Source organism: Macrotis lagotis, chromosome 1 (genome assembly GCF_037893015.1).
Source record: "Macrotis lagotis isolate mMagLag1 chromosome 1, bilby.v1.9.chrom.fasta, whole genome shotgun sequence".
NCBI lineage: Eukaryota > Metazoa > Chordata > Mammalia > Peramelemorphia > Peramelidae > Macrotis > Macrotis lagotis.
Window position 1 is genome coordinate 37,351,326 of NC_133658.1, and position 71,797 is coordinate 37,423,122.

The 71,797-nt window shown below is 39.2% G+C and overlaps 2 protein-coding genes and 2 long non-coding RNA genes across 8 annotated transcripts; 2 read left to right on the forward strand and 2 right to left on the reverse strand.

The window, feature by feature from the left end:
• Positions 1–10,878: 10,878 nt before the first annotated feature.
• LOC141495858 (uncharacterized) lies at positions 10,879–22,172 on the reverse strand. 2 transcript variants are annotated; one of them, XM_074197675.1, is made up of 5 exons: positions 22,080–22,172; positions 21,047–21,142; positions 17,202–17,328; positions 16,593–16,691; positions 10,879–14,677 (listed from the first exon to the last, which is right to left on the reverse strand). In XM_074197675.1, exons 2-5 carry the CDS (start codon positions 21,077–21,079, stop codon positions 12,729–12,731), a joined length of 2,208 nt encoding a protein of 735 aa, XP_074053776.1. In that variant the 5' UTR covers positions 21,080–21,142; positions 22,080–22,172; the 3' UTR covers positions 10,879–12,728. The 2 variants fall into 2 exon arrangements, with proteins under 2 accessions (XP_074053776.1, XP_074053787.1); XM_074197686.1 differs by lacking the exon at positions 22,080–22,172 and having other exon boundaries at positions 21,047–22,046.
• Positions 22,173–22,249: 77 nt separating this feature from the next.
• LOC141495896 (uncharacterized) lies at positions 22,250–23,506 on the forward strand. The gene is made up of 2 exons (XR_012470889.1): positions 22,250–22,366; positions 22,595–23,506. It is a non-coding gene; the product is annotated as an uncharacterized LOC141495896 (long non-coding RNA).
• A 13,615-nt stretch (positions 23,507–37,121) lies between these two features.
• Positions 37,122–38,702, reverse strand: LOC141495903 (uncharacterized). Its single transcript, XR_012470890.1, has 2 exons — positions 38,369–38,702; positions 37,122–38,034 (listed from the first exon to the last, which is right to left on the reverse strand). It is a non-coding gene; the product is annotated as an uncharacterized LOC141495903 (long non-coding RNA).
• LOC141495879 (uncharacterized) lies at positions 38,277–60,641 on the forward strand. Of its 4 annotated transcripts, none has more exons than XM_074197730.1 (8): positions 38,279–38,410; positions 38,747–38,784; positions 40,982–41,253; positions 41,833–41,946; positions 44,938–45,029; positions 50,818–50,944; positions 51,632–51,727; positions 57,783–60,638. In XM_074197730.1, the coding sequence occupies exons 4-8, from the start codon at positions 41,838–41,840 to the stop codon at positions 59,390–59,392; spliced, it is 2,034 nt and encodes a 677-aa protein (XP_074053831.1). In that variant the 5' UTR covers positions 38,279–38,410; positions 38,747–38,784; positions 40,982–41,253; positions 41,833–41,837; the 3' UTR covers positions 59,393–60,638. The 4 variants fall into 4 exon arrangements, with proteins under 4 accessions (XP_074053856.1, XP_074053831.1, XP_074053838.1 ...); XM_074197737.1 differs by having other exon boundaries at positions 40,985–41,253; XM_074197755.1 differs by lacking the exon at positions 41,833–41,946 and having other exon boundaries at positions 38,277–38,410; positions 57,783–60,641.
• The last annotated feature ends 11,156 nt before the right edge of the window (positions 60,642–71,797 follow it).

Sequence of the window (71,797 nt, forward strand, 5' to 3'; positions counted from 1 at the left end):
GGGAGGTAGAGGGAGCATGTTTTTCCTTATATCTTTCTAATTGAATAAATTATTCTGGCTCTGTTCACTGATTTCTGAAACCATGACTTTTATTATTACTTTTACCTCAATATTTCATTATTTTCATATTCAACTGTTTACCACTTAATGGATATGTCCTTAATTTCTAGTTTTTTTTATTTTTTGAAGAACAGACCTAATAGTAACATTACTGAGTCAAAAGACTAACACAAGTTAGTGACATATTGAAAATCAGTCCTGATTACTTTTCAGAATGACTAACTCAAATAGTAATACTTATTTTCCCAAAGTCTCTTGAACAATTTTTCATTTTCCTTCTTTTTTAATCAACTTTGTTCATCTGATGGCTATGAGACAGAACCACAATGTTGTTTCAATGAATGATTTAGAACATTTTTCATATAGGTTTTGTCACTTAGATTTCTGCTTTTATTCATATTCTTTTACCATTCATCTATTGGGGAATGGCATTTGTTAAAATATATTTGAATCAATTCCTTATAGATCTTGAACATGAGACCTTTATCAGAGAAATTTTTTCAAAGATTTCCCTCTCCTAAACTGTGATCTCCATTGTGATTTTAACTATATTGGGGGTGAGGTGGGTAGAGGGAACTAAAAACTAAAGTTTTTTTTATGTACCCATAATTGTGCATTTTGCCTTCTTTGATTTCTATTCTTTGGTCATTGTCTTCCTTTGATATGACTTTTTATATCTAAGTCATTTGGGGGGGGAACTTAGCTTTGAATATGGTATGAGATATTTTTCTATACCTAACTTCTGCCAGCTTGCTTCCCAGTTTTTCTCAAATAGTGAATCTTTTCCCCCAGGATTTTGCATATTTTGAATCAAACACTCTGCTATTGTGTTCATTTCCTTGTTCCATTGACTGACTTCTCTGTTGTTTAATTGTTTATCAAATAGTTTTTGATAATTGCTGCTTTGTAGTATAGTTTTGAAATCTTCTACTGCTAGGCTTCATTCCTTTCCATTCTTTTTAACTGTTTATTTTGAGATTCTTGACCACAATAAAATAAAACTTACATTTCATAAATGGACTTTAGAAAATGAATTAAAACCAATGAGAAACTAGAGAACAACTACTAGAAAAAAAGTGAAAAATTTCAAGTAATAAATCGACAGACAACATGCCCATAACTTTGTAGATGTAAATAAATGGGTCCCTATGGGAAAATTCACATCACTAAATACCTTCCAATGAGAGAGAAAGAGTAGAAAAGTGAACTGGCATGCAACTAAAAAAAGAAACAAGCAAAGAGAAAAGCAATTTAAACACACACATACACACACACACACACACACACACACACACACACACACACACACAAAACTGTAAACCACCAACTAAACAATAAATTAGAAATCCTGAATGCCAAAGGAGAAATAGAACACTTTGAAAAACAATAAAGCAAGCAAAGCTTTGAATTAATAAGGGTATGGGTTTTTTCTTTAACTGATAGCTAGTGTGATTTTTTTTAAGAAAGTAAATTGTGTCAAACATTGTATCAAACAATTATACAATAATTGAAAAATAAATAAAGGAAATTGTCAGAGCCTTTTTCCAATTATTTGTCAGATAACAAATAAAATTAATGAGTATTCTCCCCCCGAAAAAACTATATAGCTTTGACCTTTGGAATTACGGTTGGTAATTGTATTTATCAAGATTATTAACAGATACAATATTTTTGTCATTGTAAAAAATCTTCTGCTTCTGCTTATTTTACTTTGAAACAGTTTTTATAAGCCTTCTCATGTTTTTCTGAAACCATCTCATTCATCATTTCTTATAGCATCATATTGCCATGGAATCCCCTATAGCCAAAATGATGAACATGTTATACTTAGCAACCTCTCTCAGCATTAAAATCACAGGAAAGGATAAGGAGTTGAACCAATGGGGCAGATCCAGGAATGGGTTTCTACAGTGATCTGATTTCCCAGAAAAACCGATGTGACGTCCAAGTTGATGATGAACATTCTGCAATTAACTAAGTGCAGAGGTTCTTGATGTGGCGTTCACTGACCCCCTAAAAGGTCCATGGACTCAATTCCCCAGTGGGTCTCTGGCCTTAGATGGGATATATTTTATTTTATGCAGGTAAAAGCATTCTGAGAAGAGCTCTATAGATTTTACCAGATTCTGTGGCACAAAAAAAATGGGGTTAGGACTTGTGGTTTAATTAGAGGAACAAGTAGAACTCAAAAAACTGACTTCTATTGACTCTTGGAAGCGCACATGGCAGCTGCTAGTAGCTAGGACAACTGAGTCTCATGGCTCTGTTTGAGCTTGGGGAGGTTTATATTCTAGGCAGTGTCACTAGCGTTGGGAGTCATGGATTTGCTAATATATTAATAAGCACCATCCCCACTGTAGCGATTCAGAGTAAAATCTAGTCTCCATCCACAGACCCTCCCAGACTCCAACTGAGATAAGAGGTCATAAATGAGAAGGATCAGAAACTGTCCAGGTTGCTGATCCTGCTTAGAAAAAGAAAGGTCACTGATAAGGTCTCTGAAGCTGAGGAAACATGCCTGGAGAAAACATCCAGAGTAATTGGGTTGTAAGAGAGAGAGAAGTCAGAGGCTTTCCTTTTATAAGTTTTTTTTTCCTCTGGGGTTCAAATCATATTCAATAATTTGTCTTCTAACCCAACAAAGCTGTACATTCAGTTTCCAAGTGGCTGGGGGGAAAATCTACTTTTCCAATTTCATCAGCATTTCTAGAAGGTAATCACTCTGGGCTATCAGGGAGGCCCGTTCTGCTTAATCAGCTGTAGAATTAAGTAGGGAAGAGGTAATGACAATCTTGACAGCACCTTTTGGTTAATTATGAGCCAGAGTTAAAAACAATTGAGTGTAAGATGAGAACGCTAAGGCATCAGACAAACGACTGCACAGGCAGAGGCCTGGATATAGAGGAGGAAACAAACCTTTGCATGGACATCTGCTGGGCTGCATAGGCAATATCTTGGAAAGTGATAAGCCAGGGATCAGATTCTGGCCCCAGCACAAAAGCTTGGGACTATAGTCCCTATACTCCAGGAGTAGAATTATCAAAATGAGCAAAAAAAAAAAAAATCAAAAAAAAAGAGAGAGAGCACTAACTATAGAAAGCTGCGATGCAAATAGAGATGATAAAAATACCATCTCAGAAGAAAGCAGTAACAAATTACTACATAGGAAGTCTCAAAGAAGTTTATGAATTGGACTCAAATCCAAAGCTTCATGAAACAGCTTAAAAAAGATTTCAAAAACCCAAGGGAGGAAGGAGAAAGATGGAAAAAAGATAAGAGAGAGTCATGCAGGAGAATTATGAAAAATTGACTGAAGAAATCAATTCCTTTAAAAGTAAAATAACCAATTGGAAAAAGAATATAACAAAAAAAATTAAAATTGTTCAACTGGAAAGGGAATGAAAAAAACAAAATTGAAAAAATGGGAAATGTCCCACATGTTCAAAAATAATTCTAGCAACTCTTTTTGAAGTGTCAAAGAATTGGAAATTGAGGAGATGCTTACCAATTGAGAATGGCTGAACAAGTTATGGTATATGAATGTTATGGCATACTTTTGTTTTATAAGAAACCATGATTGGGCAGACTTTAGAGAAGCATGGAAATTATATGAACTGATGCTGAGTGAATGGAGCAGGACCAAGAGAATATTGTATGAATTAACAACATTGTGAGTTGATCAACTATGATGAATGAAGCTCCTCAGCAGCTTAGAGATCTAGGACCCCCCTGGGAGACCTGTTATGGACAATGCCATCCACATCCAGAGGAAGACAAAACAAAAAACAGAATCTAAACGGATATTAGGTTCAGTTTTTAAAACTTTTTCTTATGTTTTTCCTTCCTATCCTATGATTTTCTTTTTTTCCCTTAATCCTAATTCCTCATACACAAAATGACTAATATGTAAACATGTTAAGCACAATGTATATGTATAACATTTACTCTCTCTCACACAAACACACATACACACAATCTGTCATGAAGTGGCATTTTAAAAAATTGTCAAGAATTTATTTTTTCTCCTCTTCCTGCCCTCCCATTTGAAAAGCAAAACCTTTGTATCAAATAGCAAAATAAAATCTGATGTTCAAAAATGTATGTTTTGTTCTGTTCTTTAAGTCTATCACCTCTCTATTTGTAACTGGAAAGAAAGCATGCATTATCCTTGGATCTTCAGGATTGTGAATAGATACTGCACTGAACATATTAAGTCTTTCAAAATTCTTTGTCTTCAAAATGTTTTAATATAAATAGTTCTGATTCTGCTTGCTTCATTGTGTATCAGTTCATATAAGTCTTTTTTTTAGTTTCTTGAAATCTCTTTCATCCTTTCTTATGGTTTAATAGTATTCAGTTACATTCTTATACAATAATTCATTCAATCCCCATTGGTTTCCCATTCTTTGTTACTACAAAAAATAATGTCTAAAAATATTTTGGATATAAATTTAAATATAACTATTTGAATATAAATATTTTTCCTCTTTCTTTGATTTCTGTGAGATCTAGACCTACAACTGATGTTGCTGGGCCAAAGGATACACACAATTTAGTATCTTTTGGGGAATACTTTTCAATTGCTTTCCAGAATGGCCACACTGATTCATTGATTCACCAAGAGTACATTAATGAATCCTTCTATCCTATAGTTTTTTTCCTAGACTTTAACTCATTTATGTCTTGTTCATTTTCTTCTGAAATCTTGTTTTGTAACTTCTCTGTATCTTATTCTGCTAATTTTAGTAGTTTATATTTTTATAAATATTCATCTATTTCTTTTTAAATTGTAAGTTTTGTTAGTATAGAATTGGGTAAAAAGTTTCTAATATATTTTATTTCTCCATTTATTGTGAATTATCCTTTTTTTAATTTTTGATACTACTTTTCCTTTCTTTAATCAAATTGCTAATCAATTATCAATTTTATTGTCCTTTCTCCAAAAATCTTAATTTTTAAATCTTAATTTTAATTTTAATCTTAATTTTTTTCATTTTATAAATTTATTTAATTTTGGAGGATTTCCACCTTGGTGTTAAATTTTTAAAAATGTGTTGGTTTGGATGGCTAGGTGGCACAGTGGATAAAGTACCAGCCCTGGAGTCAGGAGTACCTGGGTTCAAATCCCGTCTCAGACACTTAATAATGACCTAGCTGTGTGGCCTTGGGCAAACCACTTAACCCTGTTTGTCTTACAAAAAAAAAAAACCAAACCCTAAAAAAAAAGTGTTGGTTTTCTAGTATGTTTAGTTGTATTCTTAATTCATTGATCTAAGCTTTCTCTTTTTATTAATAAAAAAAAGTTTAGAGAGATGTTTTCCCTTAAGGACTGCTTTGACTGTATCCCCCAAATTTTCTTCGGCGTCCCATTGTTGTCAATATCCTAGTAAAATTTTTGCTTATTTCTATGATTTTCTTTGACCTAACAATTCTTTAGGCTAGTTATTTTGTCTTCAATTCAATTAATTTTAATGCCTTTTTCAGTGGCCACAAATTTAGTATAATTTTATGTCATTGCATTCAGTAAAGTGTGTACATATAAGTATGTGATATTTTTTCTCTATTTCTTGTGATATTTTTATATACTAAAGCATAATCAATTTTTGAAAGATAACATGCATAGTTGATAAGAATGTATACAATTTTAAAATTTCTATTCAATAAGTGCTAGAGGAGTATCCAAGTTCTTAATTTCTTTTTTTGTTTGTTTATTTGACTTTAGTTAGATTTATTTGAAGCTGATAGCAGCAAATTAAGATCCTCATTATTAAAAGTTTATTATCTTTTTCTCTTTATAATTAATTCAGTTTTTTCTTTTAAGTATTTAGAAGCTATGACACTTGGTACAGATTAAGTATTGAAGTCAATTTATTATATGTGTTATCTTTCCGCAGTATGTAATTTCCCTCTTTTTCTCTAACTAATCATATCTGAAATCATTATTGCTCGTCCTATCTTTTTCCGCTCAGCTGAGACAATTTTTCCAATTTTGCTCTAATTCCTCCTTTTAACTCTGGGTGAATCCTTATGTTTCAAGTGTGTTTCATGTAAACAATGTATTGATGCATTTTATTTTCTAATCAGTTCTGCTCAACTCATCCATTTTATGTATGGGGTCATCTTAGTCACACTCAGAGTTGGTTAATTGTTTATTTCACTCCATTCTATTTTTTCACACTTTCCTTCTTTCTGTTCTCTCTTGCCATTTATTTCAAGTTACTATATTTTCCATTTTGACTTTCTATCCACTATTCCTTCTCCAAATTTAAGATTTTGCTTATGACTAATCTCTCTCTAAATCTACCATCCTTCTTGGGTTGCCTTTTCCCTTTTCCTATTCTTTTTTTTTTTTTTTTTTTTTTTAGGTTTTTGCAAGGCAATGGGGTTAAGTGGCTTGCCTAACCACACAGCTAGGTAATTACTAAATGTCTGAGGACGGATTTGAACTCAGGTACTCCTGACTCCAGGGTTGATGCTCTATCCACTGTGCCACCTAGCTGCCCCCTTTTTCCTATTCTTATCTATATTGTTAAGTTAAATGTATTTTTACAACCAAATTCTGTGTGTATATGTGTTCTATTCTTTTTTTTTGATCCATTTAGATGAAAATGAAACTTAAGTGAAGCTCATTGCCCCTACTCCTTCTGTGATTCTATCTACTAGTATCCCTCTGTTGCCCAGCTCTCACCTGTGGCTCCAAAAAACTGTAGCATGAGCAGTGGTCATACCCCAGTAAAAACCATCTTGGCAAACAGACAGACTAAACCACTTGAGGGGTGACAAACTTTAGATTTATTGGTAAGTTAGGGAGGTGATGCATGTGAAATGATAAAAGAGAGCAATTTATTTCAACAGTCATGAAGACAAGAGAAGTCAGTTTAGTGGAGCATTTATAGCTTGGGCAGATGTAGTAGATGTCAAAGTCATCCATTACACCCCAAATCATTACCATTCTTTTTGCCTTAAGTTGCCATTGAACTTCCACGACTCTGGAAAAGAGAGTGAGGTTGACGACTTTGTTTAATTCTGCCTTACTTAAATACAATTCACACGCAAGTTAAGTCATCACCTGTGGTGTCATGGATCCTCTTCAAAAATTAGAGGATGAAGAACGTGCACCCCCTAGTTGTAGGTCTTTCTTCATAGTATTTAGTGTAGTTTTGGTCAGCCTCAGTGGGTTGGGAGTTAGCACTTTGGTTAAACTTTGCACTTGTGTTCCTGAACAGTGTGAGCAGGTCCTGTCTGATACTGAGTTCAGAGGCTAAAAATAAGAATAAATAATAATAACAGTTACCACTTCTATAGCAGCTACTATGTTCCCGTTGCTGTATTAAGGTTCTTCACAATTACATCATTTAATGCTCACAATGAGCTAGGAGATGGAGGCAATGATTATCCCCATTTTACAGATTAAAAAAAATTGCAGTGTACAGAAGTTAAGTGATTTGTCCAGGGTCACACAGCTAAAAAGTATCTGAGGTCAGATTTGAACCCTGGTTTTTCTGACCTCAGATCTACTACTCAGAACTTATAATATCCATAGCATTACCTAGTTGCCTGGAATAGATACTACATTGTGCAAGAACTGTTTGGACTTAAATTCTGGTCTGAGCTAGACCTGATAGTCCATCTCCTGATAGTTCATCTTCAACACTAGAACAAAATGTGACACTGACAGGTCATTTCATGGGTTAAAAAAGGAGAATTATTTAGATGTAGGAAGAAAGGAACATTCAACTAGGATATGTATCAAGGACTCTCCGAGAAGATTCAGCGGGCCAAAGCTGTGTAGCCCATCGTAGTCCAAGAATCAGTTACTGAAATACCTGTTTTTGTTACTCAGGTGACTAGGAAGTGATGCCAGTAGTCTGAGCCTTTTGTCATCTGAGCCATCTGAGGTGTGTGAATTATTGATATAGGGGTTAGCATTTGGTCCTACAAAATGAACCACATTTCAAATGGAAAGAGCAAAAGACAAAATTTATTTACAAAAGAGGGAGGAGGCAAACCTCCCTTGTCACTATAGCAACAGGATAAAATCATTAGTAATAAGTCAGCAAACTAGCTACATAAATGAAAATATGAATCATCATAAAATGACAAGAGTAAGGACATCCTTGGTGCTGGGTGGGGGACATGGGGGAACTTTCTTGATTAATCCTTCAGGAGGGAAAAATGAAAGAGATTTTCCAAGACCAAAGCTGAAGTATCTTCCCCAAACAGTTTCTTCTCAGGGGGTTAAGCTAGAATGCCATACTCACTCTAATTTATCAAATTCAACCTTTCTCAATTCATCAATAACTTAAAGACAATTCCCAAAACTTTGCTAAAAATTTCCAGCTTGTCAAATTAGTAATTAGCAGGATATTAACTACTGAAGCAGGTTAATAGCAAGCAAGGTGAAGACTAGACAATCTTAATTTGATCAATGCCTTCACGGAACTTTGAACAACCAGATGGCTCGTTTAGTCTTCCTTTTATAGAGCATGACTGAAAAGAAAATGAACAGGTATAACTTTTCCTCTCTCCTCTCTTCCCACATATGGCACTTTATTTACTGCAGGCTTGCCCCCAAATCCCCTGCAGTGAGATATTCAAAGGTCCCCCCAAACAAGGGGTCCAATGTGATACCAAAGAAAGAGGCCAGGGAGTTCCAGATTAATTATATAAAAAGTTTAAGAAAGTAGGGTACTTACATTGAGGCAGTCTGGGTTGGCTGTCAGATTTTTTGATCCCCTCAAAGACCCTCCAAAAGTTGCATGGTAATTACAGAGGAGGAGTTACAGAATATGTTGGCGTGGACTGGCTAATATTTCCTCTGCTCAATGCTGGCCTTGGATCCCAGGCATTTGAGTGCCATTATTAGTGGAGTTTGGGCTAGAGTTCCAAACTTGCAAGGTTATAGAATGGACAAATGCAGTCATACCCCAGATGTATTCTGATCCCTATAATGATGAGAATGATGATGATGATGATGATGATGATCTTTATCCTTTGTCCTAGAAGATTATGACATCAGGAAGGTGAAGCCATGATAAGAACATGAATTGGATTTGAATGAGGGGGGTCTGTGCTAAGCTAGTCTCACTTTCTCCTTCAGAGCCATCTGGATCTAGGCATTAAATATGAATCAGGACAACTGGAGATAACCCTGAATGTGAGGCAATCAGGGTAAAATGACTTGCCCAGGACACAGCAAGTTAAATGTCAAATGTCTGAGGCCAGATTTGAATTTAGGTCCTCCTGACTCTAAGGCTGGTGTTTTATCTATTGCACCTCCTAGCTACCAAAGAGACTTTTGCTATGAAATTCACATTATTTTTGACTTTTACTACTTAAGGAATCCACATAATGGCTTTTACTGACTGGGACACAACTACCATCTGCTCTTTCCTGGATCATTTAAAACTAATTTTATGAGCTGCTAAGAACTACAATATATTTTGCTTTGGGAATAGAATGAAAGAAGGATATATCTTTGCTCCCATGCTTTTCATCATGATATTTATAGCCATGCTATTACATGCCTTCATTGAGGATGAACATGACCTTCAGGTCAGCTACCACAATGATGGCAAATTCTTCGGCTTGAAAAGGCTTCACACTAAGACTAAAATGGAGGGAGTGTTGGTGCATGATCTTGTTTGCAGATGATTGTGCCCTCAATGCAGCCTCTGAAACTGAGATGTAACAAAGTATGGATTTATTCTCTGCTATTTATGCTAATTTTGGTTTAACAACACCAAAAAAAACCACAGGTGCTCCATCAGCCAAGATCACAAGATCCATATGTGGAACCATCAACTACAGCAAATGGAGAAGTTTTGAGTACTGTGGAGAAGTTCACTTACCTTGGCAGTGTCCTTTCCAGGGAGGTTCACATTAACAATAGAGGTTGACACATGCATTGCCAGAGCTAGCTCAGTATTTGGGAAGCTCCAAAACAAAGTGTGGGAGAGAAGAGGTGTCAAACTGATTACCAAACTGAAGGTCTACAGAATCATTGTGCTGACCTTATTGCTCTATGCCTGTGAAAACTGGAGAGTCAACCAGTGTCATGTTTCCATTTAAATTGTGATAGGAAGATTCTGAAGATCACCTGGCAGGGGAAGATACCAGACATTGAGGTCCTTTCTTGAACTAAACTGCCTAGCATTCCAACATTACTACAGAGGATGCAAGTACGATGGGCTGGGCACGTTGTTAGAATGCCAGATGTACGCTTGCCAAAAATACTATTTTATGGAGAATTCACTCAGGGCAAGTGCTCATAAGGGGATCAGAAGAAACAATACTGAGAAACCCTGAAGTTCTCATTAAAAAAAACTTTGGAATTGATTGTACAGCATGGGAGACACTGGCACAGGACTGCCCAGCATAGCATGCCATCATCAGTGAGGGTGCTGCACTCTATGAAGGCAGAATTGAAGCACTCAAAGGAAATGTGACAGCTTTAAATCTAGATTACCCACCCCAGGTGTTCGCATGGACTATTTGTGTCCAACCTGGTAGAGCATTCCGAGCTCGTACTGGTTCGATCAGCCACAGTAAGACACACTGTAATTTGTCTCAAACACATAGTGATACCATTTTGGTCTTCTTCAATAAAGGACAAGAACCATATTTTGCTTTACTATTGTTCTCCAATAGAGACCATTTTCCCACAAGGTGTCTATAATACATATTGGTTTGAAGACAAGAGCCAAAACCAGAAAAACAGGTACTAAAAGTACCTTCTCCTTTACCTCAGAGCAGGAAGGTCAAAGGATAATCCCTTCCCCAGCACCAGAGAAAAACATAATTGGTAAATGTTTAACAAAATAAGTAGTAATAAAACAGCTGATGTGAATTTTTTTTCTCTCTCCATTTTACTTTGACACTTTTGCCTTGTAATGACTATCCTGAATGCCTCCTCAGGGACCTTCCATTACTATACTAATTCAAGTACTTGAAAGGTTTTTTTCCCCACATGAGTTCCTATTTCTATTTTCTGACTCATAAAGGGCTGGCAATAGGAATATTAGATAGCCCCTCATGACCATCTGGTTCAATTTTTTTCACAAGACTTTTGTTTTTCAGCTTAGGTTTTTATATGAAACTTTGATGTCATGGGAAAACCTATCACCTTCATCCAGTTATTGGTATTAAAGTAGCAACTTCAGTTATTATGTATTAATCAATGATCAAACCAAGTCTGTATCTGCATTGTATCAGACATTGTGTTGCTGGGTTTTTTTATTTAAACAAATATTATCTCAGTCCAAGTTACAAATATTTCAAGATCTAAGTATCTCATTTTACACAAGTTAGGAAGGCCTTGAGATCATCTGGTTCAACACATTCTTGACTAGGAATAGCTTCTGTCACATCTGACAGGTGTACAACTGCCACATAAAACTATCAGTCGTGAGGAACCCACTAAACTCCTGGAGCAGTCTAATCAACTTCTGAACAACTCCATTGTTGGGGGATGATTTCCTCTAATATATTCCCTATTTGCTCTAATATGTGCCCCCCAAAAAAACTTCTCCTAGGTTTGCGGGAACCTGTAGATCAGTATTCACTCAAAAATATAGCTCATATATCCCCGAACTGTTTATGATTACCAGTTAATCCAAAGGAACATTAAAAAAAGATTTAATCAAATAGCTTGATATAAATAATGTAATAAGATACCCCTATGTACACATAGGGTACATTTTCCCACAGGTTCCACAATAGTAGTTGGGAAGAACACATATACAGGGAACATACAATAATAATAATAATAATAATAATAATAATAATAATAAATAAAACTCACATTTATATAATACGTGTTTAGCACACGGGTGCTAAACACTTGATAATTATTATCTCATTTGATCCTCACAACAGTCCTGGGAGGTAGGTGCAATTATTTTTCTCATTTTTACAGATGAAGTGAAATGATGTCACATCACTAATAAGTGATTGAGGCCAGATTTGAACTCAGATTTTCCTGAGCACAGACCTACCTCTCTATCTACACATATGACCAAGAAATACATAAAAGATACAGGTAATGACTATTTGCCTAAGAACACATGAAAATAAACAGTACTGATGTAGATATGATACCCATGAGGCTGGGGCAACTCACATCTCTAATATTCTAGGGTGGCTGTTTTCTCTTGATGTCTCTTTAGGTCTGCCCTCCATCACGTACCACACCACATACACTGGTTATCATATCAAGTCTGGGTGTGTTAGTTTTGACATCTATGACACTTACTAAGGTAGCTAGATCTTCAGACCCTATGAGCTACCTACTATTTCCTTCCCATCTCCTGGAATATAGAGTTCAGAAGAACTTTTCCTAGAAAGGTCGAGTTGATACTCTCATATCACACAAGATATTTTAATACACTACAACCATCTGATGAACTAACAAGCCTCTCGAATTCCTCCAGATTGAAGCTTTTTCTTTTGATTGTTGGGAGTTTGATGATTTCAATCCATGGTGGTATTTATGATTTAGGATTAGAAAACTCCTTATAGCTCTCATTATAATTCTGCCCATTTAAGCATTTCTTCCACAATGATTCCCAAGTTCCAACTGGAGTTAAGTGGCAGAAACAGATTTCAAGGCTTATCTTCCTCTGAAGATTCACTAAAATGTTAATTAGGTTCAGAATGTTTTACTATAGTTACTTTATGTGTGTGTTAAGGTTTCCCTTTTGGTTAAAGGCTCTTTCACATTTATAACAGATATTCAGTTTTGTTTCTATATCTGCTATTGCATCTTTATTGAGTTTTCCCTTCCGAATGAAGGCTTTCCCACATTTACTACACTGAAAGGGTCTCTCCCGATTATGATGGTAAGTTAGGCTTTCTTGATTGGTGAAAGCTTTCCCACAATCATTACATTTATAGGGTTTCTCTCCAGTATGAATTCTTTTATGTCTCTTAAGACTTCCCTTCTGGCGGAAGGCTTTCCCACATTCATTACATTCAAAGGGTTTCTCTCCAGTATGAGTTATTTTATGCAGAGTTAGGGATCTCTTCACACTGAATGATTTCCCACATTCATTACATACATAAGGTTTCTCTCCTGTATGGACTCTCTTATGTATAATGAGGTTTGCTCTTGTGGTAAAGGCTTTATCACATTCATTGCACTGAAAAGTTTTTTTTCCAGTATGAAATACTTGATGATTATTTAGGCTCTGATGACTGGTAAAAGCTTTCCCACATTCACTACATTTATATGGTTTTTCTCCAGTATGAATTCTCATATGTCTTTTAAGATTTTCCATTGCAATAAAAGCTTTCCCACACTGATTGCATATGAAGGGTTTTTCTCCAGAATGAGATCTCTTATGTCGTTTAAGATTTGCCTTGTGGGTAAAGACTTTTCCACATTCATCACATTGAAAGGTTTTATCTCCAGCATGAAAGAGCTGATGACGAATTAAGCTTTGATGATCAGTATATGCTTTCCCACATTCATCACATTTATAAGGTTTCTCTCCAGTATGAGTCCTCTTGTGTGTTTTAAGGTTTGTACACCACCTGAAGGCTTTTCCACATTCATTACATATATAGGGTTTCTCTGCACTATGAACTCTCTTATGTCTATTGAGAGCTCTCCTCAGGATAAATGCCCTTCCGCATTCATTACATTCAAAAGACATCTCACCTGTATGGATTCTCTCATGACTTTTAAGGTTTCCTTTGAGGCTAAAGGCCTTCCCACATTCATTACATATGTAAGGTTTTTCTCCACTATGTAGTTTCTTGTGTACCCTAAGGGATGCACGGTATCTGAAGCCTTTCCCACATAGATTACATTCCAAATGGTTTTCTCTAGTATGACTTATTTGGTGTGTCTTAAGGATTCCTCTTTGCCTAAAGCATTTCCCACATTCATTACATTTATAGGGTTTTTCATTAGCATGCATTCTCTGATGTCTCATAAGACATGAATAGTATCTAAAAGTTCTCCCACACATATTGCATTTCAATTGTCTCTCTTTAATATGAACTATCTTATGTTTATTAAGGATTCCTTTCTTGCTGAAAGCTTTCCCACAGTCATCACACCTATAGGGTTTTACCCCACTGTGATTTTTTTGATGAACAGTAAGGCATGAAATGCTGCTGAAACTTATGTTACATTCATGACACTTATGGAGTTTCCCTTGAGTATGCTTTCTATGGTAATGAATAACATTTGATTGGTAATTGAAGGTCTTTTTGCATTTACTATCCTTACAAAGTTTCTTCCCAATAGAAATTCTCTTATGTTTAAATGGATCTAAAACCTGTTTTAGGTTCTTTCCAAGTGTATCACATTTATAGGGACTTTCTCCTTTAAGAACTCTCTGTTGAGTAATAACAACTGACCCTAGGATGAGCTTTTGCCCAAATATATCACAATCAATAGATGACTCATTAGTGAGATCCTCCTCCCTAGACTGTGTCTCTTGTTTTTCCTCTGGCCTATTTAACTCAACATCACGAGCCCAGGTTTCTTCCAAAGTAGACTGCCAGGGGCCATCTTTTGTAAGTATTCCTTTAAATGGTTCCCTCAAAAAAATATCCTGCTTTAGAGTTGGCTTCTTCATTTCATATCTTGTCTTCTTACTAATGGAACCTAAAAGCAACACAAACATGAAAATAGTCATTATTCTCTTTGGGACAAGCAAGCAAAGGGAATTATTCCAAGTCTGGGTTGTTTATTCCTTCAAAGACAATGATAATTAACCTGGAAAAAACTGAACAGTCATTGTTATTAGAAAACTGAAGCCAAATATGATTAAGGAAATAGTCTATCAAAGTAACTAACTTCCCAAGAGTTAATGAATTACATTTCCAACATACTGAGGGCATTTATAAATATCATCAGAGTATCCTAACTTGTAATATTTAGGGACAATGTTTCCATCTTTAGAAAGAAGCAACAGATTAATTTAGTAAACTAAAATTTGATAAACTTCAAAGAAAAAACAGATCAATTTTGTAAACTAAACTTTGATAAAATCCAAGGTAATCTCCAGAGCAATTCAAGGGTAGTCTATCAAACCAATGATCACTTAGTATCAAACTATCAAAAGATTACTTTAAAAAGCTAGAACAAAAAATAATAATATAATTCATCTGCAGGAACAAAAGATGAAAAATCTAAGGGGAAACTTTTTTAAAATGGCAAGGAAGGGAGTCTAGCAATAACAGTTCTCAAGCTACACTACAAAATCAAAACCATCAAAACTTTTTGATAATGATTAAAAAAGAAAAATTAATCAATGAAACATTAAATGTGCAACATACAGAAGCAAATGAACCTAGTAAATCTAAATTCCTCAGTATTTGAAGAGGAAAAAAATTAGAAAGCAGTCTAAGCAGAAACTAGGTTTAGAATACTCTACACTGAGATAAGTTCCAAACATAACTTAAATATAAAATGTCATGTTTTAAACAAATTTGACAAGATACAAGTAAATTACTTTTACAATCTAGGAATGGGGAAAGAGTTCATGACCAAACAAGGGATTAAAAAGAGGATAAAACAAATATAGAAATGTGTGTAATACATTTTACATATATAATATATCAGATTATTTGCTATCCTGGGGTGGGGGAAGGGAGAAAACTTTATAAAAATCAATGTTGAAAATTATCTGTACATATAATTGGAAAAATAAGAATATCATAGAAGGAAAAATGGACAACTTTAAACACATAAGTTTTTGCATAAACAAAACCAATGAAGTTACAAGTAGAAGGGAAACAGATAATTAGCCAAAAATATTTGCAGTTAAGTATTTCCCTTTTTAAATAAGACTTTCACAATATGTTCTCCAGTATCACATCCCCATACATGAACTTCTGAGAAGGTTCCAAGAGCCCATTTCTCCAGATGAAGTTAACCTTCTCATAGCATTAATTTCATCATACCTATTCTCAGTTTAAAACCAAACCAAATCAAAAAAACCCCAAAAATCTGTTGTATTACCCCAATACTCTTAAGGATAAGAATAATTCAATTCCTCAAGGAAATCACAAAAGGATCCACAAAGCATCTTCTGCTCCAGTCAACCAAATCTCATTCTTGTCTAGCTTGCCTTTTACATGATGCTTCCCCAATCAAGAATGCCTTCTTCCTTCACCCTTTACCTAATCAAATTCCAACTGGCTCCTCTGCAGTTACCTAGTTCTTAACAGAGCTTTAACAAATCCCTCATCCTTAATTGCCTGTTCTTTTGAACTCTCAAAGTATTTCTAATGGTAATGCTATGTTAACTATACCTAGGCTACTTTCTGAGAAAACCTATTGCTTTTGAAAGCCTTGCAATTTTGCCCCAAAATGTCACATAACCAACAATGTCCTCAGCATCTCACTTTAATAGAAAACAGATTACTTTGTGAAGACTCATATGTTCCATTCCCTTTTCACTCTTCTGACATATATTATGGCACAGCTCTTCTTGAATGACCTAAGGAGAGCTCCCTGTCTAACACACTGGGATGCTGTTGACTGTTTCATATCTGTTTATTTTTCATGCACTCACCTAGGAAAGTGCTAATCAGGACTCCTCCCTCTGCCATCCGTGGTGCTTCTATCCTTTCCATCTGGGATATAACATCTGGTATGGAAATGGGAAGGCCTCCTTTTTGGAAAATAAAATTTTAAATTGCTTAGATCAGAGGGAAAATCAAAAATTCCATCTTAACTCTCTTGATCACGAGGGGAGAATGCCACCATGACCCAGATGCTCCCACAAAGCATGGGGTTGGGTCACTGGTTCAGAGGAAATGACTTCAACCAATCTTTCCTAGGAAGATACAAACCTTTTATGTCTTCTAAACATCTACACTGAGTCTTTGGGGGACTCTTTGACTTGAATCAACAGCCAGTAGTAGAAATACAACCTTAGGGAAAGCCCAGTAAAATTAATGATGCCCCATTGGTACACTTTCACTCAAGTAGAGTGAACAGAAACACCAGTAACTCTAAGACCAAACAATTGTGCAATCATTCTCCAAGACATGCATTCAAAAACATTCTCCCTTCATGAGAAGGGAAGCACTTCAAGTACCAGTCAGCCAAGAGGAAATGAAAATGCAAAATCAACCCAAGGGAAGCTGATTGTCTGGGGGGCGGGGAGAGCCCACCTTACCAAGGGAGACAAAATTCTCATAGTTCTCCAGCATCACATCCCAATACATGTCCTTCTGAAAAGGTTCCAAGAGGCACCATTCCTCCAAGGTGAAGTCCACAGCCACATCTTGGAATGTCAGTGGTATCTGAAATAGTAAACAAGACACCTGCTCCCTTGAGAACCAGCTTTCATGGGGAATATGGAGAAGACATGAAGTTAACAGATTGTAAAGGTACTGTTTCTCAAAGCATCAGGGTTTTAAGTATTCCATTTTTACACTTCCTGGAGGGCTTATCTATACTGGTTACTCCACTATATAAACTAACTCAATATTATAAAAAACCTTACCACTCAAAGTCAGCCTTTAAAATCAGCTTCCATACTGAACCCAAAGTAAATCATCCATGTTACTTGACTACTCCCAATCACACAATTGAGGGCAATAACATCACCAGCTCCCTTCCAGGTGTGTAAATATTACAGGTATAATCAGGTCTGTGTAGACAACACACCAGTTAGGGTTAGGGTTAGGGTTAGCCAGCTATTTGATTTTAGTTTAATCATTCTGAATACCACAATTTAGGGATCTAGGTTAATATTTTTCTATTAATAAACTTACAACCTTTTTTTCATCCTCATTTGCAAAATGAGCAGTAAAATACCCTGCTTTATAGTATTGTGAGGAGCAAGGGCTAGGGATTGGTATTAGCCTGTGATTTTGCTACTACAAGGAGCTTCCAGGCAAGAAAATCTCTATTATTAATGCAGATCGATCCCTTTCTTGCAGCTATATTCACCTTAGAAAGTTACTCCAGAGCATTGCATGGTTAAGTGGCTTATCCAAGAGGACAGCTAGCCTTGATTAGGACCTCTCACAGTCAGGCCAATTTCAAGCCTTTCCCAGAAGTCTTCTGTTCTCTAAAATACAGTTCCTCTGATAAGGTGCAGTGTGTATTATATTATACTGGTTCTGCCTTCAAGTTGTCTTTGTGAATTTGAATCATCTGACCCAGATAAACTACCTGCCTGAATGCTAAGAGAGCTGTAAAGTATGACTGTTAAGTTATATTCAATGATATCTGAAAGTTTATGAAAATGGGAGAGGAAACACACATTGAGATAATAGCAAATATTGTCCTGATTCACACAAAATGGGAAAAGAACAGAATCCGAAAAATAAAGGGCACTTTATAGAATATATGATTTAAAAAAATGTGTGATGGATTGGTTAATTTTTTGGTAAATTGGTAAACATTTTTCCTTCTTTTTATTATTTATTATAAAAGATAACTCTCAGGGAAGGGTTGGAGGGGATATAAGGAGATAATATAGAAACAATATAGAAGCAAAAATACTAATACAAATTAAATTTAAAAGATCAGAGCAATAGGAGAGGAACCACAAGATTAGAGAAAGGCAAATATTGCCTTGATTTACTAAAAAGAGTATATCTGTATGATCAAAATCTATCCCCCAATTGATAAAATATCAAAGGATGTAAACAGTTCTCCAAAAAAATTGCAAACTTAACAACTATATGAAAAAATTTTCAAAATCATAAATAATTACAGAAATGAAAGGCAAAACAATCCTGAGGTTTTACCTTGTAAATTGGCAAAGATAACAAAAGTTGGTAATAGTCAATGTTAGAGGTGCTAGGTTAAATAGATATATTTGGTGCATTATTGGTGGAACTGTGAAACAATGCAATCACTTTGAAAAGCAATTTATAATTATTCAAAGAAAGGGACTAAAAAATTCACATCTCTTGACCCAGAGGTTTCATTATTAGATTTATGTTCAAAGAAGGCCATTGATAAGAAGAACCCATATATGCCAAAATATTTAAGAAACACCTTTTATGATGGCAAAGATTTGAAAACAAGATAGATGCCCATGGACTGGAGAATGGCTAATAAAATTGTGGTATTTGAATATAATGGAATATTACTGTTCTCTAAGAAATGAAAAATGTGAACAATACAGAGAAGCATGGAATGATAAACATGAATTGATGCAATGAAGTGATCCAAGAAAACAATACACAAATTATATATTACAATAATATGCACAATAAATATATACGATGATATAAATGGAAACAACCACACATTAAAAACTACCACCTTAGTTAAGGACTTTATTACCGCTTACCTATCTAAGTATTAAGGTCTTCTACTTCAAATCTCTCAGAACTCTAGTCTAATATTGTTGACATTGGAATGATCACTTCTTATTCTACAAATTATGAGACTTGGAGAGGACCTCATTTAATGCAAAGGAAGTCCACTATCTGGAAAGTAGTTTGTTTGGCGGTTTCATGAAGTTTTATACCTAAGTATAAAGAAGTCAACTTCACAGGTTTAAGACTAGGGAAGTATAGTAAGATTCTAGTCATTATTCTAAAAAACCTGGCAGTTTATTGAAGGGGAGACCAATAGGAATTGTTGATGGTATATAAAAGTCAGAAAATTTTAGGAGTATTTAGACTGTATTAAGAAAGGAAGAGCTTCCAGGTACAAGGAAAGGATAAATAAATTCACTATATTCTGCCCTTTTGCAGAGAGCATCATTTAAGAAGTTTAAGAAGGTCAATGGGGATTCAAATTTCACTTCTGAGGCTTATGATACCTGTGTGATTTTGGATCACTCACTTATCCTCCCTGGGCCTGAGTTTCCTCAACTATGAATGGAGAGGCTTGGACAACAAGGTCTTTGAGGTCCCTTTTAGCTCAAGATCTCTAATCCCAAGTAAAGATACAGACAAAGAAATCTCTTTGTAGAATAGATGATAAAATTTTGACGTATAAAGTGTACATCCAAATCCCTTGTCCCCAGGAGAGAAGTAGGAAAGAATATTAGCAAGAAATTCTGAAAAGACTTAATGTAGACATTTAAGCATCATCCAAAAAGTACCAGCTCATTAAGGGCTAATAATCAGACAAATGCAAACTGCCCTTCTGGTTCACAACCAGCAACTGCCAAAGATAAGAGTAATTGAGGAATACAAAAAACTGGCAAATATTCCCTAACCTTGGAGCTACAAGTTAATCCAATTATTTTAGAAAAAACTTTGGAATTCCACAAGAAAAAAGATCTTCACACTCTCTGACCCAGCTGGCTAGTCCCATAATTTTCTTGTTTTTACTCTCAAGAAGTTTACTGACAAAATAAAAAAAAAAAAATAAAGGCAATATTATTTCCAAAGAACTTGTCTAAGGAATGTCAAATATGAAGATTTCAAAGAAATATATGAATATTTATAAGTAGTAGTATAGTATGAACAGAGAGAAGTCATAAGAGTAACATACACAATTACTACAGCTACATGGATAAAAAAAATACTTTAAATGGCAATATAAATCATGATTAGTAGTGTTGGATTTGGAATCAGAAGACCTGAATTCAAATTGTGACTCCATTAGTTAATGTGTAACCTTTGACAAAGAACTCTTTGCCTCTTCCTGCCTTTCTCCTCATCTGTTATATGAAGCAGTTGGATTAGATAATTAATTGAACTGTAATGTTCTTTCTAGCTCTAAATCAATTAAGAAATACTGGACAATATTGCTACTAATTTATAAAGTAAACACACTCCTACTTTTAGCAAGAAAACTACCAAAGAATAAGGTTTCATGAATTAAGAAATTAGGGGGTTGGATTACATTCCTCCTAGATTAAAAAAAGGATGAACTCTATATACAGTCTATCAAAAGTGGGGGTACAAATGGAAATCTGTTGGGGGGGAGTACAAAAAAATGATTTCAGGCTCCTGGATACAGAAAACAGAGGACAATGGAAAGAGAAGTGTCAAAACTTTGAGAAAAGGGATGGCATTAAGGAAGAAAAAGTCTTTAACTCACCTGAGACCTGGATTTGAGGAACACAGAAGTCATTCCTTCCTCTTCTCTTCCTCACTTCAGCTATCTTGGGGAAGAGCAGATACTGAAAAGCCAGAACTAAAGGATAAAAAAGAAATCAGGAAGGAGAACAGTCCTAGCAAAGGTTCTCAAACTAATGACAGAGCACAATTTTACACACTTTCATTCTCTGTCTCTGTCTATCTCTGTCTCTCTGAGTTGCCATGAACAAAATGATAAGGAAGAATGTCAAAGATACCAGGAAGGGGCGGCTAGGTGGCTCAGTGGATAAAGCACCGGCCCTGGAGTCAGGAGGACCTGGGTTCAAATCAGGTCTCAGACACTTAATAATTACCTAGCTGTGTGGCCTTGGACAAGTCACTTAAGCCCATTTGCCTTGCAAAAACCTAAAAAAAAAAAAGATACCAGGAGACGGGCCATAGGTCAATAAATGTTATCTAAAGTTTCATAAAGGGTTAAAAGAGCAGAATCTGCAAACTCTATGTCTTCATGCTTGACTTCGACCCCTGGCAAAATTCTAGAAGTCCTTATGAAAGGGATGGTTAGGAGGCATCTAGAAAGGGAGACAGGAGAGAAGAGGAATCAGCACGGCTTCATCAAGCCTTTCCTTTGATATCATGTTGCCTAGGTGTGTGGATAATGCTAGGGAAGCCTTTTGCTGCACTGTCATCCCCCTGCTGCCCCCCAGGTGGATCCCCTTTCTCGTTCCACCCTGGCTCTTGGGGAATCAGTAAATAACTTATTAAGCGCCTTCTATGGGGCTTAGGGCTAGGGTTACCAAAAAGATAGCCTCATCAGCTCCCTTAGGCTCCCCGAGGACCCCAGCTCCTCTCCAGGACCAAGCTTCACATCATTGGGGGTGCGGGTCTTGGGTTCAAATTCCCATCCCCACACTTGTGGCACGTGACATTCCCCATTCCCAGTCCTAGAGGAGCCCCCCTAAAGTCCCCATAGCACACGCATACCCGCACCCCAGCACACACCTTCACAGACCCACACCCACTCCCAGACTCACCCAACCGGCACCAAGGCCCGCCGAGAAGCAAAAGCTGGAATGCTCAAGCCCTTCCTCGGCCTCACTTCAAGAACTGCGGCTGCGCAGCGTCCGCCCGGAACTACATTTCCCGCCATGCCCCAGGGCCCATCCAATCAGGCTCGAGAAGACTGGACGGGGTCGAACTTTTCTCTTCAGAGAGAGGCTGGAACGGCGGCCGGCGGGCGCCTTCTGCGCAGGCGCCGAAGCGCCGGCCTGGGAGTTGAGCGGCTGCGTCTCCGCGGAAGCTCTTACTTGTTATAAGCAAGGTGGGTTTTTATTTACTTTTCGGAGCCAGTCATGTGATATTAAGTAAGTCTTTAAGAAAATGAAGAAATCTTGGGGAAGGCGCCGGCCGGCCAATAGAAAGGCCTGAGCAGAAGTCTGCGCATGTGTCGGGCAGCCCCGCCCGGGGGTGGCTCCACCCTGGGCTTTCTGCGCACGCGTCAACGTCTTCTTTCCCTTAGGAAAACACTTTAACCTTTTTTTTTAACCAGAAACAGTGAAACATAAAGACCCGCCGAGAATTAAAATAATGAGGAGGAGCAAAGCTGCCGCGGCTGCGCCGCAGCTGGGCTTCGGGGCGCCCCCTGCCGGCCTCCACGCCTCCATCCGGGACACGCCTGTACCTGTGCAGGGGGAGGGGAAGAGCTCAAAGCCACAATTACGTTGGATCGCGTCAGCCTCGGAGTTTGCCCCAATAAGGGGCACGCTTTAATCCCCTGGGTTTAGCCTCGAAAACCCAGCAAAACAATTAGATGCGGACACGTTTACTCTAACACACGCCGGTGTTGGGGGAGGGGCGGCCTGACCAGAACCAACCAGACCCCCCCCAAAGACACAGCTGGGAAGCGTGGTCCGGAAGCATTGCGCTCTCAAGGCCCGCCCCGCTCGGAGGGGCGCCCTCCCTGGGGCCGCGGCGCCACCTAGCGGCCTCGTGGCGAAGCCCAGCCTCGGCTGCAGGCCCCCAGGGACCAAGGGGGGCGCCTCTGCCAGGAGGGTGCAGCCTCCATCTCTGGGTGCTGAGTGCTGGGCCGCCAAGGAAACCAGCCTTTCCTCCCTCTAAGACGCCTAACCCAAGGGGGATTTTTCATTTCCTTCCATTCATCTTTTTATCCTCAGGGCTGGGGGCTATGGGTTCAGACTAGCCGGTGGCCAGTCTCCTGCTCATATTCGCCGCATCTCACTGACCAAAGCTGCCTATTGGGAATAAAATACTGCTGGGGGGAACAGACTTTCCAAAGATAGACGCCCACGGACAATTTGAAATTCCCAAGAAGAATCTTTGGAAATATGTGACACCCTTCCCCCCTCAATCCGACTGTTGAGAACCTGAGTTGAATCTGAACCCGATTTAGTTTACTTCCAGAATCTAAATAAATAGATTTCTTTGATCAGAAGATGTAAAAGATTGTGATTTTGGTTAATTTTGTTTGTTTTTTTATATAAAAGAAAATGAGATTAAGAAAAAGAATCTTTTGAATAATATGAATGACTTTGTAAATTCATATAGTAATTGCTTGCCTTCTCCATATCATAAGCAAGGGGCTACAGACATGGAGAGGATTTGGAATCCAAAGTTTAATGTTTAAAAAATAACAATAAAAATTTTTAATTAAAAATATATTTGCAGGATAAACGAGAGGCAATCTCAAAGGGAAGGCACGAATGTTAAAGGTGACCAGGACAGGCTTCTCACTGAGGGTCAGATTTTAGCTGTGATTTGGAAGAGGGCAGAAGCAAAGTCAGGTCAGTCATTGAAATGTCTAGTTTTGTGTGGGTGAAACAAGGACAATATTGGATCACTGAGTTTGTGGAATAAGATAAAAGAAGACTTGAAAGGTAATAATAGCTAATATTTATATTGTTCCTTTGGGCAGTTAGACTCATCTTCATTAGTTCAAATCAGGCCTCAGACACTTATAGCTGTGTGACTCTGAGCAAGTCATTTCATCCTCATTTACCTCAGTTTCCTCATGTCTAAAATGATCTGGAGAAGAAAATGGCAAACAATTTGGGTATCTTTGCCAAAAAAAAAAAATCCCCAAAGGGAATCACAAAAAGTCAGCACAATTTTGAACAGCAAGAATTGAGCACCTAATAGATACCTTATATCATTTGATCTTGGGAGTTGGATACTATTATTTTCCTTCTGAGCAGAGATTCTTGCTTCATATTTCATGGAAAAATTTGAGGTCATTCACCAAGAGGATACACTCATCTCCTCATTTTACATCACTGATTCTTCCCATTAGTATTTCTTCCTTCACCTTTCTCACATGAAGAAGTGACCATTCTCCTTGCCAAGACTTAACCCTCTACATGAACAATTGATTCCATTCCATCCCAGATTCTCCTGTCCCTTCTCTCCCATTCTCACTAGTCTTTAATCTCTCCCTTAATTCTAATGCCTTTCCTCTGTTAATTATTTGCAATTTATCAAATGTAGATATATCATGCAAAATATAGATACTAATATATACATGTGTATACATATCCATCTATGTATATATACACATATCATATACACAAGCAAAGTAATGCAATCTTATTTGTATTTAATTGTTGGTATATGGTTGCCCTCAGACTGTAAGCTCCTTGAGAATAAGGACTTTTACATTTCTTTATATTCCTAGTGATTGGCAAAATGTTTGCAAATAATAGGGGTTTATTAAATGATTATTGACTGACTATCCACTCTTTCCAAGTCTCTGTCTTCCAGCACCCACACGCCCATTGAACAAAAAAAAAATGGGGAAAAAACCCTGCAAATCCATACTATAAATCTGCCCAAGCAGGAAAAATACCTTCCCACATTGCCAGTGCCCCAAAAGGTATATTCCTGATTGCTAGCTGCTGAATAGTTAAGTTAGTCTTCAGTCTTCTTGCTCTTGGCTTTGAAACCTAAAAACACGCCAGAAATCAGGCAAGGTATCTGTTATTAATTTATTTATCATGTCAAGAAAGAGCCTTGTGCCACAGACTCAGGGACTTTAGACCCTCACCCCAAAGAACAATCATTGTCCTTTAAAACATTTTTTAATTGAACAAATGACCCAGTTTCTTTCTTATTTTAACTACTCCAGTGCCTTCCTTCTCAGCACTTTTTGGTGGTAAGACTATACACCCTAAGATAAGATTTCTCATGGACAAGGTTTTTAACTCTAAAGAAATGAGCAATAAAAGCACAGAGAAACAGTAAGCATAGGTCTTCATCTAATCCAGGATTGCTTAAGTCAGCCCTGTAGATATCCTGGTCAGTAGCACATAAAGAGCAGACTTGATTAAGCCAGGGGTCAGAGGGGTGCAAGGCCAGACCAGGTAAGTAAGTTTTCTTGGAGATGAGTGGAAAGCCAGGGACAGTGTGTACTCCTCCCTGAACCTCCACTCCTGGAGATATGAAGCAGGTACAGCCTCCAGTGTTGGTCAGAACCACAGCAGATGATCCTGCTAATTCTGGAAGGCCCCCGAGTAAGGAGGAGGAGGAGAGAGCAGAGGCACCAACATAACCCATACTAGGGGGCCCTAGAAGGCTGAAACCAGGGAACCTGATGAAGCTTAGCACAGACAGAACATGGGATGAAGCCAACTGCCTATGAGTGAATAGACAAAGAGAGGAGATGAGACAGAGACAGGGCTGAGGCCAGTGTCTGTGTGAGGCCACCAAGAGTTGAAGGTAGAAGCCATGGATTTAATTAGGGGCTATGAGGAATAAGACCTATTCCTAATTCCTTACCAAGTCAGACCACACCACTATGAGCAGGCCTCCACACATAATAGGAAGACAAGGGAAGGTCAGGAACTCACCATCAGTATCAGTACCTCCCCTTGATTCTGGCAAGATAACTGTGTCTGGAACCTTTTAATCTACTTTTATCCTTCTTGTATTGGACCATTTATCCTATTCTAACAATCTGAGTTTACAAAAGTTCCCATCTGTTAGCTACCTAGGAGATAGTTACCTGGGGGGAAGAATGATGAATTCAAAAGGAGACAGTTACCCAAGAAGAAAATGATGAATTCAAAAGGAGACAGTTACCCAAGAAGAAAATGATGAATTCAAAAGGAGACAGTTACCCAGGAAGAAAATGATGAATCCAAAATCCGGAATACTGTACTGCAGGAAATAATACAAGAACAATACCCAGAAGTTTTGAAAATATAGCCAAATGATATTTAGTAGCAAACACAGATCTCTACCATAGAAAAGCCCACTTCTTAAAATTATTAAGTCATGCAACATTTAAATTTCATAATTTCCATAATACAGGACAAATTTTTCAAGTATCCAGAAGAAAGGCCTTCAGATATGGAAGAAATTCAACTTAAAAAGATTTATATGAGTAACAAAGAGAGATTTTGGAAGTTATTCTAAAAGTCAAAGAAAATGAATCTCCATATATACTCACACACACACACACACACACACACACACACACACACACACCTCACACACACATGTCTGTAACATGTCTTCTAAGGGCCATGGTGGCCCTTCAGTAAAAGATAGGAATTTGATTTAAAGTCAGAACTTAATAAAGATTTGATTGACTCTTGCAAAAGGGAAGCAGATATGATCTGTCCATATATATTCTAAGAGAAACACAAGAAACATAAAATCAGGACAAAACACTCAAATAAGGTATTGCTTAAAATAGTCTGATCAGGGCTTAATAGAAAGGACAAAGATAAATCAAGGGACAAATTATCTAAAAGCAAAAGATTTATTGGAACTTCAAGAGCCCAGGTAAGAGATGGAAAAGGAATTATGGTTAGAAGAATTGGAACACCATGGACTAAAATATATGTACTCCCCCTCTAAATATGATTCTATATAGTAGTTACTAAAAAAGGGAAAGAATAGAAAAGGTGGGGAAGCAGCTAGGTGGTTCAGTGGATAGAGCACCAGTCCTGGAGTCAGGAGGACCTGAGTTCAAATCCAACCTCAGACACTTAATAATTACCTAGCTGTGTGGCCTTGGGCAAGCCACTTAACCCCATTGCCTTGCAATAAACCTAAAAAATAAAAAAATATATAAAAATAAAAAGGCCTGGCAGATCATTAAATAAAAGAAGAAAGAATAGAGAAGGTGGAAGGGAGAGTAACTTCATTAGACCATGCTTCAATTTACACCCAATTATTGCCTTCAACTGTTTTGCCATCCATCTTGGCACAAATAACCTGCTTCTTCCCACTTGAACGAGCAACTGTGGACTGAACTTCCAGGAAAGAATGGCTCCTTCCCTTGGAATCTGTAATACACTCAATTCTGGAACTACCATTCTGGAGTTGGACCATTTTCATTAGTGAGGGGAATTCAGTAATTTACCATATCTAACTGACCCCAGACCACTACACCAGACAATTCTTCATATTGTCATCCAAAGACTCAAGGGCTCAAGACTTCCAGTACCAAAGAGGGAAATAATGCTGCATGTTTTTCAATTGACTTTTTTGAACAAAGGGAACAATTTGGTCATTCCTGATTTTAAAAGTACAAATTTAACAATTTATTTTTGAAACTGATAAATTTATTTTTAGCCAACAAAATTATGTATTTATTTTTTAACAACAAAAATTATATTTATTTTCTTGACCAACTTTTTTCTCATGGTACTTTCCTGGTCTCAAAGCACCATTGGAAAAAATCTTTAAAAAGACCCCAAATCCCCAAACTAAAATCCAATTCCTATTATAAACAAGCCTAGGCAAGAAAAAGTCTTTTCCATATCAATCATACAAAAAAGAGGTATGGAATTCACTGCATATGTAATTCATTGCATAATGTGACACCACCATCCGTATCTAGCCATGATGAACCCTGATGAAATCAGAGAAAACTTTTATTAAAGATTTGGAGCCCCTCATCATTAATGTGCAAAAAGCAGACTTTATAATTCTGGGTGAATTTAATGCAAAAATAAGCACAGTCAACCAGACCATAGCAGGGAGGCCTGGGAAAGAATGGAGTCCAAAACACTCCAGAGACACTACCACTGGAGAGGTGGGTATCTCATGATCTTCTTATCACTAATAGTGTCTTCTGTTTACTAAATGCAATAAAATTGTGAGGATTCACCCTCACAGCAAACACAGACATTTAATGGAATTATCTCATTGTTAGAAGAAACAGAGAGGATGTGAAAGAGGCATAGGCGTAGAGTGTAGTGTAGAGTGCTAAACTGATGATAAACTCATCCTCTCCAAGCTAAATAATCACATTCAAGAGAAGTGGGAGTCTCCAGGCAAGATGGATGTCAGAAGACTTAATGTTCACAGATTAGAGAGCCCTTCTGATCAGGGACAGTTCATTGGAGGGAAAAGTGAGCCAACACACAGATGGCGTTAGTGGAACAGAAAAGGAGTGGACAGTTTTCAGAGATTTGGTATATAATACTGCATTTACTTGCTTTTGGGGTAGGGAGGGAGACAATTGAGGTTGAATGACTTGCTGAGGGTTACATAGTAATAAATCTCTAAAGTCCATTTTGAACTCATATCCTCCTGACTTCAGGGCTGGTCTTTATCTATTGCACCACTTAGTTGCCCCCATTTACTTTCAATATTTTCTCCTTGACCTGGTTGCTCTGGAATTTGGCTATATTTCCTGGGAGTTTTCATTATTGGATCTCTCAGGAAGTGATAGGTAGATTCTTTCAATTTCTATTTTACCCTCTGGTTCAAGACTATCAGGGCAGTTTTCCTTCATAATTTCTTGAAAGATGATGTCAAGACGTTTTTTAAATCATGACTTTCAAGTAGCCCAATAATTTTTAAGTTATCTCTCTTGGGGGGGCAGCTGGGTGGAGAAATGGATTGAGCTCCAGCCCTGGAGTCAGAAGAACCTGAGTTCAAATGTGACCTCAGACACTTATTAATTGCCTAGCTGCATGACCTTGGGAAAGTCATTTAACTCTATTGCCTAAAATAAAATAATTTAAAAAATTATCTCTCTTGGATCTATTTTCCAGGTCAACTGTTTATTCCAATAAGATATTTCACATTTTCTTCTATTATTTTTTCATTCTTTTGATTGATATCTCAAAGTCATTAGTTTCCACTTACCCAATTCCATTTTTAAGGAATTATTTTCTCTAATGATATTGTACCTCTTTATCTATTTGATCAGTTCCGCTTTTCAAGGTATTTTGTCCTCATCAGAAATGTTTTATCTTTTTTTACCATCTGACCTATTCTGTTTGTAAGGTATTAGTTTCTTCAGTATTTTTTGTGTCTGCTTTACCAAATTGTTGACTTTTTTAAATGATTTTTTTGCATCTCTCTCATTTCTTTTCCTAATTTTCTTTCTGCCTCTCTTATTTGATTTTTAAAATCCTTTTTGAGCTCTTCCATGACCTGAAACAAATTCATATTTTTTTGAGGCTTTGGATATAGCAATTTTGACTTTATTGCCTTCTGAGTATATTTTTGATCTTTCCTATCACCATAGTAACTTTCTATAGTTAGAATTTTTTTCTGTTGTTTGCTCATTTTCCAGCCTTTATTTTTTGACTTTTAATTTTATACTAAAGTGGAACTCTGCTTCAGTGGTGGAAGGCATACTAAGCTTCAGGACTGTTGAGGTTTTTTGCATCTATTTTCAGAGCTAGTTCTGGGGTTCTGTAAGATTTCAGTTCTTCCAAGGTAGTATGATTTATGGAGAAAAATATTTACTACTTTTCTACCCTATGCTCTGGTCTGTGAGTGCCCATAATCACTTTTTTCTGCCTTGGAACTATGACTACTGTTCCTCCTCCACAAGCTCTGGGATTGTCATACAGGACTGCAATCTGAATCTGAGTATAGGCAATGCAACAGTGTACTGCCCCCAATGCTAGCAAAGGGACTCCTTCAATCTCCCTCTGACTTGTCCAGCCCCTGTGGGGTAAGAGTTTTGGAAGTTGCCATTCCCACCATCCAGTCTATGCTGGTACAACCCTCATTAGATTGAACTCCACTTTCATCCTGATGTGAAAGACCTTTCTTGTCAACCTTCTAAGTTGTCTTGAGTTGGACAATTGTTTCATCCCATCCTTTTGTGGGTTCTGCCTCTCCAGAATTTGTTTTGAGACTTTTGAAAGGTACTTGGAGAGGAATTTGGGAGAGCTTAAGTGAGTCTCCACTCAGCACTGCATTTACTCATCTGGCCAAAACACAAACATCAAGCTGGGTCTGATTTTAAAAAAAAGACAAGAACTCCTCAAGGTTTGCCAGCAGGATATTTCATCTGTCTCCAAGAACGGAGTATTTGATTCCATCAAAAGTAAGTGAAGCTTAGAGAGATTCTTGGCTCAGTAGAAAGGCAGATGAATTTTAGTTTTAAGCTGATAGTAACAATCCAAAAGCACTTTTAGGTTGCTCTGAAAGATATTTATGAGCCAAAAACTTATGGCACATCTCAACTTCTTAGTGCTGATGGAGCCCATTGATTAGTGATATCAATAGATCAACTGAACATTTCCATAGTATTCTCAACAGACCATTATCAATCAATGCCGAAACCATTGACTCTATAATAATTCAGGTTGAAGTCAATTCCTCTCTAGCTGAACTTCCAACTGAAGAAAAAGTTTTGAATGCCATCAGGCTCATCTTATGTAGCAATGCACTGGTGCTGATTCCATTCCAGCTGAGATTTACAAAGCAGGGGATCCAATACTTTTACAAAAGCTTACTGAAATTTTCCAGGGTTATATGGCAAAAGGAAATTATCACCCAGAATGCCTCCATTGCCAATCTCTGTAAAGGTAATGAAAATAGATTGTCCTGGGACAAACACAGTGGAGTCTCTTAGTCAATGGTGGCAAGATTCTTTCCAGAGTCTTCCTTAATAGGTTGATCATTCACCTGGAAGATGGTCATCCATGTGAGAGTCAGAATGGCTTCAGAAAGGGCCATGGAATGGTTACTGTGGTATTTGTTGTCTGACAATTCCAGGAGAAATACCAGGAGCAGAACAGAGTGTTCTTCTGTGAGTTCCCTGTAAAATAGTCTTTTAGATATGCAAACGTTTAGCATTCAAACAATGTGACTACCCCATTGGAGTTGTGAACACTGTACACTTTGATACTATCAAATCAGGAGGGCTTGTGAAAAAGTATAGTGAAATTTGGGAGCCTGGAGAATTCATCAGTATTGTACTTGAGTTTCATGATGGCAAGCTTGCCACAGATTCTGGATAACGGATGATGCTCTTGAGCTTTCCTGGTCACCAATGGAGTGAAGCAAAATTAGGTGCTTGCTCCCATGCTTTTTAACATGTTTTCAGCCATGTTATTAAACACTTTCTCTGAGGATGAACACAGCATCAAGACCAGCTAACTCAGTCTTGGTGAATTAGTTAACTTGAAAAGGCTATAAGCCAAGACTATTGAAGGGCATGCTTTTTTCGTTCATAGATGATTGGGAACTCAATGCAGTTTCTGAGGTTGAGATACAACAAAGTAGGGAGAGTCTCAACTGCTTTTGCTAATATTGGCCTACCGATTAACACCAAGAAAACAGGTTTTCCACTAGCCAGCATCAACCATCCATATGTGGAACCATCAGTTACAGCAAATGGAGAAGTTTTGAATACTATGAATAAGCTCACCTATCTCAGCAGTATACTTTTCAGGTATGTACATAGATGGTGAGGATGATGCATGCATTGCCAGAGTTAGCTCAGTGTTTAAGGGTTGTGAAGGAAATGTGGAAGAGAAGAAGCATTAGGCTACCTACCACACTGAAGGTCTTCAGAACCATTATATTGACCCCATTGCTAGTGTATGCCTGTGAAACCTGAGGAGTATGTCAACATCATTCCAGAATTGCTTGAATTGTCCTAGGAAGATTCTGAAACTCATCTGGCAAGATCAGGTACTAGATAATGAGGTCTTTTCTTAATCTAAACTGCCGAGCATTCATACTCTACTTTGGGGAACACTGCTCCAATAGGTAGTCACATTGTTTGAATGCTAAACGTTTGCTTACCTAAAAGACTATTTTATAGGGAACTCACACAAAGCAAATGCTCACTTGTTTGCATCAGAAGTGACATTCTCTAGATCTCTGAAGAACTCTGGAATTAATTATATAAAACAGGAGACACTGGCAAAGGACTGTCAACTACAGTGCTCAAATCAAAGAAGGCACTTTGCTCTACCAGAGGCACTTGTTTCTTTTCTGATTTTAATTTGCAAATATCTTTTAATTCCTGCATTTTTCCAACTTTTCAAAACTAGTTCTTCCTAGCAATTCTAAACTTACTCAATGAATTTATGAAATATGACCCCAAATACCCTAAATATCCTAGCCAAGATTATATTAAAAACAGACCTAGATAAGAAAAATTCCACATTATATAATGCATGTTCAGAATGTTATACAACTCACTGCATTTTAAATTAATCACCGCCATGGCAACAGGCAGTTGACAAAGATAGTCTTTATCCCTTTAATTTTGTTTTTGTTTTATTTCAGGGTTGTTTTTTTTTTTTGCTTGATTTTAGGGTTACAAAAATAGACTGAAGTGGGAGAAAGATGCATTTTTATTATTCCTCTAATCACCCTTGAGGATTAAAGACTCCAAATCCCAGGGGAACTAACTGTTGCACTTTATTCAGTTATTTGACCCAAAGAAACAATTGTTTTATTTCTGATTTAAATGTACAAATTTATCAAATTATATTAAATATAAATCAATAAATTTTTCACATTTTCAGTTATCAAATCTATTCTTTTTTACAAAACAGCACATTTCTCTATTTTCTTGCTCAACTTTTTTCACCTAGCATAAATAAAAAAAATCTGAAAAATGCCCCAATACTTTCCCCAAACTGAAAGTCAAATTGCTATTACAAACAAAACTTGGTAAGAAAAAAGTATTTATTTCACTGACCACATCTAGAATGATATATAAGTCACTGAATTTTATAATGACCATCAGGCAATTTGCAAAGGTAGCATTTAGGCTACTGTTTCTTTAACTTGACTTTCAAAAATCTTGATCTTAAGGGTTATAAAACAAGAGTTAATCCTCCTATTGTATAAAGTGTCATTTTTTTTGTGCTACAGGATTGGGATCAAAGCCAAAGATTCATTGGCATTCATGGGATTCAAAATCAAAGCCAAAGATATCATTGCCCCTTTTTCTCTTGATTCATTTCTGATTTTAATGAAATAAATTATCAATTTATTTTTATAAGTTGACAAATTTATTCATTTTTCAGCAAACTAATTTGTATTCTTTATACAAAAAAAATTTTTTTGCCAACATATCCAAAATGATTGTTGCCAACATCCCAAATCCATCCATCAAAAATCTAAATAAAAAGGTCCCAGAAAACCCTTACCAAAATAATATTACTCAAACTCATATTACAAGCAATTCTGTATTAGAAAAATTCCTTGGCACACTAGCCATGCCCAAAATGATATGAAATGTATTATGTTTTGAATTAATCACCTCACTGGCAGCATGCAAGTGTCAAAGAATAGTCTTAATTCTTTTGCCTTGACTTTCAAAAAATGTAGGCCATAAGGTTACAAAATATTCTAAAGTAGAGCTAAATGCTCTTTTAGTATTCCTCTTAAGATGTTATCTTGGTGCCATAAACTCAGGGAATAAAGACCACTACTGCAATTTTTCAACCATGTATTTGACCAAAGGAAACAATTGCTTTTTTCCTAATGTTTAATGAACGTTATTGATTTATCCTTATAAGTTGATATATTGATTTTGTATTTTTTAATAAAGAAAAATATTTCTCTAATTTGGGGGCCTTTTCTTTTTTTTTAGGTTTTTTTTTGCAAGGCAAATGGGGTTAAGTGGCTTGCCCAAGGCCACACAGCTAGGTAATTATTAAGTGTGAGACTGGATTTGAACCCAGATACTCCTGACTCCAAGGCCGGTGCTTTATTCACTATGCCAGCTAGCCGCCCCTAACTTTTTCTTAATGGTACTTTTGAGCTGCTTCAATTCTGTTTTGGTCATAGAGCATTGAGCCTTCCTTGATAGCATCTTTGCCAGAATCTTCCATGCCACACAGTTCCAAAATTCTTCAAAAAGCCCTTGAGAATATCCTTCTTCTGACCAACATGTGACCACTTGCCTTGTGTGGGTTTTCCATAAAATAGCCTTTTAAACAAGTATATGTTTGGCCTTCATGCAATTGTAGTTGGACTCAGAATTGTATCTTTGTAGAAGAGTGTGAATACTTGGAAGTTTTGTTTGAGAAAAGATTATGTCTAGTCCCGTACCCTGCCAGGTGATCTTCAGAATCTTCCTAAGACAGTTCAAATGGGAGCAATTCAGTTTCCTGGCATAATACTGATAGATTGTCCAGATTTCAAAGGTATAAAAGAGATCATCACAATGGCTCTGTAGACATTGTTTGATTGTCAGTCCAATATCACTTCTCTCTCACATTTTGTTTCAGAATCTCCCAAATGCTGAGCTAGCTCTGGCTATATATGCATGAATCTCATTATCACTGTGTACATTCCTGTCAAGTATACTGCCAAAATAAATGAATTTAACCACATTATTCAAAACTTCTCCATTTGCTGGAGATTTGTTTTCTTGGTGCTAATTATGAGGACAAAACTAGCACAAGCAGCAGAGAATCAATCCATACTTTATTTCAGTTTCAGAGGTTGCACTGAGTGCCCAATCATCTGTAACAAAAAATCATCCACCAATATTCCCTCTACTTTAGCCTTGGCAGTATAAGTATTATCTTGATTCATGGGATTTAACAGTGAGGCAGAGTTGCTTGAAGTCATTAGCCCACAATTCCAAAATTGTCTCAGTCCAGTGGAAGACAGAATCAAGATGACTGTTGATATTTTCTCCCAGAGGCAATGAATAGGAGGTTTATATAAGTGGGTCAGTGTTTCAGGAAAGTCACTTTAGTGGCTGAATGGGAGATTGGAATGGGGAGGATGGTGTTGCCCTCTACAGTAACAGGTAAAATAGAAGGAGTGGAGAGGTTTGTTGTTCAGTCATTTCAGTCATGTTTGACTCCTCATGATGCCATTTGGGATTCTTTTATGAGATCTTGGCAAAGTTACTAGCATAGTCTGCCATTGCCTTCTCCAGCTTATTTTACAGATGAGGAACTGAGGCAAATGGGGTTAAGTGAGTTGCTCAGGGTCACCCAGCTAGGAAGTGTCTGAGGCCAGATTGGGATTCAAGAAGATGGGTTTCCCTGATTCCAGGGATGGTTTTGGAGGAAAGATTAGGTTCACATGTTGAGTTTAAGGTGTCCACTGGATATGCAGTTTAAGAAAGGCATTTGTAAATGCAAGATTGCAGGTCAGCAGAAAGATGGGAGCAGGATAAGCAGACAAGAATTATTACCATAGAGTTGGTAATTAAATTCATGGGAGCTGATGAGATCACCCAGTGTAGTAGCATAGAGGGTGAAGAGGGCCCTCTAAAGAACTCTGAGGGTTCTATCTTTAGAAAGCATGAAATCCAGCAAAGGAGACAGAGAAGCAACAGATAGGGAAAATTAAAACCAGGAGGGAGTAGTGTCTGGAAAACCCAGAGAGAAGAAAATATCAAGGCATATTGAGAGATCCAGTGTCAAAGCCTGCAATGATGTCAAGAAGAATGAAGACTGAGAAAAGGCCATTAGATTTAGCAACTAAATGATTAGTAACTTGAGAGAGAGAAATTTTAGTGGAATGATATGTTTGGGAGTCAGATTGTAAGAGGAGAAAGTGAGAAAATGAGACTGATGCCAAACACTGGTTTAGAATATATACTTGTTTGTGAAATCTTATGAAAGTAAATATTAAAATAATTAATAATTATTAATAAAATTATTTTAAAACAGAAATAGTGAAGAACAAAAGGAATTCAGACAGCTTGGCAAGATATCCAACTGAACAAAGTCACCCCAAGGACATTCAAGGATGCAAATCAAAAGATTATAAGCAGAAGAAAAATGAACTGGAAATGATTCTGGCTATTAATGTCAATTAAAATTTACATGTTTTGAAAAGTTCACATATATTATTCTGTATTCAGATGAAAGCCAAACAGCTTTGGCAAAGAGGATGCAGGCATTGCTTTACTATAACTGGCATTTCAAAAAATAATTCATCAAAAGTAATCTGACATTCTTTAAAATTTTTTATTTTTTTATAAAGGACTCTGAGGGTTCTATCTTTAGAAAGCATGAAATCCAGCAAGGGATAGAGAGAAGCAACAGATAGGGAAAATTAAAACCAGGAGGGAGTGGTGTCTGGAAACCTAGAGAGAAGAAAATATCAAGGAGTATTAAGAGATCCACAGTGTCAAAGACTGCAATGATGTCATTAAAATGTGATTACATGTGAAGGTACTTTCCAGTATTCCTTTTTGAAAGATTTTGAGTTTCAAATTTTTCTCCCTCCCTTCTCCTCTCTCCTCAAGATAGCAAGTAATTTCATATAAATTATATATTTGCAATTATATGAAACATTTCCATGTTAGTCATGTTGTAAAAGAAGAAATGGAACAAAAGTTTAAAAAAATCATGGGGGAAAAACCCTCCAAAAAAAGTGAAAATGGTTTTCTTTGATTCGCATTCAGATTCCATCAGTTTTTCCTCTGCATGGCAATAGCATTTTCAGTGATGAATGTTTTGGAATTGTCTTGGACAAACTGTCCAGATTGTCTGCCCTGTACAAATATTTCAAGGCAAGTATCTGCTGACATACTTTGAGTGGGATACTTGAGTCATTAATTCCCATTCTTCTAAGTGAGATGCAAGAGCAAGCAAGTCAAACTAGAAGCAGAAATCACATGGAAGATGCTTTTAAAAAGCAGACTATCAACAGTAGCCCATCATAAGATACACCAGGGGGCGGCTAGATGGTGCAGTGGATAGAGCACTGGCCTTGGAGTCAGGAGTACCTGGTTTCAAATCTGGCCTCAGACACTTAATAATTACCTAGCTGTGTGGCCTTGGGCAAGCCACTTAACCCCATTTGCCTTGCAAAACCTAAAAAAACCAAACAAACAAAATAAAATACACCACAGAGAGGTGATGGATTGTTGATTTGTTTTATTTGACTATACTTCTAAGTACAATAAGGGAGGAATTGAGGGGGTTAATGTCAATATATATTTATTAAATGTCTGCCTCCTGCCAGATTGGGGAGACAAAACAACAAAAAAAAGAATGTCCTTGTCCTCAAGGAGTTTATAACCTAATGGGAAAGTGAACACAGAAGAGGAAGCAGAAGAGTGCAGAGGGGATGAAAAGTGCCCAACAACGGGGCCCAATGCGGTCCAAAGGAATGGGGCTTGATGGGAAGTGGAGGTTGGCAGAGGTTCTGGGAGATCACAATTGTGTGCTCTAATGAGAGACTGTAGGGGCAGAGGGTTGGTGAGCAAAGACAGAAAAGAAAAAAAGGAAAGCATCAATAAACATAAAAAAATTTACACAAAAAATAAAGCAACATTGTTAAAGCTATGTTACTGTTTTGTCTCCTTTGAGGCAACTATAGTTTCACCTTCTCTCCCTCCCTTGACTGCCCTACGTATGCAAGCATTTGCAATACTGTCATTTTGTTCTGGGGCACTCTCCTTTTCCCCACTTAAATAGCTACCACACCAGCAGCTCAACACCTCTGGCCTGGACTGTTATAACTCAATCCAAATCCATCCTACACAGCCATGAACACTGAATTTCTCAAATAATAAGTACGTGTCCAAGCACTAAGTTTTATTTTTGATTTTTTACACCATCTATGCATCTATTCCACAACTGAGAGGAAAGCGCTAAAATTTCTCAACAGGAACTAAATGGTCCTCGGAGCGAGCTGCACTCTGAGTCGGCCCCTCTGCCAGCAGGTGCTCCTGGGCTCCTGGACTCGCAGGTTTATCATTCGGCCTTGGCCAGGATCCGGTTTTTCGAGATTATTCTCCCTGGTCACGCCCGTTGCCTCATCTCTGCTCACCTGAAGTGATTTTCCAGGACGATAAATCCGATCCTTCTCCCCGCTGCCCTCCGGTGCTCTCCGGACCCCCAACACCGCCCCCCCCGGCCACGTGCCCCCCGCGCCCCTCCCCAGGCCCCCCCCGGCCGGCCACGTGCCCCCCGCGCCCCTCCCCAGGCCCCCCCCGGCCGGCCACGTGCCCCCAGCGCCCCTCCCCCAGGCCCTCCGGGCCGGCCACGTGCTCCCCGGGGCCCCTGGAGCCCGCGGCCCGCGCCTGCCCGCACTGCCCTCGCCCGGCCCTCCCGGGGGCACACCCGGCCCGGGCCGCGGGCGCTGCCGCAGTCCCACCACGCGCCTTTCCGTCCTTGGCAACCGGAGACGCTCCCGGTCGTCAAAGGTAACAAAACTCATGAAGAACAGAAGGCCGACGGAGCCGAGGGGCCCCTCGGCCGGGGGTCAGCTCCCGCGGGGCTGCCTGGCCTAGGCCGCGGCCACTCGTTAAGACAAGGCCGGAGACCTCGGCCGGCGCCCGCTCGCCGTGCCCGTCTGCCAAGCTCGGCCAGGACGCGGCCTCCCGGCGGCCGAGCCTCCTGTTCCGGAACCGGCCGCGACGGCGCACGCGCGGCCTCGCGCTGAGCTGCCCGCCGCCGGGGGTTCTGGGAGTCGTAGTTCCGCACTCTCCCTGCGCAGGCGCAGTTCCCCGTGGCTCTTACTTTCATCCCTTTGTTTTCAGAACAACTCGGAGGGAGCCGGACTCGGAAGGGCGAGCAGGTGGGTGAGGGAGTGTCTAGGGGTGCGCGCGTGGGTGCGCGCGTGGGTGCGGCCCCGGGGGCGAGGAGGGCGGGGTGGCGCCGGGGCTGTGTTCCGAGGGGGCGGGGCGGGGCCGGAGCCGGTGGCCGGGCGGAGGGTTCGAATTCTGCTCGGCTGCCCCTTCCCGCCGGGACTTCGGGGGCCCGCCTCTGCCCCGCCCCGGCCGGGTGACGGTCACGCCCCGGGTCCTTTCTGATCCAGCCCACCCGAAGAGATCGAAGAGATCGATAGACTGATCACTGATCTTACACTCCCATCATTGATCTCCGCCCCCGACAAGGTCCCTCGGAGGGTCCCCGGGGCGGGGCGGGGCGGCCAGGTGCGGGGCAGTGGCATCCCCGGGGCGGGGCGGCCAGGTGCGGGGCATCCCCGGGGCGGTGCGGCCAGGTGCGCGGGGCATCCTCAGGGCGGTTTCGGCCAGGTGCGGGGCAGTGGCATCCCCCGGGCAGGTGCGGCCAGGTGCGCAGGCAGGGCATCCTCAGGGCGGTGCGGCCAGGTGCGCGGGGCATCCCCGAGGCGGTGCGGCCAGGTGCGCGGGGCATCCCCGGGGCAGTGCGGCCAGGTGCGGGGCAGTGGCATCACCGGGGCGGTGCGGCCAGGTGCGCGGGGCATCCCCGGGGCGGGGCGGCCAGGTGCGGGGCAGTGGCACCCCCCGGGCAGGTGCGGCCAGGTGCGCAGGGGGCATCCTCAGGGCGGTGCGGCCAGGTGCGCGGGGGCAGCATCCTCAGGGCGGTCTCACCTGCCAAAGGAGGACGCCGAGAGCACCCACCACTCTGGGGTGTCCGGAGGATCCTCTGTAAAAAGCACTCAGCACACGATTCCTTCCTTGCTTGACTTTCCCGAGCCCTCCGGGGCTTTCTAGGCAGGGGTACCGCAGAGGTTTATATTTTCCTTCTCCAGCCTATTATATAGATGGGGTAACTGAGGCACTCAGGGTGAAGGGACTAACAGGTCACAGAACCTTACACAGCCTTAAGTATGGGAGGTCAGACGTGATCTTGTGAAGATGAGCCTTCCTAATGCCAAGCCTGGCACTCTAGCCACCGGGCATGAGTAAATGCTATAAATGCATCTTCTGTTTCCCCTGAAGATTTGCACTGTCCTCTATCATCCCATTGGACCAGTGAGTATGTCACATGGTACTTCATCCCTTTTCTTGGCTCATCACACTATCCATCCTTCCTCTCCTCATCTCTAGGACTCAGTCACCAGCTGCCCACCTTGCTCACCTACCTCCTAATTCCTGATGCTGCTTTAGCCCTCCTCTCCTTTCTCCCCTATGATGTCTTCTGAAACCTCTACTCTGTCATGACCCTCCTCTGCCCCCTCTTTGCACACAGAAAGTCATCCCCTCCATTAGGACTCCCCTTTCTCCTCTGTCATAATACTCTGTCCCAGAAAGAGGAGTTAGAACAATCCTTCATCCTCCTTACCACTCCTGGATGCTTCCTCTGCCTCCATCACTGGTCCTTTTTTCCCTTTAGAGTCACCTCTGTCTATGTAGCCCTGTCTGGATGATGGTGGCATGATACCCCAATCTCTGCCTTTTTATTTCTAGGTATCAATATAGCTGTTGCTGTCCCTTCATACCCTTCCCTCCAACTTCATCTGCTTCCCCAACTCCTGGGCTCTGTAGTTTGTCTCCACCCATCCACACGGAGGAGGTCTCATCATCACCATCACTGCCATGATCCAGAACTTCCTAGAACCTTCTAAGTGAACACAGCCTCCCAGTCTTCCATCTCTATGCTCTCCTCCTCCTCAGTTATGCTGTTTCCACCACACTCTCACTTTGCTACTTAATTATCTTGGTTAAGCCTGGTTAACCAGTCCAACTGTACACCCATCACCTATTCATGAGATCTTTCTTCTCTCTCACCCACTTCCTTATTAAGAGTAAAAAAAAATGTTTCTATTACCTCCCTTTCTTGCCCAAGATTGGTAATTTCATTAAATATTTGTCCAGTGAGATGAACTGCATGCTTATTTCTAAAATCATGGAGTCTAAACATATACATACATATATATATATATATATATATATATATATATATCCTAACTCCAGTCTATACATATATATATGTATATATATGTATAGACTGGAGTTAGGATGTCTGGTGTCTCCCTCCTGGTAATTCTTCCTTGTCTCTGGTCCCAGCAGCCCTTGATGGAGTCTACAGATGCCCAGTCTGGAGCCCTGGAGCCCCCGCTTTGTAGGAAGGTAAAGGTGTTGGAGGACAAACTTGAGGATGCCAGAGTCCATCCTGGGAGGAAACATAGATATCCTGAGACCTTTCTCCAGAGACGGATGAGGAGGGGCTGCTGATGCTGCAGTAGTTTGGCCACTCTGGCTGAGGTGACCCAACTTGGGAAAACTCATCGAGGAGGTTCTAACTATGGAGGACCTGGGCCTAATGCTTTAGGAGAGAGGTGAGAAATATAACTGATCAGCGTGGAAGAAAGAAGGGGGAAAAGGGCATTTCTGAGGAGAGGGTATGCAAGGAAGTAGTACAGAAAGAAGAGCCAGCTCAGCACTTATCTCCTTCTTCCCCCTCCTCCAAACATACGAACCTTATAAATCAGAGAGGTACCTCAGGAGTGGAGAATTGGTCCCAATTTTCTAAAATGTGAAGAGAACAGAGACTATACTATATAGGTGAGGAGGCTTCATCAAGAGCAGCTATGCCCCTCTAGCCTTATTTCCTTTTTTTGATAGGGTTACTAAACTAGTAGATGAGGGAGAACCCTCGGATCTATTTTCCCAAGATTTTAGTTAAACATTTGATAAAGTCATTCTTGTGCAAAGGATGGAAAGATGCTCACTAAATAATGATTCCATCAGAAGGATTCTGCAGTGGTTGGAAGTGAGACTCAAGGAGTTGTCATTTATAGTTGAGGTCTTCAGGGGAGTTCATCCCATGGATCTATCCATGCTTGGCCCTGTGTTGTTAAATGTTTTTATCAGAGGCTTTGACAAAGACATAGGTACCATGTTCCTCAAATTTATAGGACACATGAAGCTGGAAGAGAGAGCTGGCATCCTGGAGGATAGAGTCAGGAACCAAAAAGATCTCAAGAGATTGGATAATTGGACTGAATCTAAGAAGATTAAAGTCAATAAAGGTAAATGCAAAATCTTGTGCTTGGGTTAAATAAATCAATCTCACCAGTACAAGATGGCAGAGGCCTGGCTAGCAATTTTCCTGAAAACTGTATAGGGTTTTGGATTGCAAATTCACAATGAGTAATTAGTGTGATGCTGCTCTCAAAAGAGTGAACAGGAGCTTGGGCTACCTTGAAAGACATTCTGGGAAGCAGAATGTGAGAGTCTACCTTAGCCATGTTCCATCTAGAGTACCGTTTTCAGTTTTGGCTTTCCTTGTTTAAGAAGGAAGTTGGTAAGTGGGAGAGTATCTTTATGAGGGCAAATAGTTGGCAAATGGGCCTTGAATTAATTTCCTTTGAGGAACAGTTGAAAGAACTGAAGAAGAGAAGACTCGGAGAGTATATGCTGTCTCAAGGACTGTCATGGAAAAACAATTCGATTTTTCCCTAGAGTAAAAAACCAGGTTGAAGATGCAGATAGATTTACACTTCCTGACCATTAGAGCTCTCCAGAAGGGGAATGGGCTGCTAGTAGGGTTGGTGGGATCTCCTTCCTTGACAGCTTTTGAGCAGACAATCAGGTTTGTAATGATCATGCATGGGCATGGGTTGGCTAAGATGGCTACTGAGATCTTTTTCAATTCTCAAAAGCTGTAATGGATCCCAGCTTATGGTGTGAAAATGATTCTTTTCCTCTTATTTTACTCTAGGTGAGGTTGCAGTTTGTCAGAAGGATTTTCCTGAGAAAATAATAAAAAATGAGACAGAAACTTTGATTCTTCAAAATATAGACATGGATGTGACATCTTGTTTGTGTACTGGGTTCAAAAATTTTTAGATAATACTTTGCTAAAGCTCCCTCTCTTTTCCCCATAGTCTGTTCTCCTTCAATGTGTGTAGTTGATTTTTTAAAAACAATCATTCCATAAGGATACATTAAGAACATACCACATGCTGGACACTGGGTGTATCTAGGTATTGAACCTTCCATTTTTCTCTAATTTCATCTCACTAGATGTGATCTTGTGTTCAAGCTTGATGCTAATTCTCACACATAACATTCTTAATGATCCTTGTAGCTTTCTATCATTTACACATTTAATAAGAGTATCACTTGAATAATTAATAAAAATGTTCAATGAAACTAGGCTGAGGAATTCCATTAGGGAGCTCTTTCTTGGTTGCCCTTGATCCCTAGACATCGGGACCTATGTTCAGTCAGTTCTGAAGCTACCCTATAACTCTACCCAACCGACATACTACTGATAGCCAACAGGTTCCATTTTGTCCATAAATCAATAGACCTTTATTAAACAATAGCTATGTGCCATACATGGGCTAATCAGAGGGAGTACAAGCAGAAAGATAGAGTCCTTCAAGGAGTTTACAATCTAGTGGGTGAGAACAACACATAAAAGGGAACTTTAGGGGCAGCTAGGTGGCACAGTGGATAAAGCACCGGCCTTGGAGTCAGGAGTACCTGGGTTCAAATCCGGTCTCAGACACTTAATAATTGCCTAGCTGTGTGGCCTTGGGCAAGCCACTTAACCCCATTTGCCTTGCAAAAAAAAAAAAAGGAACTTTAAAAAATGGGAAGAGAGCAGAGAGAATAATAAAGTCCAGAGACTTGAAACTATATTGGGGGAAGGAAAGAAAATATGGCTGGCCTGGAAATTTTCCTTCAAAAGGAGATTCTGGGAGGAATCAACCAATCCAGGAAAGGAGCCACAGGGGCAGAGTAGATTTCCCTAGATTTACTTTTGTCCTTGAGAGATTTTTTTCCAGTTTTTTCTGTAATATAAGTAAACCTTGACCTCCATATTATGTCTAATAGCTCTGTCAAAAACAAGATGATGTGACTTGGACATATCATTGAATTTCAGCGAGGTTTTCTTGTCCAGCCTTCATATGGACAGAAAGGCCCCTCATCCCACTTCTGACACTCCCTCCCTGTATGACTTGGAACAGGTCATTTGCCTATCTGAGCCTGTTTCTTCATTGACAAATTGGAGGGAGTCAATAGCCTCCAAGATCCCTTCTAAATCTGTAAGCCTGTGCTCTCAGAAACAAGGTTCACTCATCATTCTGTGCCTGCCTTGCAAGCAAGCAGAATTAGTCTTACTTGTCTTTTATGCCCCAAGTCTTCTCTCTTTCAGCTTAAATACCCCTCATTCCCTGAGCTGGTCCTCATATGGCATCAATTTGAGGCTCTGAGAATCTCAGAGTTTGAAGGGACCTCAGAGTCAGTTTTATGGAATGTACACCTGGTCAGGAATCCCATCTTCTCCACTGTGACTACCTTAATCATGGTCTCTCATCATCATCCTCATGAGTAAACTTTATTTATGTCTTTCCTAAAATATGGTTTTTGGAATGGAACTGGATACTACAATAATGATTTGATCAACACAGAGAACTCCCCTCTCTCACTCATTGTGTGTAGTGTGCTTCCCTTAATAATAGCTAACATTTATGGAATACTTTCAATCTGATTGTAGAAAATCTGTATTGAAAAGAAGCTTCAGAAATAAATTATACCTAATGAGCTCATCACAAGTAACTCTCCGTTCTTCAATACTGCTTGGAAGTTTAATAGAACAAGAAAAGAATATGGCAAGAATCTATTCGCCTTTTTTAAGAACCAAGAAAAGACCCAAATATATGTGTGGATGTGTGTGTGTGTATATATATATGTATATATATATACATATATATACACATACATATATATACATACATATATATATACATGTGTCAACATGTATTATATGTGCATGAATGTTATATATAAGACATCTTTTTCCATTCTGTGACTAATAGAGAGCTGAAAACCCTGTGATTGTAGCCATTGAACTATTTTTTAATTCACCTCTGAGACAAATCAGATCTCCATCCTGTTAAATAATCTCCAAAATGACGCCAATACATGACTCAAACTTCCTTGATATTCATGACCAGTAATAGTGAGGCAAGGTTGCTCCCTTTTGTAACTTCTTTCTATTCCCCCAGTTCTGTCTTCTCTAGACTTTGCCCTTCTCCAAGGAAGTAGAATTACAGAGGAAGAAGGAATGGCTTCCAGGTTCCTGATGGCTAGATCCCAGGTGAGTTATAGGATTTACTGATTTTCCTGAGATTTCATCTTATTTCTCAAAGTTGGATGCATCTCTTAGCTTTTTCCTTCATTTTCTTTTTTTACTCTTTTCATTTTAGTCAACCTAAACCTCAGTCTGTCTCTTTTTATGAATGAGACTATAGAACTAGGTTTAGAAGCTATTTTTGAGTTATCTGTTCTAATGTGCCGTTTTCTTTTTTTAACATTCATTTTTTATTTAATATTCTCATTTTGTACAAATAATGTTTTTATACATTAATAAAATATTCTTGTTTAAGAGTAAAAAATTAAAATTAAAAAAATAATAGTAATAATTGTAGGTGTGGCCAAGTGGCACAATGTACGGGGCACCAGCCCTGGAGCCATGAGCACCTGAGCCCACATCCGGCTCCATACACCCAACAATCACCCAGCTGTGTGACATGCAAGCCACCCCAACCCCACTGCTCTGCAAAAAACCAAAAAAAGAAAAAAAAAGACCCAAAATAAAATAAAATAGTAATAATAGTAGGGGTGGCTGGGTGGCAGACAGAGCATTGGCCCTTGAGCCAGGAGCACCTGGGTCCAAATCCAGCCTCAGACACCCAACAATCACCCTGCTATGCGGCCCCAGGCAGGCCACTCAACCCCATTTGCCCTGCACCCCCCCCAAATAATAATAATAAAACATATGCTTGAGTCTTTGTTCCAAAACCAACAACTCTGTCGCGGGTGGATCACATTCTTTATAAGTCCATCACAAAAGTTACTTCCATATTTTTCCACCGTTGCCATTGCTGATCGCAACTCCCTGCTTTCATATTTCTCCACTACCACGTACTATATTTTCTCTCTCCTTTCACTCTGTCTCTGCTGTAGGGTAGCTGAGTGGTGCAGCAGACAGATCCTTGGCCCTGGGGCTAAGAGGCCCTGAGCCCCCATACCACCCCTTAGGCCCAGCATCCACCTGGCCCTATGGTCCTGGACAGGCCTTCCAATACCAGTCCCTTGCAAGAAGTAAAAAAAGAAAATGTGTTATATCTGACCACTCTACCCCCATGGTCCATCCTCTCCTCCATCACTCACATCACCCCCCTTCCCTCTGTCCCCCCCCCCTTCCTTCTTACTCCAGATGTCTATACCCCATTGAGTATATATGCTGTTTCCTCTCCTAGCCACCTCTGATGAGAGTGAAGATTCCCTCATTCCCCTTTGCCTTCCCCCCTTCCATATCATTGCAATAGCTAATTGTAATAAAGAAAAATCTTATTATATGAAATATCTTGGCCTATTCCCCCTCTCCTTTTTCTTTTTCCCCATTACATTTCACTTTTTTCTATTGACTCCATTTTTACACCATATTTTATCTTCAAATTCAGCTTTCTCCTGTGCTTCAACTATAAAAGCTCCTTCTACCTGCTCTATTAACTGAGAAGGTTCATATGAGTATTATCAGTGTCATTTTTCTATGCAGGAATACATGCAGTTCATTATCATTAAGTCCCTCATATTTTCCCCTTCTCTTCCAATCTCTATGCTTCACCTGAGTCTTGTATTTGAAGATCAAACTTTCTGTTCAGTTCTGGACATACTAACAGGAACATTTGAAATTCCCCTGGTTCATTGAAAGTCCATCGTTTTCCCTGGAAGAGGACATTCAGTTTTGCTGGGTAGCTGATTCTAGGTTGCATTCTAAGCTCTTTTGCCTTCTGGTACATTGTATTCCAAGCCCTACGGGCTTTTAATGTAGCTACTGCTAAGTCCTGTGTGATCCTGACTGCAGCTCCATGATATTTGAATTGTGTCCCTCTGGCTGCTTGGAATATTTTCTCTTTGACTTGGGAGTTCTGGAACTTGGCTATAATATTCCTAGGGGTTGGTTTTTTGGGATCTCTTTCTCAGGGGGATTGGTGGATTCTCTCCATTTCTGTTTTGCCTAGGGCAATTTTCCTGTAGTAATTCTTTGAAAATGATGTCAAGGCTCTTTTTCTGATCATGACTTTCAGGTATTCCAATAATTTTTAAATTATCTTTCCTAAGTCTGTTTTCTATATCACTTGTTTTTTCAATGAGATGTTTCACATTTTCTTCTAATTTTTCATTTTTTTTCTGGTTTTTGAAGTATTGAGTCCTGATTCCTTGTAAATTCATCAATCTCCCTGAATTCTAATCTTTGTCTGAAGGATTTGTTCTCCTCAGAGAGTTTTCTTATCTCTTTTTCCATCTGGCCAATTTTGCTTTTTAAAGCATTCTTCTCCTCAATAACTTTTTAAACTGTTTTATCCATTTGACTTAAGCTGGTTTTTAGCGTGCTGTTTTCTTCAGCATTTTTTTGGATTTCCTTGACTAAGCTGCTAACTTCATTCTCAAGTTTTTCCTGTATCTCTCTCATTTATTTTCCCAGTTTTCCTTCTAACTCCCTCATTTGATTTTCAAAGTCTTTTTTGAGCTCTGTCATAGCCTGAGCCCAATTTCTGTTTTTCTTGGAGTCTTTAGATGCTGGAGCTTGTGCTTCTTCATCTTCAGTGTTTTTATCCTTCTTGTGCTCATATACAAAATATTTCTCAATGGTGTTCCCCTTTTTTCTATGCTTGCTCATTTTCCCAGCCTGGGCCTGGTTTGGGGGTGCTTCCTGAGCTTTTGGGACACTCTCACAAGGATCTCAGTGTGTGAGGCTCTGTCCTTCCTCCTGGTCTGTGAATGACCATATGTGACCCCCTCTGCTGTGGGGCTGGGCCGGGGGTAGACTGCTATCAGGATCTGAATGTGGTCAGAGTCCCAGAGTCCTGTTCCAGGGCCAGAGGACAGAGTTCTGCAGTCTCTCTCTCTTTACTTGCCTCCCTAGGTTCAATGGGCTCATGCCCTGGGGGCTCCTGCTTACTCGCTCTGCCTGCTTCTGTTTCCTGGATCTGGGCTGAGGTGGCCAAGATGCTCCCTGTGTGCCCTGAGGGCTGGGCTTCACGTGCTAGCTCTGGCAGAGGTCCCCCGTTCCCCCAATTTGTGCCTGGTGCTCCCTGGGGCATAGGCTCCCAGCACCCTGGGGCTGCCTCTGAGAGGCTGAAGTTCTTCCACTCTGGCGGGCCGCCCCTCCGACCCCGGGGAGCAGAGCCTTTCTGCTCTTTTCCAGGTTACCTTGAGTAGGAGAACTGCCTCACTGGGTCCCTCTGTGGGTTCTGTGTCTCAAAAATTTAGTTAGAGTCCTTAGTTTCTAAGATTTATGAGAGAGTGCCTAAGACTCAATCCGTTCTTGTCACCATCTTGGCTCCGCCCCTGTGCTCAGTTTTCAAAGAAAACAGAGTTCCAACAAGACCAAGTGACATCCCCAGGATCACACAACTAATAATAATAGAGCTCACATTCATACTTAGCTACCCTCCTTCCAAATCCAATGTTCTTTGTGGTATACAAGCTGGTCTTTCTATGTTAAGGTTAGAGGACAGTAATGCCAAGGGATAAAAAGAATTATCTTTGCTGAGGATCACAAAGTAGGTATTAGACCTTCACTCATAGACCTATCTCCTCAGGCCTCTACACCTCCCTCTTTGGGTCTTCAGGTAGCCTCAAACTTCAGTCATCTCAATCCCTTCATTCCCTTCTGTGATGCTTGCCAGGCTTGCCATGTCCAATTTGGGGCTAGTCTTGTTTTGGTGGCAGAGTTTCTTTTATAAGTTTGCCTTAGTCCAAGGAATGGGACCTTGTGCCCTTGCTCCAAGGGTGTAGATCAGACAGCAGTGAGCTATCAGAGTCCCTAGAAGGAGAAAGAGAATGAATGAGAGAAGAGCAGAGATCTCCAAGGGGGAGCTGGTTGTTGAACCATTCAAGTAACTCCCCTACCAGCATCCTTTTGTTTTGTGGACACTCTCAGCTACTCAGTTAAGATTGAGGCTGCCCCTGGGGATCCCCAGGGAGTCAGAGATATCATTCAATTAATCAGCTAATCAATAGACACAGTGCCAGACACTGTGCTAAGGCCTGGATTAACATTTACAGCTTTGAGGAAATCTTTACATTGACAGGAAGGTGCCTGAGGAGCTGCAGATCTAATCAAGAGGGAATGTGGATACTCATTCCTATTCTCATCTGTATCTTGGGTCCCAGCTTGGACAGGGTCATGCTAAAGCTTAAGAATTCAAATTCTTTGTGAGATTTAAGGTGGGAAGAAGAGAATTCCTGCTTTGGGGCACTGTAGTCCAGTGAGGAGAGTGTGGGATGTGGAGACAAAGAATTCAAATCCAGCCTCAGGCCCTTTCTAGTTATGTGATGCTAGACATTATTTCTCTGAGTCCTGACTTCCTTGTCTATAAAAGGAAAGGTCTGTATTCATGGACCTCTGCAGTCCTTCTAGCTTTCCATCTGTGGTCCAGTGATGAATTCTACAAATCTGAGAGTCCCTGGGACAAGTGAACAAGGAAAGGGTTTGGGGACCAGATCCCAGGAGCCCCAGAAGTTCTGATCTTGGGCCACAATCATAGGAGGTGGGATTTCCAGTGGTAAAGTGAGGCAGGCAGATGGCCTGGGAAGACTGGAGGGTCTCAGAAGCCAGGCAAGCCCCCCATGCCCATCTGAGAGAGGAAATTCCAGCTGTTACTAAGGAGAAGAGACAGTGCAGACAAGGAAAGAGGTATGTGTCCTGCCCCCCTCTTCCCCTGAGCACATGTCTTCTGGGAAGTTGTGAGAGCCACACGTGAGACAACTATCAGGGTGAAGGATTGTATTACAGGGCAGGAGGCTAAGGAGCTAAGGTCCATAGTGGGCAGTTTTTTGGCTGCAAAATACACAAGTCTGGGTCTGTGGACCCATCAAAGGGCATTTTCCCATTGATGGACATTTATGTAGCTCTCACTACCCACTTAGAGATCATGGCAGGGGTTGTTGGCTCTGTCGACAGTTGATGACTAGACCTCACATTTATTATTATTATTATTATTATTATTATTATTATTATTATTATATAAATTGGATGTTGTTTTGGCTGGGGCAATAAAAGATCTGCCATTTGGATATGCCATTTTTATCTCCTATGGGACTGGACCAGGCTTCCTCTTTCAGTGCTCTTGATGTGCATTTGTAGGAAGAGCAGGTGGATAGCTGGAGCACTCTGATGCCCTCAGAGCCAGTGGGAGAGATCAGCATGGTGGCTGGGCCCCCCTTGGGAGGACTTTGGGGAGAGCTTGGAGATCGGGCAGCCAGGAGGGGCTGTGGTGTACATTGTGGGAGAAGTAAATTCTGAATTGATGAAATCACAGGTCCATTTGAAGATGACTGGTAATGCTTTACTCTGTTGTCTTATGTGAGCCAGGTATATCCTTTGGCTTTTTGTCTACTGGAGAATAATTATTATATTTATAAACTTACATTGATTCCCTAGAGAGTTTATCAATTATCAATCATAATTGTACTTTCTTTCTGAATTTACTAGGGGTAAAATCATTTGTACAAAATAGGATATATTTTAAGATGATGATCAGAATAATGGATCCTCAGGAAATATTTGACATGAAATATTGAAAACCTTTGCTGTTGGGGTGGCTAAGTGGCACAGTGGATAGAGCACCAGCCCTGGAGTCAGGAGTACCTGAGTTCAAATCCAGCCTAAGACACTTAATAATTATCTAGCTGTATGGCCTTGGACAAGCCACTTAACCCCACTGCCTTGCAAAAACCTAAAAAACAAAACAAAACAAAACCCAAAAAACCCTTTGCTGCTGAGAAAGCCCCTCCTTCCATGTTCTGCTGGTTCTGGGTTTCTCTACGTGGAGGTCTGGTCCCTGAGGGAACTGTGTGTTTTGTTCTTTCAGATATCATTGACATTTCAAGATGTGGCTGTGACCTTCTCCCAAGAGGAATGGGGGCTCCTGGAGCCTGCTCAGAAGGACATGTACAGGGATGTGATGCTGGAGAACTACGAGAACTTCATCTCCCTTGGTAAGGATGGCTTCTTTCTCAGGAATCATCATGTGCCCATTGAATGTGTTTGCAATTTTTCTTCCTAAAGGCTGTGTGATGTCTGAACTTCTCTGTAGAGTTCTAACTGACTGTAATGAAATATTTTTGTTAATACAGAAAACATGGAGAAATTCCTAAATTCTTTGAGTCTTTCTGCTCTCTCTTCCCCTGTAAAGCTCCCTACAGCTTTATGGTGCTGTCCCTGAAGCTATGATTTCCTCCCTTTCTTTTATCTAGGTTGGATGTGCTCCACAAGAGTCCCACAAAAGCCTCTGAGAGGTTCTCATCTCATTAACAGGGACTGTGTTAGAATTAATGAATTTTCTGAGCCCAGGATGAAACCAACTCTGACACTCATACTTCTAAGAAATATTATATGGTTCAATCATTCAAGGTCCCTGATACCACTCTCAGGATCCATGTGATGTAGGTTCTTTTTTTGTTTGTTTTTGCAAGGCAATGGGGTTGTGACTTGCCCAAGGTCATACAGCTAGGTAATTATTAAGTGTCTGAGTCTAAATCTGAACTCAGGTCCTCCTGACTCTGGGGCCAGTGTTCCATCCACTGCACTACCTAGCTGTACCAACATAGGTTCTTTTGCCTAAAGAAAAGAAAAAAGCTAAGATTAAATCCTCAGCATATTACCATTTCTTTTCCACTGAGCAGGTCTTCCCATTTCCAAGCCCAGCACAATTTCCCAGATGGAGAAAAGAGAAACACTATGGATCGCAGAGGGCAAAGTTTCACTGAGCACTTCCCTGGGTGAGTAAATAAAGACCATGCAGTAGCCGGAGACAGTGCACTCACTACCTGGGAAAAGCTGGCCAGGGGCTCTCAGAAGGGGGCTCTCTTCTTTTTGGGTCCCATCCTTTTCCCCTGCCACTTCTTATTCCTCTGTCTGTAGTCTCTGCTTTTTCAGAGGTCCCTTTTCTTGTACTTTCAGGCCACAATAAGTCTGACCTTTATTAAACATAAACGGGGTGCTCTATCCATAGGTGGCACAATGGATAGAGCACCCGCCCTGGAGTCAGGAGAACCTGAGTTCAAATCCGACCTCAGACACTTAATAATTACCTAGCTGTGTGGCTCTGGGCAAGCCACTTAACCCCATTGCCTATCAAAAACAAAAAACAAAAAACAAAACAAAACAAAACAAAAGCAAACTTTCACTTATCCCTGGTGGAATATCAGCTCTTTGAGAGTATGAATTGCTTCCTTTTGGCAAGTCTTTTGTAGTCCTAGGCCCCTGCACTAGAGCCTCCTAGATGCTTGTTATTTGATTGACCTTTTGCTGTTTTATCTGTATTCTAATTTGTCTCAGTCAGATGACTCCGTGGATAGAGAGCTGGGCCTGGAATGAGAAAGACCTGACTTCAAATCCAGCCCCAGACATTCCCTAGTTGTGTGACCCTGGACAAGTCACTTAACCTCTGTTTGCCTTTGTTTCTTCAACTACAAAATGGGAATAATAACAGCCTTTCTACTTCCAGGGTTGGGATGGTCAAATGAGAAAACTTTTGTAAAGCTCTGTCACAGTGCTGGGACTTGGGAGGGACTACAGAAATGGCTGCTGTCTTTTCTCTACCAAATTCCACAAGTATCACCTACATTTTCTCCATTTCCTCTGGTTCTTTTTGTTTCTTAAACCACTCTCATCTTATTTTAATACCATTGTTGCTATCATTATTATCATAGTGCTGCTGACCTCTGTAATAATTATGCTGCTTGCCCACTTTGAGATCTGTACCTTTCATAGAAGATGGTATTTCCAGCCTGGGAGGCCGGTAGTGAGTGCATCATCTCCATGTTTTGGATGGATGTGACTCAGTGAGTCTTTGATTTGCCCTTGGTCCTCAGCTGCCAAGTGTGATGAGCTGGGTACTCCAGACCAAGCTTTCTTCTCCCTAACTGGTTTTACCATTAAACCATCCTGTTTATCTTCTGTCTAACTAAATATGAGATGTTCGATTTTGACCACAGAATCATAAGTCTTTTATAGTTGAAAGGGACCTCAGCTGCTATCCGGTCTGAGCCTTTCATGAAAGGAAGCTCTGCCATAATGTGCTTGACAATTGTCAGCCAGTCTTTCCTTGAAGATCTTCAGAGATCCTGCCCTTAGACTAGGCCACTCAGGTTGGGATCCCCCCCCCCCCCTATGACCAACCAGCTCTGGTGGGTCAGTGAGTAGCTCCAACTCACATGACCATGACCCCTTCCTAACAAGCTGAGCACTCTGAACATTTTCTTACTGTCTTCTTCTCTCACATGTATACTGCCACCCCTGCACACACACACACACACACACACACACACACACACAAATGCGTGCACACTCTCTTTCCACATCTTTTTTCTGGGAATCATAGGTTGATACTGCTGCTTCTAGAGAAGTCCATGATTATCTCATAACAAAAGAAGAATATTCCCAGTGTGCTGGAGCACATTGAGATCCTGTATCATCTCATCAGCTGCCATTTGTAGCAAGATCCTCTCTTCCCTGGTCTTATCTCCTTTGCTTCAGTCCAAAACCATTTTCCAGATGGGGGCCCCACCCATCAGCTCCCAGTGAGAGCTGTGATAACAGCTTCATCTCCAGGTCATTTTGCTTATTACTTTTACCTTGAATATTTCTATATAAATTTCTTAGGCCGTGGATTTTATTGCTGGTTTCTGGTTTGGATTTTTTTCTTCTATGAATTATTTTGGAACACTTCTGCTTTTTTCTCACAATATGGTAGCTACTTTCCTAAAAGGCATCTAGGGTTTAGTTACCCATAGGCAGTGTTTGCTCCACCACCCCGGTCTTTCTTAATCAGGATCTAAAGATGTAAATAGTTTCTAACCAGGCCTTGTTTTAAGTCCACATCCTCCCTTGCAAGGAACCTGTGGTAACTCTGTTTTAATCTGGGATCCAGAAGTCAATCAACAACCCCTTATTAACTGTTTACTTTGTCCTAGGGATGTTGCTAATCCCTTTTTATAGAGAAAAGCAAAAACAGGCCCAGTTCCTCTTTTTCATCTGCTCTGCATCTCCCCATATGCTTCTCCCTCTTGAACCTCTTGCCATCCTCTGGCTGCTCTGGTGGAGAGGTCACCCCTGCCCCTGGGCTTTGATTTCTTGCCCAGAACTTCTCATCGGTCTCTTTGTTCATTGGTCCTTTCCTTGTGCATTTTTCTTCTGCAATCTTTTGGTTTGGATCTTCACTTCCTTTTCCTTTTAAGGAAAAAAAAAACTCCCAAGTCTTTCTTCATCTTTTTAAAGAACACCTTGTTCACCTGTCCATTCACTTAAAGGGCTCCTTTTGCTTCCTCTTTTCTTTATTTTCCAGGAGGGTGAGCAGTCTTCCCTTTAACCTTGACTTTGGCCGAGTGGCCCTCAGCAGATCCTCTGGGGGAAACCAAGGCAGAATGCTTGTTGTTTTCCAGAATGACCAGAATAACATCTTGAGTCCTTATTCTTTCATTCATGGTGTTCTTTTCTCCAGCAGCTACAGAACAGATTGCCTCTTGATCCCATCTTCCTGAAGGCTCCTCATGAGGCTTGCATTATATCAATGCATGTGTTTTTCCTCATGAGGTAAAATTAGCCATTTCAACTGTTTTGAATAGCAATTAGCAACTTTCTGCAAAGAGCCCAGTGCTTATATTCCTGTCCATGCAGTTTGTCAAAATCTCAGATTTTTGTATCCTAAATTAAACAGAACCTTTAGATAATAATGATAATTGTAGCTAGCATTATTATAGGGTCTTGAGATTTCCCTAAACAATCTCAGTTAACCCTCACAACAGCTTGTGAGATATTATCTCCATTCTATCAATGAGGAACTGAAGGCTGAGATAGGTCAAATGACTTGCCCAGAGTCACACAGATAGTAAGTATTTGAGGCAGCATTTAAACTCAGTTCATCCAAGTACTTTGTACACTATGCAACCAAGGTGTTGCCAAAATTATATTTTTGGGGTCCTATAACTTGAGATCAGCTGAAATCCACAGGTCTAAGACTTTCTTCCAAACTCTAGTCCTATAACTGGAGAATTGATGTTTTGAATTTAAGTGCAAAACTTTTCCTTTATTCTTGTAAAATTTTACTCAAATTGTTCTAGCTCATTCTTCTAGATCTTATATATTAATATTGAGATATTACTATTAATGTTAAGGTAAAGTGAGATGTATCAAGTGCTTTGCAAACATTACAGCTTACAAAAACTAAGCATTCCCAATTGTATTACAAATAATATTAATGATATTCCTTTTGCTGTGGATTTGCCATTTAACCAGTCAAGGGAATCCCCTGATGAAGTTGTCTTCTATCAGTCCAAATGAGCAACTTCTCTGTAATTTATGGTTTCAGAGAATTGCCTGGGACACTGAAAGGTTAATTAACTTGTCTGGGATAACACAGTCAGTAGGACTTGAACTCAGATCTTCCTAAATCTGAGACTGGCCTTCTGGGCTGCCTTTCAACAAATAATTATTACTATAGAATAAATATCCCACATTTATAACAGCAGCAGAAATGTTAAGTCTTGTGGATTTCATTAACAATATTGATAAAAATACTGGATAGAACAGGTCCAGCTACAGATGTCTAAGAAACCAAATTAGAGAGCTTAATCTAAATCATCAAATTCCCTTAGTCAGGACTTTTGATTAATTCGTTTAAAAAATTAACGAATAATAATAAATGGGGCTATTCAACTGGCTGCAGATTCACTGGTCTCCACTGATTGACAATCTGTATTTATTCATTAAAGTTCACCAATTGATGTTGAGAGATTTTAATAAGTGGCTCAGTAAAAAGACAGGTCTTTTTTTTAATTTTTAAATTATTTTTTCAATTAGCCATAATCTTATTTTCTCTCCCTTCCACCTCCAATCCTTCCCCCCATTGAAAAAACAAAAACAGGGCATCTAGGTGGCACGGTAGACAGAGCACTAGGCCTAGAGTCAGGAGGACCTGAGTTCAAATCCAACCTCAGACAATACTTACTAGTTGTGTGACCTTGGGCAAACTTAAAAAAATATACAAAAACAAAAACCTTCAAAGAAATGTGCATAGATGAGCAAAACAAATTCCCATATTGCTCATGTCCAAAAAATAGGTTTCATTCTGCACCAAGTCTATCACTAGTTTATCAGAAAACAAGTGCTTGGGGCAGCTAGGTGGTGCAGTGAATAGAGCACCAGCCCTGGAGTCAATTCAAATCTGGCCTGAGACACTTAATAATGACCAGGCTATGTGGTTTTGGGCAAGCCATCTAACCCCACTGCCTTGCAGCCTTGCAAAAACTAAACAACAACAACAAACAACAAATAATAAAAACCAAGTGCTATTTTTCATTACTGTTCTGGAATCCTGGCTGATAATTGTATTGATCAAAATTCCTAATGTCTTTCAAAAATTGTTCACTTTACATGGATATTATAGTATAGATTGCTCTCTTGGTTCTTTTTTACTCTTAACTTTGCATCAACTCATACAAGCCTTCTTGGGTTTCCCTGAAGCCGTCCTCTTCAACATATGCTACAGAACAATGGTACTCCATTACATTTGTAGTGATTTGTTGGCTATTCCCCAATAGCTACTACTTTATTGCCACTACAAAAAGAACTTTTGTGGTACTTTTAGGTCCTTTTCTTCTCTCTCTCTTGCCTTTGACATATAGTTCTATGAGAAATGTTATTGACACAGAGGAAATGCACAATTTAATCACTTTAAGGACTCTATTCCAAATTGCTCACTAGAGGTTTGACCTTTTTACAACTCCATGAGCTATAATTAATATGCCTGTTTTCCTTCAGTCCCTTCCATAGCAATATTTTTTTTCTTGCTTTAATTTTCATTTCTCCTATTCACCAGCTAAGAAGAAATGAACTTGGTTTTGCATCATCTCTTCCTATAAAATTGATCCTGAGATCCCATGGAAGTCAAATAAAAAAAGACTATATTTTAAAAGATCCATAGCATTACATTTTCTGATACTTTACCAAAAAACTAAATATGGGTGCACTTCAATTGGGAACAGTAGAAAAAGCTGTGTTCTATGAGTACAGAGAATATTATCTTTATACTGTAAGAAATGACATAGAGTATGAATTCAAAGAAATATGGTAAGACACATATAAACTGACATACAATGAAGTAAACAGAACCAGGAAAAATATGTACACAATATGTAATAATGTAAATGAAAAAAGAACTACAAGGTAGCCAGGCTCACAGTTAATTGTAATGAGCAATCTTGGGTGTCAGAGAATAGATTAGGAATGCTATCTCTCTACCCTTCATAAGAAGACAAGGACAAAATGTTGCATACATTTTCAGATTCAGTCACTGTGTCAGCTGGTTTTGCTTCACTGTTTTCCTTTGTTATGAACGAGAATTCAATTTGTGTGTGGTGCTTGGGAAGGGGTTTGAGGGAAGGTGCATTTTCTGAAATGTCAGTATTGTTCAAAACAAAAAGTATCAAGTAAAACTTATTTTTAAGAAAATTTATCCTGAATATTATGAATTCATACTTTTTCCCCCCAAGGTATACAAGATCTGATTGATGAGAAGTTCTGAAATTTTGTCAGAAACTGACTTCAGATTTAACTGTATTTTCCATAATTAACCTATTTCCCAATTTTGAAAATTTTGGCAGTTAGGTGGCTGGGTAGTCTAATCTCACTAAGGACTTAAATCTATTCCAGATCAGTCCCTTGAATCAGATTCCCCTTGAATGAAGAGACAAAATCTAGAACTCATAATAAATCACTTCCTTTTTTAAATAGCACAGTAGGCAAAGGATGTTGACACATCTTTGTTTCTTTCAGGTTCCTTTGGTCAGAAGACAAGATGTGAAACCACTGAATCAGCTCTAAAGCAGTGTATTTCTATAGGAAAGTCATCAAGCATGAGACTTACAAAGAGTGGTCCCTACGATTCTAAATTGGCAGAAACTTGGAATTATGATAGTAGATTAGAGAGGCAGAAAGGCAACCAAAAGAGACATTCCAGGCAGGCAGCAATCATTCCTAGAAAAACTTCTAATGAACCAAGTGTTCATGAAGGTAGTACTTTGTGGAAAAAGCTCAGTCTAGGGTCAGTTTTTGATATACAACAGAGAGTTTCTATAGGAAAATGTCCGTATAAATATGATACACTTGGGAAGAACTTTAAACAGTTTTCAGACCTAATTAAGCATAACAGAATATCCTGGGGCAAGAAAATGTCTAAGTATAATAAATGCAGAAAGCCCTTCAGCTACCACTCAAACCTTATTTATTACCATAGAATACATACTCAAGGGAAAGCATGTAAATGTAATGAATGTGGCAAAGCCTCCAACATTAACTCATGCCTTACTGCAAACCAAAGAATTCATTCTGCAGAGAAGCCCTATAAATGTAAAGAATGTGGGAAAGCCTTTAGTCGAAAGGGAAACCTTAAAATACACAAGATCATTCATACTGGAGAGAAACCATATGAATGTAATGAATATGGAAAAGCCTTTCGGAATAATCAATACCTAATCCAACATCAAACAAACCATACCGGAGAGAAATATTTCGAATGTAATGAATGTGGGAAAGGCTTCAGGAAAAGCTCATCCCTCATACAACATCAAAGAATTCATACTGGAGAGAAACCATTTGAATGCAATGAGTGTGGGAAAGCATTCAGTCAGAAGGGAAGCCTTAATGCACACCAGAGAATTCACACTGGAGAGAAACCCTATAAATGTAAAGAATGTGGGCAAGCCTTCAACTGGATGGGAAACCTTAATACACATAAGAAAATTCATACTGGAGAGAAACCCTATATATGTGATGAATGTGGCAAAGTCTTCAGCAGGAAGGGGAGCCTTATTGCTCATACCAGAATTCATACTGGAGAAAAACCTTTTCAGTGTAATGAATGTGGAATATCTTTCAAATGGCGTCGATACCTTAAAGAACATAAGAAAATTCATACTGGGGAGAAGCATCTTGAATGTAATCAATGTGGAAAAGGTTTGAAGAAGACCTCATCCCATATGCAACATCAAAGAATTCATAATGGAGAAAAACCTTTTAAGTGTAATGAATGTGGAAATTCTTTCAACAGGAAGGAACATCTTAAAACACATAAAATAATTCATACTGGAGAGAAACCATTTGAATGTAATGAATGTGGGAAAGCCTTCAACCAGAAAGGAAGCCTTAATATACATCAAAGAATTCATACTGGAGAAAAACCATATAAGTGTAAAGAGTGTGGAAAGGCCTTCAGGTGGAAGGGAAACCTTAATACACATGAGAAAACTCATAGTGGAGTGAAACCCTATAAATGTAATGAATGTGGGAAATCCTTCAGCCGGAAAGGAAACCTTAACGCACATAACAGAATTCATACTGGAGAAAAACCTTTCCAGTGTAATGAATGTGGGATAGCTTTCAAATGATCTGCATACCCTGCTGACTATAAAACAATTTGTACTGAAGAGAAACCCTTTAAATAAAATATGTTTGGAAAATTCTTCAGAGGAATACTGCACAGATCATTAAATGATTATTTCTGGAGAGAATCTCCATAAATGGAATGAATATAGTTCATTCCTCATCAGAGATTTCATGTCAAGAAGTGAACTGTGGGGTTGTTATAATGGGGAGATGCCATAAATTCATCATTTATTAAATACTGAATAATCAAGATGTTAGATTCTTTTTTCACCAACTACATTACCAATCTTACTTTGAGAGTGGAAAATTACGCTGTGCTTTCTATCTCTCTTGTTTATACCTATTAAAAGTCATTAGACACAATTGAAATTACATTGTATTAGAAAGATTAAATCAAAGATGACCCTTGACTTATAGTTCACATGAGGGCAAAAGGGAGGAAAAAATATGACATATATAACTCAACAAAACAGTTAGTGATAATTATATCAGATGTATTACAGTAAGAAGTTTGTGAATTCCAAGCAGGGAAAGAGGGGATGAGGATAGGTGAGGATTGATGAAGTCTTGCATAGAGGAGAGGTGATTTGTGCAGTGATAAAAAGAAACAGAATTTTATTGACATAAATGAAAGTGGGAAGGAAATTACTTATAGAATATCATGGACTAAAATCTGGATGCAGGGCAGAAAGGAGCTTTAGTGGGAATTGGTGAATAATATAATTTGGCTGAAAGATAGCATGTAAATGAAAAACTCCTAAGAGTGTAGAAGAGAGCTCTAAACCTGGTCCTGGGCTCCAGTACCAGACTTCCTACTTTGTATTCATGTGACTTTGGGCAAGTCATTTATCTTCTCTGGGTATTATACTCCTCATCTGTAAAATGAAAATCAGATAGTGTCTAGATCATTTCTGAAAGGTAACATGGTGCAATTGATAGTCCTGATAACCCATACTAGCTGTTTACCCACAGGTGAATCCCTTAATCCATCAGGCAACTTGGTTTAACATTGCAAATTGTTCAGTCATCTTCATCGGTGGAAGGAGTTTCCACACTGAGTTTCTCCAAACCATCAAAATTGCACATTTAGCACAAAGGTCCTTCCAGTTCTTTATGTGAAGATGCCATTTCCCTTTTGTCTTTTAAAACACAGTGTTTTGCTTTTAATAAACACATCATAAAAATTCTATAACAATTCAATGATGATGCTGTCCATAAAATGAGATGCAAAGATGGCGATACCAATTTAGGGAGGTCTCTGATTGCCAATGCTAAAAAGTTTGCTTTTTTTGAATAGGCAATTGAAAGTTAGTAAAAAGTTTTGAGCACAGAAAGGGATGTGATCAGATTTAAATATAAACAAAATGAGTAATAGCTTAGATTTACGTAAGGCTTGCAAAGTTATACAGGTAATTGAGTATATATGTATATATAAACAACACTTGTATAGCCTCATTTGTATACATATATATGTATGTATAGTTTCATTTGATACAATAATCTGCAAGTGCTATTATTATCATCACCATTTTACTAATAAAAGAAACTGAGGTTGCAAAGTTCAGTGACTTGCTGAAAGTCATAGAGTAAGTGTCTGGGGTCAGATTTGAACTCAGCTCTTCTATGCCTATGCCCATGGTCAACCTCTTTTTGTGATGGATTGGAGAAGGCACTAGAGAGAGAACTGGCTAATAATCTATTGCCACAATCTAAATTGGTAGTATTGGAAACCTACACTAGTGTTGTTATAGAAATAGTCCCAGACATCCAGGGGCTTCCCTTCTACCTTACTCTAACGCCTCTATACCCATTGGGAATACAAACCATTAGAGACAAACATCTCTTTATTTTGAACCTTTGTTTCATATGTTGTTTCTACTTTGAAAAAAATTCTTGAAATCACTTGGGGTTGTCTTCCTGCTATCTGCATCTTTGCTTTCTAATGTCCCTGAGGGCCATAGAATTAGAAGGGACTTTAGGTCCAGCCTCTTTGTTTTATATTGGAGAAGTCTGAAGCCCAAGGAGATCATGGGCCTGGTTCAGATTCTCATTGGTAGTAGTGTCAGAGACAGGATTTAATTCCAGGTTAGCACTCTAACTTCAGGGCTGCTTTCAGAAATGCTTCCAATGTCCAACTCTTGCTGCCCCCACCCTGTGGTCCTCCATCTAATTCTCTTCATTCTAAGATCGTCCCTGTCAAATTCTGGATACTGCTTTGCAAATCTTTGCTATCATTTATTGTTGTAGAGCATATTGAACTCCATTCATTTAATAGTGGCTCTTTTGTAGTGTCTAAGAGTTTAGGTTTTTTTGATATGTCTCCAGATATGTTTACTTCTTCAAGTGCTAGGATTCCTCACTCTGGGAAATAAATGGATTCATATTGCTTGTGGCAAAATATATCCGTGCTTGAACGTATTTATACCTGAAGTTTTCATATATATTAGATTTTTCTCTCTTTGTTAAGGTCTTTGTGTACTGGAAGATTTTTTATTCTTTCATAAGAATGAGTTAGCTTTCCTATAGAGAATCCCACCTAGAACTATATAAATGGCATCTAATGTCATTATAATAGTCTTCTAAAATGTTACTTAAAACAGTGATCTCTAACCTTTTTGATAGTGCATTCCATAAGTAAAAATAAATAACACAAAAACGATTTGAGCATACCTAATATATGAGTATTCACTTCTAAATATATTGTGTAAATATATTAAGGACAGCTAGGTGACATAGTGAATAGAGTGCTAGGCTTAAAGATTCAAGAAGACTTCATCTTTCTGAATTCAAATCTGGTCTCAGACGCTAGCTGTCTGACTCTGGGCAAGTCACCTAATCCTGTTTGCCTCATTTTCCTCATCTGTCAAATGAACTGGAGAAGGAAATGGAAAACCACTTCAGTGTCTTTGCCAAGAAAACCCCAAATGGGGTCACAGAGTTGTACTAAAAAATGACTGATGAACAAAACCAAATAGACTGTGCAAATTATAAAACATATACAAAACATAAATTTTAAATAAAAAATAAACAATAAGTTTTTAAATTTTATTTTATTATTGGTTTAAAACCATTAATATCATTTTTTTAAGTTAAGAGTAATAAGGGGTTAAGTAACATACAGTAGTTTGCTAAACTTGGGAGTTAGGAAGACCTGGTTTAAAATCTAGCCTCAGACACTTCCTAACTGTGTCACTTAACCTCTGCCTGCCTCATTTTCCTCATCTATGAAACAAGAAAGATAATACCATCTACCTCCCAGAGTTGTGAGGAAAAATGAGACAGTAAGTGTAAATAACTTTGCAAGTCTGAAAGCACTATATAAATGTTAGTTAAGACTGCTTTTATTATATATGAAATATGTGAAAAGGAGCTTTATCATATACTTCCACATGTTCACTTTGAAGCTTCAGGACTTCTTGTTCCAATCACTGGAGTTTATTGTGAGCCTATGCAATTTGAACTCCACTGTAGTCAGTGTATCTTCATTGAAAACACTACCAAAGTCTTCCCAGATTTACTGGTTACTGGAAAGATATCATTGGGCAAACACGTCCAGGCCAATCAACATTGGATTTATGTTCAGAGGATTGTACTTAGAGAGGAAATGATTAAAAACCTGAAAGTCTTTCTACTGCTTCTCAGTCGGATTATTTTTGGTTTTTTATTTCACCTGATCTCTCTAGTTGGCTGAAGTCGGAGTGAGCTTGAACACATCTCCAAGGCTCTGTCTGTGCAGCTGCATTTGCCTATTCAATTCTCCCATCTTTGCAGTAAACACTGAGCCAGGATCAGTGCACTGCCCAACTGCTTTAATAAAAAAAAATCATTCAGATTCAGCACTGTCTAGTTTCTCTGCCTTTGGGGTAGGCTAGGGCCATTCAGTCACTTTATTGGTCTGAGAATTAGAAAATGATTTGAATATGTGTCCTTCCAGGTCTTTCTGTTGCATTGTGGATGAGCCAGCATTGTACTCTTGCCTCAGATCATTCCTATTCTAATTTTTTTGCAGGTATGTGCAAATAGTTATTTTCTCCTTTGAAATGGACAGAACTTTCTTTTTTTTTTTAAATCTTTATTTTATTTTTTTATTCTCATTTTGTACAAATTTTTTTACATTAATGAAATATTTTTGTTTAAGAGTAAACAAAATACCCCCTCCCCCCATATAGACTTGCTTGAGCGATAAAGTAAAGGGGAGAGAAAAAAAAATAAATTAAAAAAAATAGTAATAACTGTAGGTATGGCCAGGTGGTGCAATGGATGAAGCACCAGCCCTGGAGCCACGAGCACCTGAGCTCACATCCAGCCCTGTAGACCCAACAATCACCCAGCCATGTGACATGCAAGACACCCAATCCCCACGGCCCTGCAAAAATCAAAAAGAAGGGAAAAAAAAGACCCAAAATAAAATAAAGTAGTAATACTAGTAGGGGTGGCTGGGTGGTGGACAGAGCATTGGCCCTTGAGCCAGGAGCACCCAGGTCCAAATCTGGCCTCAGACACCCAAAGATCACCCTGCTTTGTTGCCCCAGGCAGGCCACCCAGCCTCATTTGCCCTGCACCCTACCCCAAATAATAATAATAAAAAATGTGCTTCAGTCTTTGTTCCAACACCAAAAACTCTGTCATGGGTGGACTGCATTCTTTATGGTAAGTCCATCACAAAAGTTACTTCCATATTTTTCCAACGTTGCCATTGTTGATCGCAACTCCCTCCTTTCTTATTTCTCCACTACCATGTACTATATTTTCTCTCTCCTTTCACTCTGACTCTGCTGTAGGGTCGCTGAGTGGCTCAGCAAACAGATCCCTGGTCCTAGGGCCAAGAGGCCCTGAGCCCCCATACCACCCCTTAGGGCCAGCATCTACCTGGCCCTATAGTCCTGGACAGGCCTTCAAATCCCAGCCCCTTGCAAGAAGTAAAAAAGAAAATGTGTTATATCTGACCACTCTCTCCCCATGGTCCATCCTCTCCTCCTTTATTCACATCCCCACCCCTTCCCCCTGTCCACCCCCCTTCTTACTCCAGATGTCTATACCCCATTGAGTATATATGCTGTTTCCTCTCCTAGCCACCTCTGATGAGAGCAAAGGTTCCCTCATTCCCCCTTGCCTCTCCCCTTCCATATCATTGCAATAGCTCATTGTAATAAAGAAAATTCTTATTATATGAAATATCTTGGCCTATTCCCCCCTCTCCTTTTTCTTTCTCCCATTATATTTCCCTTTTTTCTATTGACTCCATTTTTACACTATATTTTATCTTTGAATTCAGCTTTCTCCTGTGCTTCAACTATAAAAGCTCCCTCTACCTGCTCTGTTAACTGAGAAGGTTCATATGAGTATTATCAGTGTCATGTTTCTATACAGGAATACATGCAGTTCATCATCATTAAGTCCCTCATATTTCCCCTTCTCCTCCACTCTCTATGCTTCACCTGAATCCTGTATCTGAAGATCAAACCTTCTGTTCAGCTCTGGCCATTCCAAAAGGAACATTTGAAATTCCCCTGGTTCATTGAAAGTCCATCTTTTTCCCTGGAAGAGGACATTCAGCCTTGCTGGGTAGTTCATTTTTGGCTGCATTCTAAGCTCTTTTACCTTCCAGTATATTGTATTCCAAGCCCTACGAGCTTCCAATGTAGTTGCTGCTAAGTCCTGTGTGATCCTGACTGCAGCTCCATGATATTTGAACTGTGTCCTTCTGGCTGCTTGTAATATTTTTCTTTGATTTGGGAGTTCTGGAACTTGGCTATAATATTCCTGGAAGTTGGTTTTTTGTGATCTCTTCCTTGGGGGGATCAGTGGATTCTCTCCATTTCTATTTTGCCCTCTGCTTCTAGAATATCAGGGCAATTTTCCTGTAGTAATTCTTTGAAAATGATGTCAAGGCTCTTCCTGATCATGACTTTCAGGTATTCCAATAATTTTTAAATTATCTTTCCTAAGTCTGTTTTCCATATCAGTTGTTCTTTCAATGAGATATTTCACATTTTCTTCTAATTTTTCATTTTTTTTGGTTTTGAAGTATTGATTCCTGATTTCTGGTAAATGCATCAATCTCCCTGAATTCTATTCTTTGTCTGAAGGATTTGTTCCCCTCAGAGAGTTTTCTTATCTCTTCTTCCATCTGGCCAATTTTGCTTTTTTAAAGCATTCTTCTCCATAAATGTTTGAACTGTTTTATCCATTTGACCTAAGCTGGTTTTTAGCATGCTATTTTCTTCAGCATTTTTTTTGGATTTCCTTGACTAGGCTGCTGACTTCATTTTCATGTTTTTTTCTGCATCTTTCTCATTTCTTTTCCCAGTTTTTCTTCTAACTCCCTCATTTGATTTTCAAAGTCTTTTTTGAGTTCTGTCATAGCCTGAGCCCAATTTCTGTTTTTCTTGGAGTCTTTAGATGCAGGGGCTTGTGCTTCCTCATCTTCAGACTGAGTATTTTGATCCTTCTTGGGCCCATTTGCAAAATGTTTCTCAATGGTGTTCCTCTTATTTCTCTGCTTGCTCATTTTCCCAGTCTGGGCCTGGTTTTGGGGTGCTTCCTGAGCTTTTGGGTCACTCCCACAAGGGTCTCAGTGTGTGAGGCTTTGTCCTCCCTCCTGGTCTGTGAATGACCATATGCGACCCCCTGTGCCACGGGGCTGAGGTGGGGGGGGGCCTGCTGTTCTATGGGGGGTGCCTAGACTGTGATCAGGATCTGAATGTGGTCAGAGCCCCAGAGTCCTGTTCCAGGGGTAGAGGACAGAGCTCGGCAGTCTCTCTTCACTCCTGTCCCTCAGCTCAATTGGCTCATGCCCTGGAGGCTCCTGCTTACGCTGTGTGCCCTGAGGGCTGGGCTCCACGTGCTTGCTCTGGCAGAAGTCCCCCGCTGTTCCCCCACTTTGTGCCTGGTGCTCCCCAGAGTGTAACTCAGGAGACTCCCCTGCTGCTGTGAGCTGCGGCTCCCAGCGCCCTGGGGCTGCCTCTGGGAGGCTGAAGTTCTTTCGCTCTGGCAGGCCACCCCTCTGGCGGGCCGCCCCTCCGACCCCGCGGAGCAGAGCCTTTCTGCTCTTTTCCAGGTTACCTTGAGTAGGAGAACTGCCTCTCTGGGTCCCTCTGTGGGTTCTGTCTCTCGAAAGTTTAGTTAGAGTCCTTAGTTTCAAAGTTTTATCAGAGAGCGCCTAAGACTCGATCTTTTCTTGTCGCCATCTTGGCTCTGCCCCTGGACAGAACTTTCTTATATTTCTTTTTTCCAGTTTATAATACTGTGGCATTAAGACTATCATAAACACAGGCAACAAACTACAAAATGAATGCTTATTGTCATGACTAAGCCCTGGGAATACAAATAATGACAAAAGACAGTCTTTGTCCTCAAAGAACTTACAATCTAATTAGGGAAGACTATGATCCAAAAGATGCAGAAGAGCAACAGGGAAGAAGTGAAGAAGCTACTTTGTGGGAGGACAAGTCAGAGAAGTCTGGATGAGTGTAGTCAGGTGGGAAAAAGAATCAGTTGACCTGGGTTTCCTCCTAAATGGAGGTTTAGGGAGGAGAGGTCTCCAGCTTCTAAGAGAAGTAAGGGACCCCAGAGAAGAGGGCAATCCCAGAACCAATGTGACCTTGCAGGATGAAGAAGTTCCTGGGGCAAGATGGAAAAAATACCAGAGTGTGTTCAGGTAGGAAATGAAGAGTCAATAACAAGCACTTTTGTCAAATGTCTATGATGTATCCAGCACTGTAGTAAAAATTAAAAGTGGGGAGGGGGGACACCAAAAAGCCACCACAACAACCAAAAGCCCAATCCTTGCTCTCAAGGGGCTCACAGTATAATAGGAGAGATAACATGCAAACAACTGTGTACAAGATAGATAAACATAGATAGATAGATTTTGCAAAAATAAAAAATAATACCTTGTCACAATTCAAAACTATTCTCTAGGGGTACTGAGGAAGCCTTAAAAAGTTCAACTGCAGGGTGGCTAGGTGGCATAGTGGATAAAGCACCGGCCCTGGAGTCAGGAGTACCTGGGTTCAAATCTGGTCTCAGACACTTAATAATTACCTAGCTGTGTGGCCTTGGGCAAGCCACTTAACCTCATTTGCCTTGCAAAAAAAAAAAAACTAAAAAAAAAAGTTCATCTGCTCCCCCAGTACCACAGAGGGGGAAACAATTTAAGAAGGCATAGATCTTATTTGCTCCACATATATGTTTAAAAATCTCAATTGCAGGAGGCAGCTAGGTGGCACAGTGAATAGAGCACTGGCCCTGGAATCAGGAGGACCTGAATTCAAATTTGAACTCAGATACTTAATTACCTAGCTGTGTGACCTTGGGCAAGTCACTTAGCCCCATTGCATTGCAAAAAACCCCAAAAACAAACAAAAAAAGTTTAAAAAGATCTCAATTTCTCCAAAATCCAGAATTACATCAACCAGCAAATCACATTACAAAGTTTATTGAAGATTACTGCTTATTTGTGTATTCAGTTTGGTGTTTGGAGGAGAGGAGTGAAGAGAGAATTCCTTCTTGACCATTGACTGCAGTTTGAGTGTTTTTAACTTAAATTTCTTCTGATCATGAAATGCATTTTCTCTCTCCCCCCAATCCCCACCAAAAAAACAATTTGGTACATTCATGTGGCATTTGTCTTTAAACCCTGGAGCCCACTACAGGTAAGGGGATCATTTTTAAAAAAATCTCTTTAGGGCTATGGAGATCTGACTTGAATTTCACACATTTCCAAAGTGTCCAGATATCTGGTTTTTAAAACAGGTCAATGAGAGCTTGTTCCTATTTTGCTCCTTGCCTCAAGGAATTTAGTTGACTTTGGGGGATTGATTGCACTGATCCATCTAGAGACAGATAATAATCCCCTGCTAATAAATGCTCTTACTTAGGGAATTGCCTCAGTTTACCCTTCTTGTTAAATTTTGCTCATGACAGTGACTTTTGGGGCGTAGTTTCCAAAATGACTGACCAATTCACCATTCTCCCAACAGTGCATTAACCCAATTGTTTCCCCCGGTCCCTTCAACATTTGTCATTGTTGCTAATCTAATGGGGGTGAGATGCAACTTCAGAGGTGCTTTAATTGTATTTTTCCATTTTTGGATCATTTGGAATATTTTTTCAGATTCTGGTTAATAGCATGGATTTTTTTTGAAAGTTGCCTTAGACCATTTATCAATTGGGAGATTATTCTTAGTCTTATACATTTGAGTCACTTTATACCCAATTTCTTATACCTTTACAAGACTTTTACCTGAGAAACTTGTTACAACATGTTTTCCCAGTTACCTGTTCATGAAACATTCCTAAACCATGTGGCAGTTAATAAGATTTATTTGATGATAATATAGGGTGGATATTCACTAAGCAAAGAGCACTGAATCACTTGGTTACAGTTTTCATACCTCTAGATTAGTTTTGGTGGTATGCAAACAACTGTATGTCTAGCCTGAGGCAACAGCTATTCTTTTCATATTTTTATATTTTTTTCATTATTTTGATTTTATCTTATTATTTCTTAATGTGTTGTGAAGTCATTAACTTCTACTTGCCTAATTCTTTTCATCCTTTTCCATTTAGACAATTCTACTTTTTAAGGAGTTCTTTTCTTCAGGGAATTTTTGTACATCTTTTTCCATTTGGCCAATTCTGCTTTTTTAATTAGCTCTTCTGTAGATTATTATGCATCCTTTACAATTTGGTCAATTCTATTTTTGAATTTGTTATTTTCTTCAGTAATTTTTTGTGCCTCTTTTTTCCAAACTGCTGACTCTCTTTTCATAATTTCCCTGCATCACTCTCATTTCTTTTCTTTTAAAAAAATTTTATATTCTCTTTTTTGTAAATAGTATTTTATTTTTAATTACACGTGAAAATAAATTTTCAACATTCATTTTTTTTTTTAGGTTTTTGCAAGGCAAATGGGTTTAAGTGGCTTGCTCAAGGCCGCACAGTTAAGTAATTATTAAGTGTCTGAGGTTGGATTTGAACTCAGGTACTCCTTACTCCAGGGCCTGTGCTCTATCTACTGCGCCACCTAGCTGCCCCTCAACATTCATTTTTGTAAGATTTTGAGTTCCAAATTTTTATCCTTCCCTCTCTCCCATCACTCCTCCCCATGACAACTAGCACTCTGATATAGGTTATATATGTGCAATCATATTAAACATATTTTCATATTAGTCATATTGTGAAGAAGCATAACAAAAGGGAAAAAATAAAAAAAAAAACTAAAAACACAACATAGAAATAGTATTCTTTGCCTAGTTCTTTCTCTGGATGTGAATGGCATTTTTCCATTATAAGTGTTTTGGAATTGTCTTGGATCACAGTCTTGCTGAAAGGAACTAAGATTATCTTAGCTGATCACCCCATAATATTGCTGTTACTGTATACAATGTTTTCCTGGTCCTGTTCACTTCATTCAGAATCATTTCTTGTATTTCCAAGTTTTTTCTTAAATCTGCCTTCTCATCATTTCTTACAGCATAATAATAGTACTCCATTACATTCATATATCATAATTTTTTCAGTCATTCTACAGTTGATGGACATGCCCTCAATTTCCAATTCTTTCCAAAAAGACCTGCTATATTTTCGTACAACTCTCAGTTTTCTTCCCATTTCCCCCACTACCTTTCTTATTTGATTTTTAAAACCCTTTTTGAGCTCTTCCATGTTTTCATGTAGGGTTTGTGTCAATTTATATTTTTTTAGGCTTTGCTGTTATCTTCTGAGTTTGCCTTAATCTTTCTATTACCATAGTAAGTTTTGTGGTGAGGTTCTTTATTTGTTGTTTGCTCATTTTTCCAGCCTATCTCTTGACTTTTTACTTTATATTCAAGATAGGCTCTGCTCCCAAGTAGAAGGGACATTGTCCCAAGTTTCAGGCTTTTTGTGCTACTGTCTTTCAAAGTTAGGTGAAGGGGAGAGCAGTCTGTAACATTTTAGTTCTTCCAAGGTAGTATGATCTAAGAAGAGGTATGGTCATTGTTCTCCTGGTCTGTGCTCTGTTCCCAGGAAGGAACTTTGTTCCCCTAAGCTGAAAATATTGAAAATACCTATGATCAGGTCCCCTGTTCTCTTGTAGTGGCAAGCACGAATGGTCCTTTCTGACTCAAAACTAAGACCAAGTCTGTGTTGTCTTTCACAACATGACTAATATTGAAATATATGTTTTATTACTAAACATGTATAGCTTATATCAAATTGCTTGCCATCTTGGGGAAGAAGAAAATTTGGAACGCAAAATAAGTTTGAATTACTTTTACATGTAATTGGAAAAAATTATTTAGGAAAAAAACACAACCAATCCAAAATGAAACTAAGATCAAGGTCCCTTGTTTGTGCATAACCACAATCACTCTTAACTTCCCTGGAACTGTGACCTGGGCCTGTTCCCTTTAAAGTGTTCCTTTTCTCCCTTGAATTGTGACCTGAAATTGCATCTGGGCAATGCAATAAGGTCCTGAATCTAGCACCTGCAAAGAATTCATCTATGAGCTGAGAGCTGGTGCTACTGCTGATGCAGATACCTCCAAGGCCATCCTGAGGCTTGTTCCAGATCTAACCACCATCCTTTCCTAAAGACTTCCTAAGTTTCCATGGGCTGGATAATTGTCTCACCCATAACCTTTGTTGACTCTGGCTCTCCAGAATTGATTTGATGTCTTCCTTTGAATTTGTTTGGGAGAAGTTTTGTGATTTTCTGCTTCTATTCCACTATATAAACATTTCACAAACAAGGAATGGAGATGATAGAGGAAATTATAAAAAATTGTAAAAGATACAATTGACAATTTTGATTACATGCAACTGAAACACTTTTGCACAGAAAATCAATACACCTAGGATAAGAAGGGAAACAGCTGAATGTGGAAAAAAAGTCTTTGCATCAAATTTCTCCAATAAGTGTTTGGTATTGTGGGGTCAAGAATTGTCCAATCACAAGAAAAGCCACTGAGGCAGAGCTCCAACCCAGTAACACTTTAATTAAAGGGTCATGACCCCCTCTAAAGAAGTGAGTCTCAGATCTTGCTTGTGAATGTGATACTCATGGTCTCCTTAGGTTTTATAGGGTTTTTTTAAATAGGGGTTCAATTCTGGACACTCATGACAGGCATCTCAAAATACAAAATCCCATTGTTAATCTTATTTTGAGGACCAAAATCAAACTAAAAAATTAATACATCAGCAGGGTGGAGTCACAAACTGGGTGAAGAATGGGTTAAATCCACTTTCTAATTGGTCATAAAATAGACAAGGCAATGGTGGCCTTCAGTGACCAAGTGGTCATAAGATGGTCACCTGCTCATACTGGACAAAAGAGATTGATCTGGAGGTACAAATATAAATTGGGGAATTTTTCAAGGAATCAAGGCATTCCATCCACAATGAGTTTGGACTTAAAATTT

What these genes read in the sequence shown, in the direction of transcription:
- LOC141495858 (XM_074197675.1), bottom strand. Translation starts at nt 21,079, where the DNA reads ATGACTTCTGTGTTCCTCAAATCCAGGTCTCAG. An exon ending in TGAGAATTTTGTCTCCCTTG is followed by an intron (nt 16,692 to 17,201) that starts GTAAGGTGGGCT and finishes TTTTCCAAAAAG; the next exon opens with GAGGCCTTCCCATTTCCATA. An exon ending in CCTGATTAGCACTTTCCTAG is followed by an intron (nt 14,678 to 16,592) that starts GTGAGTGCATGA and finishes TGTTGCTTTTAG; the next exon opens with GTTCCATTAGTAAGAAGACA.
- LOC141495879 (XM_074197730.1), top strand. Translation starts at nt 41,838, where the DNA reads ATGAAGCTGGAAGAGAGAGCTGGCATCCTGGAGGATAGAGTCAGGAAC. An exon ending in GAAGATTAAAGTCAATAAAG is followed by an intron (nt 41,947 to 44,937) that starts GTAAATGCAAAA and finishes CTATTCCCCCAG; the next exon opens with TTCTGTCTTCTCTAGACTTT. An exon ending in TCCTGATGGCTAGATCCCAG is followed by an intron (nt 45,030 to 50,817) that starts GTGAGTTATAGG and finishes TTGTTCTTTCAG; the next exon opens with ATATCATTGACATTTCAAGA.